We start from the raw sequence: 69,580 nt of genomic DNA, 5'->3' as shown, positions 1-69,580 counted from the left end.
CACACCCAGCGAGCTACAAGTTAGTCCCGGCCAACTAACACCGACACAGTGAGGTAAACGTTCAGTGCACAAACATATAAGTGACTTAAACATCAATGCTAGACTGAGTAGTTTGCAGTTACATACCAACGGGCTGTGTGCTCCTGATGATTGTCTACGGTGAAGTGATTACCAGGTGCTGTAATTTAAGTCTCTAGTGAAGCTGCGCATGCGCACATAACGTAACATATCTGAGCATCTAAGAAACTTAAAGAAATCACTCGTCCCCATTTAATTGAACACATCAGACCCATTTGCTTCTCTTTTATCTATTTATATATATATTTTTTTCTTTTCCTGAGTGAGCTCGAAATCTCAACAGTATGTGTGTTCTGGGATGTCTGTTTCTATGTTGGTCTGTGTGGCTCCCGATCAGGGACAGCTGGTTATCGTTGTTCCTGATTGGGAGTCATATATTAGGAGTGTGTTTGTCATCTGGGTTTGTGGGTTGTTTTCGTTAGCACGGCTATTATTGTAAGTATAGCCTGTTAACCTGTCTTTAGTCGTTCTTGTTTATTGTTTTCCGTGTTTGCTTTATTCACTTTCATTAAAAGATGAGTATTCACATCTCGGCTGCATTTTGGTCAATTCAACACGGCTACATTCGTGACAAAGTTATACATGTCCTCAGAGGGTGGAGGGGGACCTGTATCAGTGATTTTGACAAAATAGAATGATCACCTGCAGAAATGAAGCACCTCATGTGCTCGGCTAACTGGTTATAACTGGCAGTTGTTTTTATTACATACATATCACAAAATGTGTATTTACTTAAAAATTCTAAAAACAAAATGCTGCTGTAATAAAATTATGGTTAAATTATATTTTTTTTATGTTGGAAAAAAGCAGCACATTATTTAAGGGAAAAATGTATATTTTCGTTTTACAGAATATGCTAATTAACTGTAATTTTGCTGAAAAATCCCCACAGCATGATGCTGCCACCACCATGCTTCACCATAGGGATGGTGCCAGATGGTGCCAAACATGACGCTTAGCATTCAGGCCAAAGAGTTCAGTCTTGGTTTCATCAGAAGAGAATCTTGTTTCTCATGGTCTGAGAGTCTTTAGGTGCCAATTCTTAAAATGTTTCATGACTTTGACAATCAACTTGTTCTAATCTAAATAATTGTTTAGTGTTTCAATATAGACTTTGGGTTCATTTTTATACCCCTTTTTCTCCCCAATTGGTAGTTACAGTCTAGTCCCATCGCTACAACTGCCGTACAGACTTGTGAGAGAGCCATGCGTTCTCCAAAATACAACTCTGCCAAGTCGCACTGCTTCTTGACACACTGCCCGCTTAACCCAGAAGCCAGCCACACCAATGTGTCAGAGGAACCACCGTACAACCGGTGACCGAAGTCAGTGTGCATGCACCAGGCCCACCTCAAGGAGTTGCTAGAGCATAATGGGACAAGGACATCCCTGCTGGCCAAACTCTCCCCTAACCCGGACGATGCTGGGCCATTTGTGCACAGCCTCATGGGTCTCCCGGTCGCGACACAGCCCAGGATCAAACCCTGGTCTGTAGTGACGCCTCAATCATTGTGATGCAGTGCCTTAGACCGCTGCACCACTCGGGCGTCCTACTTCAGGGTAATTTTGACCCCAGCCCAAAACACCTAATTCCACCTATAGTAATGAGATAGATGACGATAAAGGTCCTATCCATGTTTCTTTATAGACATAATAACAAATGACCCATACCACCAGAGAGTGACCTGTAACAGTGATTTTGACAAGATACTGTAGACAGATCATCCTCAGAGACATAGCTCCCCATGTACTCGCCTAAGATTGCACTTTTTATACCACATATTTTATTACAGTACTAGTCAAAAGTTTGGACACAAACTCATTCAAGGGTTTTTCTTGATATTTACTATTTTCTAAAATGTAGAATAATAGTGAAGACATTAAAAATATGAAATAACACATATGGAATCATGTAGTAACCAAAAAAAAGTGTTAAACAAATCAAAATATATTTTATATTTGAGATTCTTCAAAGTAGCCATCTTTTGCCTTGATGACAGCGTCACACACTCTTGGCAATCTCTCAACCAGCTTCACCTGGAATGCTTTTCCAAATGTCTTGAAGGAGTTCGCACATCCTAAGCACTTGTTGGCTGCTTTTCGTTTACTCTGCGGTCCAACTCATCCCAAACCATCTCAATTGGGTTGAGCTCAGGTGATTGTGGAGGTTAGGTCATCTGATGCAGCACTCCATCACTCTCCTTCTTGGTCAAATAGCCCTTACACAGCCTGGATGTGTGTTGAGTCATTGCCTTGTTGAAAAACAAATTATAGTTCCACTAAGCACAAACCAGAACCAAACCGGATGGCGTATCGCTGCAGAATCCTATGGTAGCCATGCTGGTTAAGTGTGCCTTGAATTCTAAATAAATCACAGTCAGTGTCACCAGCAAAGCACCCCCACACCATCACACCTCCTACTCCATGCTTCACGGTGGGAACCACACATGCGGAGATCATCCGTTCACATACATTGGACTCACCAGGCCAAAATCAAAGATTTTCACCGGTCTAATGTCCATTGCTCGTGTTTCTTTTGTAGTGGTTTCTTTGCAGCAATTCGACCATGAAGGCCTGATTCACGCAGTCTCCTCTGAACAGTTGATGTTGAGATGTGTCTGTTACTTGAACTCTGTGAAGCATTTATTTCAAATCAAATTCTATTTGTCACATGCACTGAATACAACAGGTGTAGACCTTACAGTGAAATGCTTACTTACAAGCACTTAACCAATAATGCAGTTTTAATAAAATACCCCCCAAAAAAGTAAAGAATACCAATAACAAATAATTAAAGAGCAAAGAGTAAATAACAATAGCGGGGCTATATACAGGGGGCACCGGTACATTTGACATTTGCATTTTACATTTGAGTCATTTAGCAGACGCTCTTATCCAGAGCGACTTACAGTAGTGAATGCATACATTTCATACATGTTTTTTTTTTTCTGTGCTGGCCCCCCGTGGGAATCGAACCCACAACCCTGGTGTTGCAAACACCATGCTCTACTAACTGAGCTACAGGGAAGGCCGGTACAGAGTCAATGTGTCAATGTGCGGGGGCACCGGTGTCGAGGAAATTGAGGTAATTAAGTTCATGTAGGTAGAGTTATTAAAGTGGCTGTGCATAGCCATTTGATTAGATGTTCAGGAGTCTTATGTCTTGGGGGTAGAAGCTGTTTAGAAGCCTCTTTGACCTAGACTTGGTGCTCCGGTACCACTTGCCGTGCAGTAGCAGAGAGAGCAGTCTATGACTAGGGTGGCTGGAGTCTTTGACAATTTTTAGGGCCTTCCTCTGACACCGCCTCCTGAGGGGGTATAGGTGTTTTCGTGCCTTCTTCACGACTGTCTTGGTGTGCTTGGACCATGTTAGTTTGTTGGTGATGTGGACGCCAAGCAACTTGAAGCTCTCAACCTGCTCCACTACAGCCCCGTCGATGAGAATGGGGGCGTGCTCGGTACTCCTTTTCCTGTAGTCCACAATCATCTCTTATGTCTTGATCACTTTGAGGGAGAGGTTGCTGTCCTTGCACCACACGGTCAGGTCTCAGACCTCCTCCCTATAGGCTGTCTCATCATTGTCGGTGATCAGCAAACTTAATGATGGTGTTGGAGTCGTGCCTGATCATGCAGTCATGAGTGAACAGGGAGTACAGGAGGGGACTGAGCACGCACCCCTGAGGGGCCCCAGTGTTGAGGATCAGCGTGGCGAATGTGTTGTTACCTACCCTTACCACCTGGGGAGGCCCGTCAGGAAGTCTAGGATCCAGTTGCAGAGGGAGGTGTTTAGTCCCAGGGTCCTTAGCTTAGTGATGAGCTTTGAGGGCACTATGGTGTTGAACGCTGAGCTGTAGTCAATGAATAGCATTCTCACATAGGTGTTCCTTTTGTCCAGGTGGGAAAGGGCAATGTGGAGTGCAATAGAGATTGCATCATCTGTGGATCTGTTGGTGCGGAATGCAAATTGGAGTGGGTCTAGGGTTCCTGGGATAATGGTGTTGATGTGAGCCATGACCAGCCTTTCAAAGCATTTCATGGCTACAGACGTGAGTGCTATGGGTCGGTAGTCATTTAGGCAGGTTACCTTAGTGTTCTTGGGCACAGGGACTATGGTGGTCTGCTTGAAACGTGTTAGTTTTACAGACTCAGACAGGGAGAGGTTGAAAATATCAGTGAAGACACTTTCCAGTTGGTCAGCGCATGCTCGGAGTACACGTCCTGGTAATCGATCTGGCCCAGCGTCCGTGAATGTTGACCTGTTTAAAGGTCTTACTCACATCGGCTGCGGAGAGCGTGATCACACAGTCATCCGGAGCAGCTGATGCTCTCATGCATGTTTCAGTGTTACTTGTCTCGAAGCGAGCATATACATTTTTTAGCTCGTCTAGTAGACTCGTGTCACCGGGCAGCTCTCGGTTGTGCTTCCCTTTGTAGTCTGTTTTAGTTTGCAAGCCCTGCCACATTCGACGAGCGTCGGAGCCGGTGTAGTACGATTCAATCTTAGTCCTGTATTGATACTTTGCCTGTTTGATGGTTCGTCAGAGGGCATAGAGGGATTTCTTATAAGCTTCAGGGTTAGAGACCTGCTCCTTGAAAGTGGCAGCTCTACCCTTTAGCTCAGTGTGGATGTTGCCTGTAATCCATAGCTTCTAGTTGGGTTATGTATGTACACTCACTGTGGGGACGGCATCATCGATGCACTTATTGATGAAGCCAGTGACTGATGTGGTGTACTCCTCAATGCCATCGGAAGAATCCCGGAACTGGTCACTGGTGCTTCCTGCTTTAGTTTTTGCTTGTAAGCAGGAATCATGAGGATAGCATTATAGTCAGATTTGCCAAATGGAAGGCGAGGGAGAGCTTTGTACGAGTCTCTGTGTGTGGAGTAAAGGTGGTCTATTGTTTTTTTTCCCCCTCTTGTTGCACATTTAACATGCTGGTAGAAATGAGGTAAACCAGATTTAAGTTTCCCTGCATTAAAGTCCCCGGCCACTAGGAGCGCCGCCTCTGGATGAGCGTTTCCCTGTTTGCTTATGGCTGTATACAGCTTATTGAGTGTGGTCTTAGTGCCAGCATTGGTTTATGGTGGTAAATTTGACCTAACGAAGAATACAAAGAATATAGATGAAAACTCTCTTGGTAGATAGTGTGGTCTCGAGCTTATCATGAGATACTCTACCTCAGATGAGCAAAACCTTGAGACTTCCTTAGATATTGTGCACCAGCTGTTGTTTACAAATATAAATAGACCGCTACCTCTTGTCTTACCAGAGGCTGCTGTTCTATACTGCCGATACAGTGTATATTTACAGATGAGTATGCTGTGAAAAATAGCTAGGCTAGGGGTTAGGGAATAAGGTTAGGATTAAGGTTAGGAGTTAGGTCAAAGGGTTAACTAACATGCTGAGTAGTTGCTAAGTAGCAAGTAGTTGCAAAGTAGCTAAAAATTATGAAGTTGCTAATTAGCTAAAATGTTAACACACAACTTTTGGGTTGTTAGACATTCACACTGTTAGACAATCACGTTATATGCTCATCCATCCACCCCGAGCAACCACTCTCCTGGGTTAACCTTCTGTCTTATGTAACCATACCTAAAATAATATATCATACTCATTTGCATGTCTCTGATTTATTTTACTATGTTTTTATTTAACCTTTATTTAACTAGGCAAGTCAGTTAAATAAAGGTTCAATAAAAAAAAGATATCTAGTCTGTGAGACCAGGCTGTTCCAAGACAGTTCCTCCATTCAACAGGTTTATTTCCATGCAATATTTCAAGGGGGAGATGTCTTATCTTACCGTTGTCACTGTTTACTGTATTTCAGGGCTGTCTTCGATGTTCTAGCTTCAGCAATGCAATACGTATGTCTTTTCTTTCTCATTGTTAGGTCATGAGGATTATTGCTGCTCTTCAAAAGTAACATTTTTCACAGTATACTCATCTGTTCTTCATCTCAGTATGAATGTTTTCATGTTTTCTGTGTGTGTTGTCACGATCACTGTCCTCAAACTCCCTGTCATAAATAAGCCAAGGTGCAGCGTGCTGGTAATTCCACATCCTTTATTTAGAAGTGAAACCGAACAAAACAATAAACAGGATAAACAGAAAGAACCGTGACGTTCTGGGGCTGCTCAAAGGCAGCTACACAAAAACAAGATCCCACAACTCAAGGAGGGAAAAAGGGCTGCTTAAGTATGGTTCCCAATCAGAGACAACGATAGACAGCTGCCTCTGATTGGAAACCATACCTGGCCAAAACATAGAAATAAAATACATAGAATGCCCACCCCATATCACACCCTGACCTAACTAAACAGAGAAAAACATCTCTCTCATGTCAGGGCGTGACAGTTGTCAACAACAGGGCTCTATAGTATCTGTTTGTGGGTGTATCTGTTACCCTGATTTTTCTGTTACTTTTTCTCTAAATGGATTTGTGTTTGACTACATCTGTCCAGACCTTGTGCACACCATTAGCTCAATAAATTATTAGGAGATATTCATAATGGAGATTATAGCCAGGACCAGTGGGGATTTTAGCATGTAAATCTTGCTGGGGCAAACAAAAAAATGATTGCCACCAAAGACACTACACTAAACAACACATTAATTGCACTATAACGGTGACAAGCGGTGTCTACAAACTGTTACGGCCTACATAAAGCTGTCCCAACAGCAGAGCTTTCTTTCCAGCACAATGGAGTGAATCCTTAACACCGCTACACCTGGCTGAATTCTTAACACCGCTACACCTGTCTGAATCCTTAACACCGCTACACCTGTCTGAATCCTTAACACCGCTACATCAGCGGAGCCTTGTCTGGCAGCGAAACAATTAATTCAGCTTCGTTTACTGCCTTTTTAAAAACATAGCTGATATGGCTGACTTGCTTAAACAAATGTGGTTTCTACTGACAATTGAGATGTACAAACTATGGCACAAGGGAATGATGAGCGGTTAAGAGGCATTCCGTTATTTCGAATAAGACATTAATGAGTGAGAGACGACAGAGGTAGTCAATATAACTATGTGTTCAGCACTTTTGAAATGTACAGTGACAGAATGCAGAACATGGGCTGCTCTTACAGTATTTTCCCTGTACTCGAAGTCAGAACCATAGGATAAATAAAGGGGGCATATAAGCAATGAAACCTCTTACAATATTAGATGATGACATTTCTGAAAAACAGGTTATATGTGCAGCACCGCCGAGTCAGAACAGTAATGTTAGGCGAAATTAAGAGGTGAAAATAGACCAAATTATTAGGCTAATAACAGCTTACTACACAACATACACTTAGTATTACTTTTTTAGCTACAGTATACATATCTCCCTGGCATATTACATAATTTATGCAGCAGCATATAAGATATTTTGGGACTTACCTTGTGGTGCGCGGCAGTCCTTTGTTGGCAAATGTTGTCTTCAAAGAAAGAGAAAGATTTACAATTCCGAGTTGGATGACCGTTCAAAATGTATTTTCTCAGTCTGAGCGCATTTATTCCCCACTTCCATTTTTACATTTTAGTCATTTAGAAGACGCTCTTATCCAGAGCGACTTTCAGTAGTGAATGCATACATTTCATTTCATAAATATTTTGTTTTAATTTTATAATTGTTTTTTATTTGAATTTTTTTTTGTGTACTGGCCCCCCGTGGGAATCGAACCCAGAACCCTGGCGTTGCACACACCATGCTGGCGTTGCAAACACCATGCACTACCAACTGAGCTACAGGGAAGACCTGTTGGCTAACCTTCCCAGGTTAGCCAATTTCTATTTATTATTTCTCTTCATTTGACAAGGATTAAAAAGGATTTGCCAGTAGATTTTCTACTTGATTTATGACGATGACTGCTAGCTAAGATTTTGAAAGTATGATGTTGACATGATCAGTCCAAACAAAGCCACTGTAGATATATCGTGATTTGACGTCATTTTATCTGTGTCCAATGACCTTGAGCCTTCATGGAAGGGCACTTCTAATCTAAATCTATGGCAGGTCCCAAAGGGCTCATATTCTTGATGTCTACCCTTACTAAAGGCGGGTGACGTAGTGTCCCCATGAGTGACAGAACACTGAGCCAATCACGGTGCAATGCTGAGCCAATCACAGTGTAATGCTACTATTTTCTGCAGGCCTGCCCCACCACCACAGAAAGCACTGAGCTAGGCTGAAACAACTGCATTTTGAAGCTGCCTGTAAGCAGCTTTATTAACTCAATGATATATATATTGTTTTACATTGTTTGCAAACTGATGTGTGACACGTATTAATGCCAAAATAATGCCCCCCGTCCCCCCCCCCCCTCCGGCCAGAACTCATTATGGGTATGATCAGGACAGGACACATCCCCTTAAAAGCTTTTTTGTTGATGGAATTTAAAGTGAGTGGATTTCCTGGATCCCATTGCCTGATTAGAAATAAAAGACAACCCCACCTTGATTATTACTACAGGGGGGGCCATGATGATTACAGATGGAGGAAGAAAAAAGATGAGAACCAAAGGTTTTGAACAAAATTGAGAAAAAACATTTAAATAACTTTGTATAGTTGGCAACATGGATTAACAGCACATTGCAGCTCTCTGGAACTTAACAAAAACAACCTTTGATATGGTCGGACAGGACATGTACACCCACAGGTACTAATTGCCCAGGAAGAGACTCACTGTCTTACATAAAGCCTTTCAATATTCCCCTTGTCTCCTGAGCCTACACCTTGGAACTCATTTCTTGCCATAGTGTGACATCAAAACCTACACGCAAAACGATCTGGAAAAAATGCTCAAGAATAGGGTTTTAATTAAAAACTTTAATTCCAGTAATTTACATCCTTTACTTTAGAGCTTGAAAGATGCTTCAAGGGCTGCATGTGTGATCTCTGTTAATGTCATTTTCTTCTTACATCTTCAAAGCGGCAAATACAACGAATAGGTCCATGTAAAGAATTCTCTAATAACAAAATAGCCAGCATTTAGGTAAAATTAATAAATGAATATTACATATAGTATAAGGGTCAGGCCAGCTAAATAAAATTACTAATAATTCAACATCACCAATAATTCTAGATTTAAAATAGGACAGCAGCTTGTAACCCCTACTTGCAAGGGAAGACATATTCTGTCTCTGCCTGGTCACCTGAATTAAACCAAAAATACAGGTAAGTCTCAGTAAATGAACTAAATGTTACTAAAAATAAGAGGGAAAAATACATCTTGGTGAAGGTTAGATATAAACTTACTCGGCTGGTAGTAGTCGTAGATCTTGACCACCGCTGGCTTTAGATTCTGTACTGGGAGCTCCTGTATGATGTCCAGGGTGTGGTTGAAAGGTGGGAACAGTGATGGTAACTGTTGGGAGAGAAAAAAACCAATTTTGGTTACACATATTTAAACCCTCCAAGCAGAAGTGTATTTTGGTTTTGCTGACTTTGAAGGAGAATAATTCCATTATATTGAGAGTGTTATGTGCACTGTTTCAAACTGATGGATGATTTGGTCTCACCTCGCTCAAGTACATTAACACATGATCATCTTTAGTATCGACACGATCCACTAGAGGTGAACCCGACAGCTGTGAAGACAAGCCATTCTCTGATTATTCATATTGCATCGACAATGTTGTAACTTTAATAGGTTACAGAGTTAATGTTTACATTTAATTAATTGAGCTGTATATAAATATATTTCTCTTTTACAGTTATTTACATACTGTATGTACAAGAGTAATTGTATTAGAATTCATATGATGAGATTGAGCGAACTACAGTATGTACATATTTCTGTTGTATTGACTGCAAGTACCAGAATGCCCTGCGACAGGAAGTAAGAAACAAGAACACGCCAGTTATGTACAAGTGACAAGTGATTATCCTGGCTTTCGCTAGCAACTTTCTTTTATTGTTTTGTAGAATCCAAAGTGGTAAAATGTAACGTGAACCAGTATTATTACTAAAATAAGCTTTCATCTTACAACCGACGTCTAGAGTCATTACTTTGAAGATAGTTATTCCATAGACAAAAAATATATGTTTCAGTAAGGTTCACAGATGAGAGGCAAGAGCTACAAGGATAAAGGTCACAGGTAACACCATAAACGTATGTTATCAACAACAAAAAAACTCACCCTCCCCAAAGACTCTGGGTCTGGGGCAAACCCAGACAGCATTTTCAAATCCACTATAATCATATTGGTGGTCAGCTCCTTTCCATTGTATCTGTGAAAGCAAAGAGATGCCTGTGATTAGAGGTCGACCGATTAATCGGAATGGCCGATTAATTAGGGCCGATTTCAAGTTTTCATAACAATCGGTAATCTTCATTTTTGGACACCGATTATATTGCAATCCACGAGGAGACTGCATGGCAGGCTGACCACCTGTTATGTGAGTGCAGGCAGAAAGGAGCCATGGTAAGTTGCTAGCTAGCATTATCTTATAAAAAACAATCAATCTTAACATAATCACTAGTTAACTACACATGGTTGATGATATTACTAGTTTAACTAGCTTGTCCTGCGTTGCATATAATCAACGCGGTGCCTGAAATTGTGTCACTTCTCTGGCGTTCAGTGTAAGCAGAGTCAGGGTATATGCAGCAGTTTGGGTCGCCTGGCTCATTGCGAACTGTGTGAAGACCATTTCTTCCTAACAAAGACTGTAATTAATTTGCCAGAATTTTACATAATTATGACATAACATTGAAGGTTGTGGAATGTAACAGCAATATTTAGACTTAGGGTTGCCAACCGTTCGACGGAACGGTTCTGTATTTCACTGAAAGAATAAACGTTTTCTTTTCGAAATGATAGTTTCCGAATTTGACCATATTAATGACCTAAGGCTCGTATTTCTGTGTGTTTATTACATTATAATTAAGTCTATGATTTGATATTTGATAGAGCAGTCTGACTGAGTGGTGGTTGGCAGCAGCAGGCTCGGAAGCATTCATTCAAACTGCACTTTCCTCCGTTTTCCAGCAGATTTTTGCAATGCTTGAAGCACAGCGCTGTTTATGACTTCAAGCCTATCAACTCCGGAGAATAGGCTGGCAATACTATAGTGCCTATAAGAATATCCAATAGTCAAAGGTCTATGAAATACAAATGGTATAGAGAGAAATAGTCCTATAATAACTACAACCTAAAACTACTTAACTGGGAATATTGAAGACTCATGTGAAAAGGAACCACTAGCTTTCATATGTTCTCATGTTCTGAGCAAGGAACTTAAACGTTAGCTTTTTTTACATGGCACATACTTTCTTCTCCAACACTGTGATTTTGCATTATTTAAACCACATTGAACATGTTTCATTATTTATTTGAGACTAAATAGATTTTATTTATGTATTGTATTAAGTTAAAATAAAAGTGTTCATTGTTCATTCAGTATTGTTGTAATTGTTATTATTACAAATATATATATATATTCTGAATAATCGGTATCGGCTTTTTTTGGTCCTCCAATAATCGGTATCGGCGTTGAAAAATCATAATCGGTCGACCTCTACCTGGGATATCAAAGTTTGATTTTGATAAACAATAAACAAACTAATTAAACTAGTTTGATTATTTTTGCCATAAAAAGGCCAGGTTGCCAGATTTATTTTTATTACTGTTCCTGATCCAAGCCTAGGTAGAAACCAGTGGAGGCTGCTGAGGGGAGGACGGCTCATAGTAATGGCTGGAATAGAATGGCATCAAACACATGGAAACCATGTGTTTGATGTATTTGATAGCGTTCCAATATTCCACTCCAGCCATTACCATGAGCCTGTCCTCCCCAATTAAGCTGCCACCAACCTCCTGTGGTAGAAACTAGAAGTGAAATAACCAATAGGAAACCAAGTCATTTGGGTCAAGTCCATTCTGTAAGACATGCTCCATAATAACACTTTGGAGTGTCATTAATAAACGTATTGAATGAAGGCTTCCGTAAATGTGTCATTCATTCTTACTGAGACTGGAGTTTCAGCGTGACTCTGGGTCTCAAAGAGTTGCTGTTGCAGTCCACCTCTGTCTTCACCTGGATACTGAGTGTTGTGCTGTCAGTAGGAGTAGGGATGTTGTAGTGGAGCGCTACCTGGGAAAGAAAACATTTAAAAAGTCAGGAGAGGCTTCTTCAATCCACAGTCTGGGCTCTGGCTATCTGTATAATTGTTTACTTCAATTCTTGAATTATATAACCATTATATAACTAATGATTCACGAGGAGTTACTTTTCCCCAGCCCCATCCCTCAGCTCACAGGAGGTTGGTGGCAGCTTAATTGGGGAGGACAGGCTTGTAGTAATGGCTGGAGCGGAATAAGTGGAATGGTAGCAAATACATCAAACATGTGGTTTGCTCTGTTCCATCCATTATTATGAGCCGTCCTCCCCTCAGCAGCCTCCACTGCCTCAGCTGTATACCAAATCAGGTGGCACAGGGTTGCTGTTTTGCGGAAGAAAAACATTCCCAGACTGTAGTTTTAGTGATGGATTAAACCGTATTTTGGCACCAGAGGATTGGGAGGAGAGACGTGTAATCACTGACCTGCACTGAGGCACAAGCACTGCCCTTCACTTCCACCGTGTACTTCCCTTCTGTGTCCTGCAGCGCACTCTCCTGGTAGAGAAGCTTGTTGTTTTTGTTAACTTCAAAGAGGTGCTGTCCCCCGCTGGGAGACTGTACTGTCACTGTGCTGGTGCCCTCTCTACTGAACACCCTGGTGGAGTAGAGAGCCAGGGCCTGGAGGGCCACCACTGTGTCCTAAACACACACACCAACAGATCACAGACAAATCTGTTCAAAATGAATGAAACGATCCCATTTTACAGAAAGGGTAATTTTACATTGGTCAGTTCCTAGAGTGACTTTCTCATTTCATCCATTCTGATTTCTTGGCTCCACTTCAGTGGAAGTTAGCATCACCAGGCTTGACATGACAAGAAGCACAAAAATGCCTGTGATCTGGTAAAAGTCAAGGTAATAACACCTCACTTCTAGTGCACAGCAACGGGTGCCTTTTTGGAACAGAGGCGCTTTGAAGTATACCTGTGTGGAGGAGAAGCCTCCGTATGCGTTCTGCTGCCTCACCAGCCACCTGACGATGCGGGAGGCGTAGCCCAGGTCAGTGGTAGACAGAGGGGAGGCACTGAGGGAAGCCAGCAGAACGTAGGAGCTGACCTCCACTGCCAGGGAGGCTGAGGTCTCTGAGGAGGTCTGAGTCCAGTGCAGGAGACCCCCTGAGGGATGAGGAGCGTGCACACACACACACACACACACACACACACACACACACAGAAAATAGGGACTCGCTTATTCATCACTATACAGGATACAAAGTTCTTCACTGACCTCCACAATGAATTTTATGACAAAAAAATGAATTTTATTACAGACACCTGAGTTCAAATCGTATTTGTGTTCTATAAAATACTTTGGGTGTTTGATTGAGCCTATTTGGAGTGCCAGACGGGTGGAGGGTTTGCACTTTTGGGATTACTCCATTGACTAACTCAATTAAGTCAAGACAGCGCAAACAGATCTTGGACCAGGATACGTCTCACCCTCTTGTAATGCGACCGTGTCCAGGTGCTGTAGAAGTTGGGCCCGGGTCTCCATGTCCCCTGCCAGGGTAAAGGTGTAGGCCAGCAGAGCAGTAGTGTAGGTGTTGGACAAATCACTGGTGGAGTTCTTCAGGCAAGACAAACTGCCGTTCACAACAGGATCCTAGAGCACAAAATAACAGAGCAGCACATTAAGAGACATGTTAGCCTGGTCCCAGATCTGTTTGTACTGGCAAGCCAATGCAAACAGATCTGGGACTAGGCTACAGACATTCATGCTGAAGCACATCTAGTTTTTTAGCTCACAGTAGTAACTAAGCCTACTCAGTTTTAACAGCGCAATACCATTTAGATCTGCTTATGGTAACACATATTCTTATACTTATTGCATAGGCTACTTTGAGAGAGAATCATTATTTGACTGAATTTTAATGATGACAGTTGATGTAAGAGGTACACAACAGACTTCATACAGGAGGCTAAATCACTTTCCTGTAATGGACATGGTTGTCTTGAGAAACAATGGTTATCTGGAGATGCTACTTACCGACACTGATATGTTGAGCTCCAGCATTGAAGCAGTGATGTAGGCCGTCAGTGTGACTTCATCTGTCACCCCTCCCTACAAAACAATATGTCAAAATACTAAAACATGTCCATGAAACTGTATCTAGCCTGTTGAAATCCTCATTCCCAATGGTCTGGTCTGATGAGACATACAACTACATCTTCTTCCATCTTCTATCAGTTTATTATCAATATAAATACCTTCATTCTGTTGTTAAAGAGTTTCCCCAATCCGACGAAACACCCATGTTTGCCTTGTTGATGTTCTAACCAAGTCTTGGATTGCACAATTTGTGCCGGGTCAATATAAATGAAAGACTGTGCTTTGCCAAAGGATCTCAAGACAAAAGCAGTCAGCCTGAGGAAAGAGAACTAGATTTGAATGTCCCGTCATAATACCCACATAAGGTTGTCATAAACATGACTTAGAGCTTGACATTACCTGCAATGACAGCTTATGTTAACCTATGTCGCATCCATGGTCCCCCTGCCAGACACTATGCCATTTGATTGGTCAATGTTTCCTTAATAAAACAGACAAAAGTATGTGTTTACAAATAGGAGAAAACACTATACTCACCAAGTGTTCCCCGAGCCTTGTCCAAATGTGCTGTATGCACCATCAAAATGCTTGTAGTTCAGCTGCCTTTGGTAACCTGTCGGTGTGTTTTTAGAGAGAACAATAAAGTGCCCAAATGTTTTTTATAGTCACTGAGTGTGTGCCCCAAATGGCACCCTATTCCCTATATAGTACACTACTTTGGCCAGGAAAAATCAGTGCACTATGTAGGCAATATGGTGTTCCTACATGTGTTGGGTCAGTCATGCTCAGACACGAGACATATGTGGCAGGGTCTACAGGAAATCACGGACTACAAAAAGAAAACCAGCCACGTCACGGACACTGACATCACGCTTCCAAACAAACTAAACACCTTCTTTGCCCGCTTTGAAGATAATACAGTGCCACCGTCGCGGCCCGCTAACAAGAACTGCATCCCCCCCTCTCCTTCTCCGTGGCCAATGTGAGTAAAACATTTAAACGTGTTAACCCTTGCAGGTCTGCTGGCCCAGACGGCATCCCAAGCCGCATCCTCAGAGCATGCGCAGACCAGCTGGCTGGTGTGTTTACGGACATATTCAATCGCTCCCTATCCCAGTCTGCTGTCCCCACATGCTTCAAGATGGCCACCATTGTTCCTGTACCCAGGAAGGAAAAGATAACTGAACTAAATGACTACCGCCCCATAGCACTCACTGGGTGGTAGTGCTTTGAGAGACTAGTCAAGGATCATATCACCTCCACCTTACCGGCCACCCTAGACCCACTTCAGTTTGCATACCACCCTAACAGGTCCACAGACGATGCAATCGCCATCACACTGCACACTGCCTTATCCCATCTGGACGAGGTATACCTATGTAAGAATGCTGCTCATTGACAACAGCTCAGCATTCAACACCATAGTACCCTCCAAGTTCATCATCAAGCTGGAGGCCCTGGGCCTCAACCCCGCCCTGTGCAACTACCTGCCCTCCATGACATCTATAGCACCCGATGTCACAGGAAGGCAAAAAAGATCAAAGACATAAACCCCCCGGGCCACTGCCTGTTCACCCCACTACCATCCAGAAGGCAAGGTCAGTACAGGTGCATCAAAGCTGGGACCGAGAGACTGAACAGCTTCTATCTCAAGGCCATCAGACTGTTAAACAGCCATCACTAACTCAGAGAGGCTGCTGCCTACATAGAGACCCAATCACTGGCCACATAAATAAATTGATCACTAGTCACTTTAAACAATGCCACTTTAAATAATGACACTTGAATAATGTTTACATATCTTAAATTACTCATCTCATGCATATACTGTATTTATACCATCTATTGCACCTTACCTATGCCGCTCGGGCATTCCTCATCCATATATTTATATGTACATATTCTCATTCATCACTTTTAGATTTGTGTTTGTTGGGGAATTGTTAGATCATTTGTTAGATATTACTGCACTGTCGGAACTAGAAGCACAAGCATTTCAATACACTTGCATTAACATCTGCTAACCATGTGTATGTGACCAATAAAATGTGGTTTTGATTAACATGATAGCAGGGTCGTAGTGGTGAAACATTTTAAAATGTTCTTCAATGGAAATAGATCCAGCTGTTTGGCAGTTTTCTTCCATTTGGTGCCCAATGAATACGGCCCATATTTTGAGGGACTCTTACCACTAATGAGGAACTTGGTGGCCTTGTCTCGGATGGCTGGAGTGAGCTGCTCTGTGTTCCTCAGGTACTCGAGTATGTAGATATTGGGGGCGAGGAGGGCCATATTCTGCTCTCCACACCCATACGGCATCTGCAGCAGTCCATCCAGGTTCTTGAGGGCCCGACCCAGGATGTCCCCTACAGAGAAACATGGGACTCTGTAAGACTGTCCTCTTTAGCAAACAGCAACATTATCGCTGGAGAAGGGTTGCTTTTCCCACCATTACGCCTCTACCAGGTAGCCTAGCGGTTAGAGTGTTGGACCAGTTACCGAAAGGTTGCTACCCATTGGGAACAAATTGGTTGAAATAACATTGTTTCAACTTAATTTGTCAACGTATTGTGACGTGGAATCTACTTGGGAAACTGTTATTATATCATCATCATCATCATGGTAACCAATTTTCAACATATTTTTTATTTATTTTATTTCACCTTTATTTAACCAGGTAGGCAAGTTGAGAACAAGTTCTAATTTACAATTGCGACCTGGCCAAGATAAAGCAAAGCAGTTCGACAACATACAACAACACAGAGTTACACATGGTGTAAAACAAATATACAGTCAATAATACAGTAGAAAAATAAGTCTATGTACAATGTGAGCAAATGAGGTGAGATAAGGGAGGTAAAGGCAAAAAAGGTCCATGGTGGCAAAGTAAATACAATATAGCAAGTAAAACACTGGAATGGTAGATTTGTAGTAGAAGAAAGTGCAAAGTAGAAATAAATAATGGGGTGCAAAGGAGCAAAATAAATAAAATAAATAAATACAGTAGGGGAAGAGGTAATTGTTTGGGCTAAATTATAGATGGGCTATGTACAGGTGCAGTGATCTGTGAGCTGCTCTGACAGCTGGTGCGTAAAGCTAGTGATGGAGATAAGTGTTTCCAGTTTCAGAGATTTTTGTAGTTCGTTCCAGTCATTGGCAGCAGAGAACTGGAAGGAGAGACGGTCAAAGGAGGAATTGGCTTTGGGGGTGACCAGAGAGATATACCTGCTGGAGCGCGTGCTACAGGTGGGTGCTGCTATGGTGACCAGTGAGCGGAGATAAGGGGGGACTTTACCTAGCAGGGTCTTGTAGATGACCTGGAGCCAGTGGGTTTGGTGACGATTATGAAGCGAAGGCCAGCCAGCGAGAGCGTACAGGTCGCAGTGGTGGGTAGTATATGGGGCTTTGGTGACAAAACAGATGGCACTGTGATAGACTGCATCCAGTTTGTTGAGCAGGGTATTGGAGGCTATTTTGTAAATGACATCGCCGAAGTCGAGGATTGGTAGGATGGTCAGTTTTACGAGGGTATGTTTGGCAGCATGAGTGAAGGATGCTTTGTTGCGAAATAGGAAGCCAATTCTAGATTTAACTTTGGATTGGAGATGTTTGATGTGAGTCTGGAAGGAGAGTTTACAGTCTAACCAGACACCTAGGTATTTGTAGTTGTCCACATATTCTAAGTCAGAACCGTCCAGAGTAGTGATGCTGGACAGGCGGGCAGGTGCAGGCAGCGATCGGTTGAAGAGCATGCATTTAGTTTTACTTGTATTTAGGAGCAGTTGGAGGCCACGGAAGAAGAGTTGTATGGCATTGAAGCTCGTCTGGAGGTTAGTTAACACAGTGTCCAAAGAAGGGCCAGAAGTATACAGAATGGTGTCGTCTGCATAGAGGTGGATCAGAGACTCACCAGCAGCAAGAGCGTCATCATTGATGTATACAGAGAAAAGAGTTGGCCCAAGAATTGAACCCTGTGGCACCCCCATAGAGACTGCCAGAGGTTCGGACAACAGGCCCTCTGATTTGACACACTGAACTCTATCAGAGAAGTAGTTGGTGAACCAGGCGATGCAATCATTTGAGAAACCAAGGCTATTGAGTCTGCCGATGAGAATGTGGTGATTGACATAAACAAACCTTGTATAAAATATGTTGAATTTCTACGTTTGAAACAACGTCAGATCTTCCAACGTTATATCCACTATCAGAAATAAAATTCTAGGACTGGCTGCATATCCTAGTGGAGAGTTAATCTATCTACAGCTATCCATTTGGTCTCCCATCCAGGGTTTTATATTTGTCACTGACTACCAATGTGCTATTGTGAGAATGCTTATTGAGAAATCTCTTATTAACTAAATAGATTCACTGCTGATATCGTAGTCATATCAAAGTGTAGGTTTAACAGAGCAAATGAAATGTAGCCATACTCTGAAGTCATTTGTCATCAACAATACTATTTAGGCCCTAAATTCAATTCAGGGTTCAACTAAAAATAGACAATACATATATTATCCTAGGGTTTCAAATGTAATCTTTAAGTTAATAATTAATTATTAATGTTGTATTCACGTCTCCATCTCAACCAATAAGTCAATGTTGTCTACAAATGAATAATTCATATGTTGGATTCATGTCTCCATCGCAACCAAAAATATCAATTAAAGAATAGGACTAAATCAAATTAAACTTTAAATTCACTTTAAATAACGTTTGATTTTATTTAGTCCTATTCTTTAACTTTGAGATGGAGACGTGAATCCAACATATCAATTATTAATTTGTAAGCAAACTGGAATTATAGCCAGACTAAATCAGTGGCACAAAAGATACATCTCTTTCAAATGTTGATATTTGGTTGCGTTGACAATCAAACATTATATATCACTTTTGCAATAAAGTAAATAGCCTATAAACTTGTTGACAAGTGGCCAGCGGCTCAGATGAAACTATCCAAGCATTAGATACATCTCTTTTAAATGTTGATATTTGGGTGCGTTGTCAACCTAACACAACTCAATATTGCTTTTGTAATAAAGTAAATCTTAAAAACGAATGTAACAAAACATACAGTAGTGCTGTAGATTAGGAACCTGTTTCTCCTTAAATTGTATTACAAAGTAGGGGAGAGTGGGGTATGTTGAGCCATTTTTTACATTCAGCGTTACTCCGTCAAGGGAAATATCGTATTCTTTCTAACAAAGATGTACATATATTTCAGGATGTTGTGTATCGCTGGAAATAACCAGAATTCATGTAAACATTACAGTTTCGAAAACGTTGTTTGTCCCCCAAAAAAGTGGTCTCTTGGCACAACTTACCCCGGGTATGGGGTAAATTGACCCGCGTGACAGGGTAAATTAAGTCACCTACAAATTTCGGTACTAAATTAAATATTACCACTACCTTTTTAAAATAATTTCTTTAAACCATGGCCACATTTTGAGGTTACTGTAACGATTAAATGTCTTCCTTTGTAATCATAGAAAGCGTGCATGTTCAACATAGCATGCAAAGGTAGCAGGTCTGTGGGAATCTTCACCATTGTTATAATAATCAGTGCAGAATCTGATCACTTGCACTATATCCTTTTAATGTAATCTCAACTGTAATCCAGGTCATTTGGTTTTGCTATTAGACTAAGCATAGTGATAACACATTAAGTTGTCATAAAAATACCTGACATTGTATTCCCATTTTGTTGAGCACTGTGATAACACATTTAGACGACAACTACTGTAAACCAAAAATCAGACACTGTTTTTTCATTGGAATTTGGTTGTGCTTTTAGATGGTTGAAAGCATAGTGATAACATTGGGAATTGAACAAACTTCTGGATGTCCTTTTTGAGTGGTTGAATAAAGGTTGAAATCAAATTGAATGTCAAATCAAAATCAAATTTTATTAATCACATGCACCGAATACAACAACCTTGCCGTGAAGCCCTTAAAAACTTCTTACGCCTAGGCGTCCCGTCAGCGACAATTTCCGGTGAAATTGGAGGGCGTATACAGGGGTACCGGTACCGAGTCAATGTGGAGGCTATATACAGGGGGTACCGGTACTGAGTCAATGTGGAGGCTATATACAGGGTGTACCGGTACCGAGTCAATGTGGCGGCTATATACAGGGGGTACCGGTACCGAGTCAATGTGGAGGCTATATACAGGGGGTACCGGTACTGAGTCAATGTGGAGGCTATATACAGGGGTACCGGTACCGAGTCAATGTGGAGGCTATATACAGGGGGTACCGGTACCGAGTCAATGTGGAGGCTATATACAAGGGGTACCAGTACAGTCAATGTGGAGGCTTTATACAGGGGGTACCGGTACCGAGTCAATGTGGAGGTTATATACAGGTGGTACTGGTACCGAGTCAATATGGAGGCTATATACAGGGGGTACCGGTACCAGGTCAATGTGAAGGTTATATACAGGGGTTCCGGTACAGTCAATGTGGAGGCTATATACAGGGGGTACCGGTACCGAGTCAATGTGGTGGCTATATACAAGGGGTACCAGTACAGTCAATGTGGAGGCTTTATACAGGGGGTACCGGTACCGAGTCAATGTGGAGGCTATATACAGGGGGTACCGGTACAGTCAATGTGGAGGTTATATACAGGGGGTACCGGTACCAAGTCAATGTGGAGGTTATATACAGGGGTACCGGTACCAGGTCAATGTGAAGGTTATATACAGGGGGTTCCGGTACAGTCAATGTGGAGGCTATATACAGGGGGTACCGGTACCGAGTCAATGTGGTGGCTATATACAAAGGGTACCAGTACAGTCAATGTGGAGGCTTTATACAGGGGGTTCCGGTACCGAGTCAATGTGGAGGCTATATACAGGGGGTACCGGTACCGAGTCAATGTGGAGGCTATATACAGGGGGTACCGGTACCGAGTCAATGTGGAGGCTATATACAAGGGGTGCCGGTACTGAGTCAATGTGGAGGTTATATACAGGGGGTACCGGTACCGAGTCAATAAGGAGGCTATATACAGGGGGTACCGGTACAGAGTCAATATGGAGGCTATATACAGGGGGTACCGGTACAGAGTCAATGTGGAGGTTATATACAGGGGGTACCGGTACAGAGTCAATATGGAGGCTATATACAGGGGGTACCGGTACCAAGTCAATGTGGAGGCTATATACAGGGGGTACCGGTATCGAGTCAATGTGGAGGCTATATACAGAGTGTACAGGTTAGTAATGAGGCTATATTCAGGGGGTACCGGTACAGAGTCAATATGGAGGCTATATACAGGGGGTACCGGTACAGAGTCAATGTGGAGGTTATATACAGGGGGTACCGGTACAGAGTCAATATGGAGGCTATATACAGGGGGTACCGGTACCAAGTCAATGTGGAGGCTATATACAGGGGGTACCGGTATCGAGTCAATGTGGAGGCTATATACAGAGTGTACAGGTTAGTAATGAGGCTATATTCAGGGGGTACCGGTACTGAGTCAATGTGCCAGGGTACAGGTTAGTCGAGGTAATTTGAACATGTATTTTTTTAAATATATCTAGGCAAGTCAGTAAAGAACAAATTCTTATTTACAATGACGGCCTACCCCCCCGGCCAAACCCTACCTTAAACCGGACGACGCTGGCCCAATTGTGCGCCAACCTATGGGATTCCCGATCACAGCCAGTTCTGACACAGAAAGGGAGCGAACCAGGACCTCTAGTGCCGTCTTAGACCGCTGCACAACTCGGGAGGCCAAGTGATGCATTGATAATAAACAGTGAGTAGCAGCAGTGTAAAAACAAGGGGGGGGGGGGTCAATGCAAATAGTCCCGGTGGCCATTTGATTAATTGTTCAGCGGTCTTATGGCCTCAGCCAAATATTACTAAAATGTCCACTTTGAAATGACGTTCTGTGTCCAGTGGGTAGTTCAAATCCCAGAGCGACAAGGTGAAAAATCTGTTGATGTGGCCCTGAGCAAGGCACTTAACCCTAATTGCTCCTAATTAACCCTAATTAGCATTAATAATGTCAGCACCTGGCCATGACCCCACTCTCCAAGGGTGTCTCAGGGAGAGTGAGATATGCAAAAAACACATTTCCAATTCACACATGTGAAATAGGACAAATATAAGCACCCACACACACACACACACACACACACTCTAAACTCACTACGTCTCCAAACAATACTATGGTACATTTTACCCAGGACTGAGAGAGAAATTCGATCAGATCCATCCACCACATTCTTGGGGAGTTGCAGTTCCACCTCCTCTATCAGAGCTTCTCCTGTGGACACAGATGATAAGATGAATGGAGATGATCAGTTCAATCACAGTGAACATTCAACGTTCATGCATTACTGACCAGTTGGACACAGCAACCAGTTGTAGGTGTCGGTCTTCTCTGTTCCCTCCGCCTGAGAGAGGTGAGAGAGAAAGAGAGAATGTTCAGTTAGAGGCAGTTACACTATTTCAGCCACACCCGTAGCTGAAAGGTGTATAAAATCGAGCACACAGCCATGCAATCTCCATAGACAAACATTGGCAATAGAATGGCCTTACTGAACAGCTCAGTGACTTTCAACGTGGCACCGTCATAGGATGCTACCTTTCCAACAAGTCATTTTGTCAGTCCCTGCTAAAGTTGCCCCGGTCAACTATAAGTGCTGTTATTGTGAAGTGGAAACTTCTAGGAGCAACAACGGCTCAGCCACGAGGCGGTAGGCCACACAATCTCACAGAACGCGACCGTTGAGTGCTGAAGCACGTAAAAATCATCTGTCCTCGATTGCAACACTCACTACCGAGCTCTAAACTGCCTCTGGAAGCAACGTCAGCAGTAGAACTGTTTGTTGGGAGCTTCATGAAATGGGTTTTCATGGCGAAGCAGCCGCACACAAGCCTAATGCCAAGCGTCGGCTGGAGTGGTGTAAAGCTTGCCGCCATTGGACTCTGAAGCAGTGGAAACGTGTTCTCTGCAGTGATGAATCAAGCTTTGCCATCTGCCTGTCCGACGGACTAATCTGGGTTTGGGACACCAACATAGAAAAACGCTACCTGCCCGAATGCATAGTGGCAACTGTAAAGTTTGGTGGAAGAGGAATAATGGTCTGAGGCTGTTTTTCATGGTTGGGCAAGGCCCCTTAGTTCCGGTTGTCACGCCCTGACCATAGAGAGCCCTTGGTTCTCTATGGTGTTTAGGTCAGAGCGTGACTAGGGGGGTGTTCTAGTCATAATATTCCTATGTTGGTGTTTTTGTATAGTTCCCAATTAGAGGCAGCTGATTATTGTTGTCTCTAATTGGGGATCATATTTAAGTGGTTCATTGTTCCCACCTGCTTTGTGGGATATTGTTTGGTTTTGTACTTGTTGCACCAGTTAGTCACGTTTTGTTGCTTGTTATTTGTTTTTTTTAAGAAGTTTCACTTTAAATAAATATGTGGACCTCAACACATGCTGCGCCTTGGTCCGTCTCTTACAACAACCATGACAGAATATCCCACCAAAAGAGGACCAAGCAGCGTGTTCACGAGGTAAAGGAGTTTTGGACATGGGAGGAAGTCATGGGAGGATACAAGACCCTTCCTTAGCGGGAGTCGCAAAGGAGCATAGAGGGACAGCAACGACGCCGGGGATCGCGGCCACAGAAACCCCAAGATTTGTTTTGGGGGGGGGGCACATGGAGCTGTCGGCTGAGCAGCGGAGAGTGCCGGAGCCCGAATGGCAGACAGCGGAGGACTTCAATGAGGGATACCGGAGAGAGGTGGAGGCGAGGAGTATGCTGCAGCGCAGGCGTACTGAAGAGCGGGTCATCAGTCCGGTCCTATCTGTGCCAGCTCCTCACACTCGCCCTGAAGAGCCAGAGACCATCAGGTAGGCGATGGAGAAGTTGGGAGAGAGAGAGAGGAGAGAGATGTTGTGCAGGTGTATTCTGCTCAACATTCGACCTGAAGAGCCTGTCAGCAGTCTGGTGAAGTCTGTGCGCCTCCCCAGTCCGGTACGTCCTGTGCCAGCTCCCCGCACCCTCCCTGAAGTGCGTGTCACCAGTCCGGTGCCACCTGTGCCGGCTCCACTCACCAGGCCTCCAGTGCGCCTCCCCAGTCCGGTACATCCTGTGCCAGCTCCCCGGACTTGCCCTGAAGTGCGTGTCACCAGTCCGGTGCCCCCTGTGCCTAATCCACGCACCAGGCCGCCTCCCCAGTCCGGTACGCCCTGTGCCAGCTCCCCGCACTCACCTTGAAGTGCCTGTCACCAGTCCGGTGCCACCTGTGCCGGCTCCACGCACCAGGCCTCCAGTGCGCCTCCCCAGTCCGGTACATCCTGTGCCAGCTCCCCGGACTCGCCCTGAAGTGCGTGTCACCAGTCCGGTGCCACCTGTGCCTGCTCCACGCACCAGGCCGCCTCCCCAGTCCGGTACGCCCTGTGCCAGCTCCCCGCACTCACCTTGAAGTGCCTGTCACCAGTCCGGTGCCACCTGTGCTGGCTCCACGCACCAGGCCTCCAGTGTGCCTCCTCAGTCCGGTACGTCCTGTGCCGGCTCCATGCACCAGGCCTCCAGTGCGCATCCCCAGCCCGGTACGTCCTGTGCCTGCTCCCCGCACTAGGCCTCCAGTGCACCTCTACAGCCCGGAACCTCCAGCGACTGTTTACAGTCCAGAGCTTCCAACGACGGTTCACAGTCCAGAGCTTCCAGTGCCGGTGAGCAGCCCGGAGCTTCCAGTGACGGTCAACGGCCCGGAGCTTCCAGTGACGGTCAACGGCCCGGAGCTTCCAGTGACGGGCAACGGCCCGGAGCTTCCAGTGACGGGCAACGGCCCGGAGCTTCCAGTGACGGGCAACGGCCCGGAGCTTCCAGTGACGGTCAACGGCCCGGAGCTTCCGATGATGGTCAACGGAGACTTCTTCTGCGCCGGTGCCCAGTCCAGGCACGGCGTCCAGTCCCGCTCCATGGCCGGATCCTTCCTCTGCGCCGGTGCCCAGTCCAGGCACGGCGTCCAGTCCCGCTCCATGGCCGGATCCTTCCTCTGCGCCGGTGCCCAGTCCAGGCACGGCGTCCAGTCCCGCTCCATGGCCGGAGCCTTCCTCTGCGCCGGTGCTCAGTGCAGGCACGGCGTTCAGTCCTGCCCCATGGCCGGAGCCTTCCTCTGTGCCGGTGCCCAGTCCAGGCGCGGTGTCCTGTCCCGCTCCATGGCCGGATCCGTGGTCTGGGCGGGTGCTAAGACCCGCACCGGAGCCGCCACCAACGCTAGTCACCCCCCCCAACACTCCCCATTTGGTTTCAGGTTTTGCGGCCGGAGTCTGCACCTTTGGAAGGGGGGGGGTACTGTCACGCCCTGACCGTAGCAAGCCCTTGGTTCTCTATGGTGTTTAGGTCAGAGCGTGACTAGGGGGGGTTCTAGTCATAATATTTCTATGTTGGTGTTTTTGTATGGTTCCCAATTAGAGGCAGCTGATTATCGTTGTCTCTAATTGGGGATCATATTTAAGTGGTTCATTGTTCCCACTTGCTTTGTGGGATATTGTTTGGTTTTGTGCTTATTGCACCAGTTAGTCATGTTTTGCTGCTTGTTATTTGTTTTGTTGAAGAAGTTTCACTTTAAATAAATATGTGGAACTCAACACACGCTGCGCCTTGGTCCGTCTCTTACAACAACCGTGACACCGGTGAAGGGAAATCTTAACGCTACAGCATACAATGTCATTCTAGACCAGGGGTTCTTTAACTTTTTCAGCCTGGGACCCAAATCAGAAATTCTGTGTTTTCCTGGGACCCAAGCTTAGGAAAATGTGCAACTATACTTAAAAATTGGTACATTTCATTGCCCTTATGCCTAAAAAAATGCAATGTAGACAAAAACAAATAACAATGAAATACTCAAATATATTTTAATATCTATTTTTCCTCATTAAAAACACTCTTACATATCTATCTAGGTTGGAACTGTTGTTGTTAAAATACAATAAATCATTTTCATTCTGAACTGGAATAAACTGATTGATCACATGTCTATTCTGGGCTCAGTTTTTAACATTGCAACACTGAGGTCATGCTCAGCATTGACACTGTTTCTGTACTTGAGAACCCTGACTTGCATAGGTATGTGGTGCCAAACTGGATCAGAACATCTACTGCTTTCTCAGTCAGGGAGGAGACCGCTTCCTGCTGCAGATGAGCAACCCAGACCTGTGTGACTGTTTGTCTCAAAAAGCATCTTGCTTCAATCAGTTTATTCCAGTTCAGAATAAAAATGATTACTTGTAACAGCAACAGTTCCAACCTAGACTTGTTGTCAACAATAATTTCTACAGTAAAATGTACAGTAGACCTGATAATTTTTCATCTTCATCTGTACTGTTTCTCAGTAACGTAAACTCACCCCATTCCGTACAAATGTGAGCAACCGCGACATTCAAACGAGGCTGCAAAGAAAACGAATAGGACTGAGTCAGGCAGAAATGGACAGCGTGGAGGTCTCGGCATGAATTCTGTTGGAAAGGGGAGAAATTGTGCTTTACAATGGTATTGACATTACTGTTGATCTGGAAGTATTACGTTTTTTGGGGCGCTAAAACAAGGTCAATTGTACGGACCAAGGCGATGTACAAAAGTGAGTGAGTTTACGTTAGCTAGTTAGCTTGCTTTGGCTAACGTTAACCATTAGCTGTGTACCGTTACACATCCAGGGGATTGTTTGAAAGAGAAAATCACATCTACTACTATGAGAGATAGTACTCCCTTATTTCTGCTTATCATCACCTGTTATAAAGTGACAACAATGCCTTGCTAGTTGACTTACTTTTCCACTTTCGAAGCACTGTTTCCTGAAGCGTTCTGCACTGTTCTGAAAGAACTCCCTGGGTTTACCGTAATGTTTTGCCTGGATGTTTGGTCAGGACGTGTCGTTTGATTAATTAGTTCGTTTTGAGAGACTCATTACTAAGCACTTCCCCACACAAAACACATTGTGGGCGGCCCTCGTTATTTCTCAAAGTTTGTATGAAAGAGACAAAAAGTCATCACTGTATTTGCGTTTCATGACGATTGAGCTCAGTCCGAACTTGTGGCTAGCATGAGTTCATTTCATGACAGCGGTGAGTGATGGCAAGTGGGAATAACAAGTCATCAGTGGCTTGAACGACAGCGATGCAGCATGTGGGTAGCGGAGTGATCTTCAAAAAAACTGTAGAAAAAAGATCCGGTAAACCGTGAAGCACACAGGCATCTCCCTCTACCTCTCCCACTCGTGCAGCTGCCATACTGAGCAGAGACCACTGATAAGCAGAGAGCGCACTGAACCGAGAGCACAGTTGCACTTGGCCAAATCAATTCCAGTAATTAATGAAATAATTATACATTTACGTCGCGACCCACCATTAACAGGTCCGGGTCGCGACCCATACTTTAAGAAACTCTGTTCTAGACGATTCTGTGCTTCCAACTTTGTGGCAACAGTTTGGGGAAGGCCCTTTCCTGTTTCAACATGAAAATGCCCCTGTGCACAAAGCGAGGACCAAATAGAAAAGGTTTGTTGAGATCGGTGTGGAAGAACTTGACTGGCCTGCACAGAGCCCTGACCTCAACCCCATTGAACACCTTTGGGATGAATTGGAACCAGGCCTAATCGCCAAACATCAGTGCCTAACCTCACTAATGCTCTTGTGGCTTAATGGAAGGCTGTTATAGCAGCAAAGGGGGCGACAAACTTCATATTAATGCCCATGAGATGTTCGATGAGCAGGTGTCCCCTTAATCTTGGTCATATATCTCTACAACCTAACAGTACGTTCCATAACAGCAGTAGACTACATACCTTCACCAGCAGGCTCTTTGTAACTGTGTCGATTCGTCCTCTCTCTGGTACGTTCACAATCTCATTGTCACATGCAATGTGGGACTGGACAGCCTCTGCACTAACGGACACATTCAAATCCCCTACACACACATTGACAGAGTGCAGCACAGGTTACACAACATCCAATACGGTGACTGAGAGTAAACAACTCAGGTTAACATCCATTCTGCTGTTTGACCAGTTGAATAAAGACTGGTGACTTACCCAGGACAGAGGGTGCCATTGTCCAACTGAAGGTCTTCCGTCCATTGGCACACAGGCATGATGAATACTGGACATCATTCAGGGGTGTGAGAGTGTAGTCTAAGGAAGGAGCCGGAGTCACAGAAACCTGCCCAAGAGGAAAACTTGTAAGATAACATGGAACACCCAAGACTGATACACTGGGTGTAATAAAAAATAAATAAACACTGACTAGGCAAACTGCAACAAAACAAAACATTTTATACAACTTGAGAAACAACTCAATCATGATGCAGTGTCGTACCATGATGCACTTGGACAGGTAGTTGAACACAGTGGCCTTCAGCTCACAATGCTCTCCACGGATGATGGAGTAGGGCAGGGTGAGCTCTAGGAAGAAAGGCTGGAAGACAGTGATCTCCACAGGAGGAGCCAGGCCGAAGCCGCCAGGGGCCAGGCAGAATGCATCTGTCTCCCAGGTGGTGATGGTGTCTGGAACCTTAAGGGGCACATCTGCTGATCCAGACTCCCTGTAATGCAGAGGTCAGAGTTCAAACAGAATGCAACTAAGTGTCCCATAGAGAACAATGGAGTATGACATTACAAATTCTTTGAACACTATTTTGTTTGTTTTGTTATGTACTTAAGCTTAATCTAAACAGCTCTTAGGACCTCTTCTCTATGAAAAATCGGGCATAGGCGAGAGTGGGGCAAGTTGAGCCAAATGGGGTAATTTTTGCCACCATTTCTTCTAGGAAACCACACACAAAATTATTAATTGACCAAATCTTTAGGAAGAGATCATCATTTCATGGAGACTGTGAAGGAAAAAACCATATGGAAAAAGTGGTAAGCAACTTAGTTCCAAAAAACGGATTTTCACCAAGTCAAATGAATTTATTGTGTTAGAGGTTTCTTGATGCTTGTATCTAAAGATTGTTCTATACATCAGTTGAGGTCTCTATAAGCTTCAACTTAACATCCTAAACCTAGCATGACCTTGCTTCCTTTTAGCTGTGTGGGCTAATGTACTCAAAACATTTGCCTTGAGGTAAGTTTAGCCAAGGGTTGAGGCAAGTTCAGGAAATGTACGTGTTTTCATTCCAGGCGTAAAGCAAGGCAATATCTATGGTAAAAGTATTTTAAAAAGTACCATGTTTTTGTCAGGTGTTAAGCGTGTGTTAAAATATGTTTAATAAATAAGCCATTGTGATTGTGTTGAATTGTGTTTGGGTAATAAATATAGACATGGTTTTAAAAAGGTAGTGGTAATATTTCATTCAGTACAAAAATGTGTAAGCGGCTTAACTTACCATGTCCCGGGCTCAACTTACCCCATAAGTTGTGCCAAGAGACCACTTTTTATGGACAAGCTTTGTTTTCAAAACTGTTATGTTTACATTAATTCTGATTATTTCCAGGGATACACAACATCCTGAAATATACGTACATCCTTGTTAGGAAGAATACTATAATTTCATTGATGAAGTAATACTGAATGTAAAAAATGTCTCAACTTACCCCAATCTCCCCTACTCTGTAATACACCTTAATTATTAAAGAGAAACAGGTTCCTTATCTACACAACTACTGCATGTGTTGATATTAGGCAAGAGCTAAGAGGGCTTTCACCTGAAGTTAGCCTCACTGTGCAGTGCTCTTACCCAACTTCCACAAGATCCCATATCCATGTCTCGGGGAAGAACGTACGGACTGTCTTTATGGGTGGCGGAACTGGAGCGTCAACAAATCCGACACCGGGTTCTCCACGAAGTCCAGCTCCAACATATTTCGCTGCACCCGGGCTAAATCTGGTCATTGTTAAAGGGTAGGGATGGTAGCCTATTAATAAAACAAAACATAGTCATTATTCTGGTGTTAGAATCAGCCTGGTCAAACTAAAAGCCATGCATTTCCCAAGATTCACCGAATACGTCTGGCAATGACGAGAGTAAGAGGTGGGAAGGAGGATATCTCACCATAGGGCCGATGGTACTGCTGCCCCTTGTAGCTGAGGCAGGAAGGTACTCTTATAACCAGGTTAGTTGCTAGCTTCAGTCCCAGTTTCTAGAAATGCCAGAATCAAAAACAAGAGAGCTCAATATTAATTAATACCTCTGAGTTTTAAATTTCTATTCTGCATGTAATTTTTAGCCTCAAACAAGGTATTTTAGCAATTCATAATTTAAGAAGATGTGACAGTATGTTGACTGATTCGTATAAGATCGAAAATTAGGTTTCAAGTAAATAGAAAACAAGGCAGAAGTTACCTGAAAAACTTCATAAGGTTGATTTTTTTCCTCGGATGTTCCATCTGGGTATGGTGCTACATATCTCCTTTGTCTTACATGTAAACAAGCTATTGGGTCTTGAAGCTCGTAGGGAATGTATGTTGTCTTCTTGACTGGTAACAAATCAAATATCTGGAATGGGATAATAGGGAGACGTGAAATGACCTTGTTCACTGGGCACCAAACAGAAGACAACAGACTGAAACGGGGAAGGACCACTTGGATGCTCAATTTCGTTTTCCATTGCTAAACGTTTTTAACCCTCATAGTACAGGCTGGGGTCAATTTGTCCCCTGAGGCATATTTTTGATCTTATCCCAAAGATGGTTTATTCAGTACTTCAGGGTTCAAATGGTTCAAATAATTATTTTAATCTAGGTTTCTCTGGAGATATAATATTAAGGCATACATGTCCTCAGAGGGTGGAGGGGGACCTGTATCAGTGATTTTGACAAAATAGACTGATCACCTGTAGAAATGAAGCACCTCATGTGCTCGGCTATCTTTATAACTGGTTATAACTGGCAGTTGTTTTTATCACATAAATATCACAAAATTAGTATTTACTTCAAAATCCTAAAAATGAAATGATGCTGTATTAAAATTATGGTAAATTGTATTTTTTGTACGTTGGAAAAACCCAGGACATTACTTAAGGAAAAAAAATATATTTTTGTTTTACAGAATATGCTAATTAACTGTAGTTTCGCTGAAAAACATCCCCACAGCATGATGCTGCCACCACCATGCTTCACCGTAGGGATGGTGCCAGACGTGATGCTTTGCATTCAGGCCAAAGATAATCTTGTTTCTCATGGTCTGAGAGTCTTTAGGTGCCTTTTGACAAACTCTAAGAGAGCTGTCATGTGCCTAGACTATTAACTCTTTAAGTACCAATAGGGAGGTGTTTTTCAGTTACTGAGATTCAATAAAAATGTGGATCTCATTGCAGAGAATGAGTGCCGATTACCTTTGATGAAAGTACACCAAATGGCCCACTGCGAACAGACCCACTCCAAGTCTGCTGTAGTCACTTCTTATTCCCCTGAAGCTGGTTGTTGTGGCCAGCACCACAAAAGCTTGTTTATATGGTGGTATGACTGTTGACATTCACTTCAGTGAGCTCTGTTACCTTGTCAGCATCCAGCCTCTTCCCTGGCTCCATGATGTGAACACTCTTGTCCACAGTGCTGAGGCCACAGAGGGAGCCGGGCTGGGCCGAGAGCTGCAGGGTGTTCTCCTCCCCTGGGACTGCATTTGAGGGTGAGAACTCCACCAACACCTGGCACACAGGACATACATAAGTGTACATGAGACACCTTTGCTATTTTTTTTACCCCTTTTTCTCCCCAATTTCGTGGTATCCAATTGGTAGTTACAGAATCGAGTCCGTACGGGGTCTGCAACTCCCGTACAGACTCAGAGAGGCAAAGATCTAGAGCCGTGCATCCCCCGAAACACAATCCAACCAAGCCGTACTGCTTCTTGACACAATGCCCACTTAACCCGGAAGCCAGCCGCACCAATGTGTCGGAGGAAACACTGTACAGTGTTTCAGGAGTCGCTAGTACACGATGGGACAAGGACATCGCTGCCGGCCAAACCCTCCCTTACCCGAACGACGCTGGGCCAATTGTGCACCGCCCCATGGGTCTCCTGGCCGCGGCCGGCTGCGACAGAGCCTGGACTCGAACTCAGAATCTCTAGTGGCACAGCTAACACTGCGATGTAGTGTCTTAGACCACTGCGACACTCGGGAGGCATTATACACCTTTATACAAGGTATGATATCTATGTGCATGGAAATACCTGACACTTTTTCTGGCTTCCATAAAATGATCACAATATGTTTCTGATGTTCAGTCACTGAGTATATGACTAAATCCGCACACATACACACACCTTGTGCCTGAAGCATTTCTCAGTGGGGAAGTTCATGCTGTAGGCGATGACAGTCTCACTGGGTAGCATACTGTACACCAGGACCTGTAGCAACGGCGCCATCTCTGGAACCACGGCCAACTTCAAGGTGACTTCACCCTCAGTTACTGCAACGTAAGCGCATGTCACACTGTCATTGTCATCAAGCACCTCCCAGTACGTCCATAATTACTTAATAAAACTTCCTCACCAGGACTCCCCTGCTGTACAGTAACCTTCATATGTCCATGCTGAAGTATCGCCCCTCTGGATAAGGCCTGGAGGAGGGAAAAACAGTTTTCCCATCAAGTCAGGAATAAGGAGATGATGAGGAATATTGGTGTTGTATAGGGACATCCTTCCTTTAAAGGTGTGAGGCTGGGACTATGTCTGAAATGACCCTGGTTAAAATAGTGCACTGTGGTATAGTGTGCCATTTGGGACGCACCCTGGGTTTGCAGGTTGTCACAACTTGTTTCTGGTTCTACTCACCAGGTAGACGACATCCACGGAGCCCTTTGGGACGGTCTCCCCTACGATAGCGTACTGGATGGTGATTGACACTTCCTCCCCACATGCCAGTGGTTTCTCCATCTTCTGAATAGCCAGAGAGCTGGACGTTTTACTGTGAGGGGAGGTGGGCTGGATCAGTGAGAGTATGTGTTGCCCTCTGATGAAATAGGGGACCCTGTATCTAGTGTTCTCCACTGCTGGTGTGTTGCTTACCTGGAAATCAACAGAGGAAAGAAAAAGTTTAACGAATCCCAAATCGACCATTAGACCCTATGCCATTACACTTGTGGATATCTAAGAGGATTAGTTAATTTAGATTTTTTTGTAATATTTTATTTGACAGGTGTAAGCAATATGCCAACATCTCCACCTTCCCCATGATAGGATAGGTGGAAGTTTCACCATATTGTTTGTTATACAAATGGCATCTTCTCAGATCTCCACAAGAGCATTATTAACCCTAGAGTGTAGGGTCAAGGGGGTGAGTTGGGATCTTCTGAGTCTCAGAGTCTTTCAAAACCTAGAAGGAATCATACTTACTATGAGGTTAATATCCTCTTTGGGCATAGTGGTTGTGTTGAGGGAGAAACTGGCAATACCACGACTGTCTGTGGTTAGGTTCTGGAGACGATGTGAGGACCAGCCTTTCTTCTCCAACAGGTAGACTAACATGTCAGAGATAGGTGTGTTGTTGAAGTGAACAACGTTTATCTGAGGAAAAAAGGAGGAATGTGATGCTACATGTGTCACTGTTACCTACCATTAGTAGTTAAGTAAACAGAAATGTCAAAGAACAAATGGCATCCACAATTCAACAAAGTACAAGGAACAATAACACTGGATTTGGACTTACCTTGCCCTCGATAACTGATCCATGTTCATAGATTTTGGGTGTGTCGACAAATGTTAGTTTTCCAATCACATAGGAGAGTGCTATGTGTTTTTCCTCTGACCGTGTAATACCTGTTAAAGGAAAACAAATGAGAATAGGATGGTGTATTTAACAAGAACACATGCCACCATGATGCACAATGACAGTTCACAATGCAGAAACTGAATTCCAGTGCAGTTTATTCAAAATATTAAAAACATGATTACAAACAGAAGAAATTAATAAAAACAGCATCATTTCACGTGATGATGTAGCACCGAAGGTCAAACACACATGTCTTCATGATCTAATTAAACATGCAATATTAATATTATGTAATTCACACTAAAGACAAAAAAACTGCTTTCATTTGACTTCAGACAAATGTTGACACTTTTTCCATCTCCAAATTCTTGTGATAAATGACTTGCCTGTCCCCTCCTCCTCTACTTTTGCATTAAAACTAAGCCTGTCTATGAGCATTTTCTGTCCGGCATTCTTTGTGAAAATGGACATGTTGAAGACATGAGAAGCACAGCCAGTTTGGTCCATCTGGGAAAAGCATGCAAAACCACACATTAAGAACTGATTTAAATGCATTTAACCACATCACATTTAAATGTAATATGTTGGTAAAAACAATTATACTGATGATAGTTTCTTCAGGAAAGCATACAGACCTCTATTGACTCTTTGTGGCAGGGGGCTGTATAATCAGGAACTCCTTGTTGAGTTTCCACATCAAATCTCATTGATATAAGTACATCGTTCCTTAAAGGTCGGCACAACTCTACCTCTGCTTTTCCAGGTACAGGCTGTCCATACGTGTATCTGATTTAAATTCATAAGAACACACAAACATATATCGAACACATCAAGTATCATATACATTTCCTACATAGAGAGACATACCATAGTATAAGCCTCAAATGAGACATTATAAAGGCTCATACATGTGTGCTTATAACACATTATAATGCTTTAATAAACCTGCAGGCTTTTAAGTCAAGTGTTTTCAACATTGTCAATGGATCTGGACCAGTACTCATAAAGCCTATCAGAATTTTAACTGTTGTATCTAATGAACAATATATCATGTACAGGGGGAACCTGATCCTAGGTCAGCAATCCTACTCTGAGATGCTTTATGAATACGGGCACAGCTGTTCATGTACATGCCACTGTCCCAAACCTTTGAAGTCTCAGGGACTCATAAGAGCAGTTTATAACATTGAGCAGTGGAATCGTAGGTCTTCAACTAGAAAAGTACATTTCTTAAAGAAATCGTGTGTGTTATTGAGCTTGCCTTGAGTATTTATGGTTGTGAAATAAGTTATAATAGTGGTAGTGACTGCAGTAGTAATTGTAGTAGTCAAATTTGTGACTGTGTTAGTAGTAGTAGTAGTAGAAGTAGTAGTAGAAGTGACTGCAGTATTAGTGGTATTAGTAGTGACTGGTAAATAGTAGAATTAAGCTGTATTGAAGCAATCTAAGTCTGAAATCCAAAATGTACTATTCTAGTCTATGGAGCTCTGTGCAAGCTTTGAGCTTTGAGTAAGCACAATAATTAGTCATTAGCTGTCATTACCTAGACCTAGGTTCATATACTTATTTTCTGTGCATGAGTATTTTCAAATATTGTGGCCAAATCAACTACTTATATTTGAAGTATTTGAAAGTATTTTCATATAATTTTTTATAAATAGCCTACTTTTTGAAACTATTTTAAATGACTTGTTTCCAAATACCTTATTTGAAATACCCCTAGGACCAAGCAGCCCTGGGTTCAAATGCATAGGGTATTTAAATATTTGTATTTGAAAATGCACTTGTCTGTGTATTTGAGTATTTTGTAACAACAGTGCATTGCAAAACAGCGATATTGTTGACTCACGTTGCACAAACTTCTACTTTATACTCCTCTTGAACAATGCTGATCTCATCGGTGAGGTTCATTTTGATCTCAAACTTTGGCAAAACTAGAAATAAACGAGCAGCAGTTAACTCATTAAGGTTCCAGAGCCATAACATTAATTAGCATGAAAAGTAAAAGAACAAAGCACAACCTACCATAACGTTCTACCTTGAAGCGATGGTATATTTTGTTATCACCAATCCACACTACGATAGCATAGGATCCTATGGGTGCTTCAGAGTTCAGAGGGTGAGAAAGCTGCAGAATGTTGCCACTAGATGATGTATTGACCCACTGTCCAATCCTATTCTGATGAATATCCTGTTGGTTCATAGAACAAGAGGCACGTTGAGCAGGGCACAACCTTGTTTAATGTTCAGATAGAAGTCCACTCTTAGAAAAGAGGGTTTCAAATGGGTTCTTCGGCTCTCCCCATAGGAGAGAGCCTTTTTGTGTTCAACGTAGAACCTTTTGGGTTTCATTTAGAACCCTCTGTGGAAAGGGTCCTATGTGGAACCCAAAAGGGTTCTACCTGGAACCAAAATGATTCTACCTGGAACCAAAAAGGGTTCCTCAAAAGGTTCTCCTTTGACAGCCAAATAACCATTTTAGGTTCTAGATAGCACCTTTGTAGGTGTAAGTTAAACATGCCTGTCTGACATGTAGAATAAGGAGTCACGTCAGTTCTATTCATGACATTTCTATCTGCAACGTTCTGAAGTTTGCTTACTGAAGGTGGCCCAGATGTGATCACATAAAGCTGATATTGAGGCTTCTGGTAACTGCCATGTGGAAATGAATGATGACCTACCTAGCTGGTGGAGTCATCGTCTTATCATGTTGTAGTATTTAGTGACACTCATCATAAAGTAAATTACTAATAAAGGTCTTACCTCAAGTTCCACAACATTGTACTGCAAAGGGCAAAGACAAGATATTGGTTAATGTTTTATGAATTACTCTCACATTCCCAAAAAGTCAACAGAGGAGCATAGCAGATGTATACAACAGGAGGAACTAGGCAGGCGATTGGCTTTGTCTCTTCAAGTAGACATCACATGTAGCATTTGCGTCTGACTGGGACTCTAACATCAATTAAGTAGATCAACTCAATCTCAAGATAGAAAATCCCATACATTCCAATCTGACCAATATGAAATTGAAAACCCCATGTCCTGTGGTAAATGCTGGAGGACCTTCAAATCAGCCCAGGCAGGTTTATTTAGAGAACCTCTGCAGACATGTACTTTTGTCCTAAGTGCTTCAGTATGTGTCTCAACTGTTTGTGTAGTCTGATAAAACAGACATCACACGCTAAAAATCATAGCTTCAGAGATTTGGATTTTGCCCAATAGATTCCCATTCCCAAAGTATTATTGTTCATGGAGTACTGACAAGACGTGTATGATATGTGGTGGCTAGTTTACAGCATTTACAGTATACTGTACATAATAATCCTTGTCCGAACCAGGATGGCCAATAGGGCAGGAGCCTATCTCCTGTTTCTGTTGCGTGAGGCAGCCTGGAGAGCCGGGGGCGATTTCACGCCAGCTAGGTCCGAAAATATTTTTGGTATCTCAGAATGTTCTGGCCATCCTCACATAGAAACTTAATTGGGAGGAAGGATGTTTAATATGCTTTTTACATTTGTATCGCAAACCATTTTGAAAGTGGCCATTTTAGGCCCTTTTTAGACCTATACATGCTTTTTGTACGGGGTGGTGGAAAAAGTACTCAATTGTCATACTTGAGTAAAAGTAAAAATACCGTAATAGAAAATGACTCAAGTAAAAGTGAAAGTCACCCAGTAAAATACAACGTCTAAAAGTATTTGGTTTTAAATATACTGAAGTATCATAAGTAAATGGAATTGCTAAAATGTACTTAAGTATCAAAAGTAAAAGTACAAGTATAAACCATTTCAAATTCCTTATATTAAGCAAACCAGACGGCACAATTTTATTGGCGGATAGCCAGGGGCACACTCCAACACTCAGACATAATTTACAAACAAAGTCATTGTGTTTAGTGAGTCCGCCAGATCAGAGGCAGTAGGGATGACCAGGGATGTTCTCTTGATAAGTGTGTGAATTGGACCAATTCCCTGTTAAAATGTAACAAGTAATTTTGGGTGACAGGGAAAAGTATGGAGTAAAAAGTACATCATTTTCTTTAGGAAAATAGTGAAGTAAAAGTCAAATTTGGCAAAATATAAAGTACAGATACCCTCCAAAAATTCTTAAGTTGTACTTTAAAGTATTTTTACTTAAAGTTGAAGTCGGAAGTTTACATACACTTAGGTTGGGGTCATTAAAACTCGTTTTTCAACCACTCCACAAATTTCTTGTTAACAAACTATAGTTTTGGCAAGTCGGTTAGGACATCTACTTTGTGCATGACACAAATCATTTTTCCAACAATTATTTACAGACAGATTATTTCACTTATAATTCACTGAGTCACAATTCCAGTGGGTCAGAAGTTTACATACAATAAGTTGACTGTGCCTTTAAACAGCATGGAAAATTCCAGAAAATGATGTCATGGCTTTAGAAGCTTCTGAAAGGCTAATTGATATCGTCTCAGTCAATTGGAGGTGTACCTGTGGATGTATTTCAAGGGCTACCTTAAAACTCAGTGCCTCTTTGCTTGACATCATGGGAAAATCAAAAGAAATCAACCAAGACCTCAGAAAAAATGTTAGACCTCCACAAATCTGGTTCATCCTTGGGAGCAATTTCCAAACGCCTGAAGGTACCACATTCATCTGTACAAACAATAGTATGCAAGTATAAACACCATGGGACCACACTGCCGTCATACCACTCAGGAAGGAGATGAGTTCTGTCTCTAGAGATGAACGTACTTTGGTGCGAAAAGTGCAAATCAATCCCAGAACAACAGCAAAGGACCTTGTGAAGATGCTGGAGGAAACGGGTACAAAAGTATCTATATCCACAGTAAAACAAGTCCTATATCGACATAACCTGAAAGGCCGCTTAGCAAGGAAGAAGCCACTGCTCCAAAACCGCCATAAAAAAACAGACTACGGTTTGCAACTGCACATGGGGACAAAGATCGTACTTTTTGGAGAAATGTCCTCTGGTCTCATGAAACAAATAGAGAACTGGTCATAATGACCATCGTTATGTTTGGAGGAAAAAGGGGAAGGCTTGCAAGCCAAAGAACACGATCCCAACCGCGAAGCACGGTGGTGGCAGCATCATGTTGTGGGGGTGCTTTGCTGCAGGAGGGACTGGTGCACTAAACAAAATAGATGGCATCATGAAGGAGGAAAATGATGTGGATATATTGAAGCAACATCTCAAGACATCAGTCAGGATGTTGAAGCTTCGTCGCAAATGGGTCTTCCAAATGGACAATGACCCCAAGCATACCTCCAAAGTTGTGGCAAAATGGCTTAAGGACAACAAAGTCAAGGTATTGGAGTGACCATCACAAAGCCCTGACCTCAATCCTATAGAACATTTGTGGGCAGAAATGAAAAAGTGTGTGCGAGCAAGGAGGACTACAAACCTGACTCAGTTACACCAGCTCTGTCAGGAGGAATGGGCCAAAATTCACCCAACTTATTGTGGGAAGCTTGTGGAAGGCTACCCGAAACGTTTGACCCAATAAACAATTTAAAGGCAATGCTACCAAATACTAATTGAGTGTATGTAAACTTCTGACCCACTGGGAATGTGATGAAAGAAATCAAAGCTGAAATAAATCATTCTCTCTACTATTACTCTGACATTTCACATTCTTAAAATAAAGTGGTGATCCTAACTGACCTAAGACAGGGGATTTTTACTAGGATTAAATGTCAGGAATTGTGAAAAACTGAGTTTAAATGTATTTCGCTAAGGTGTAAGTAAACTTCAGACTTCAACTGTAAGTACCTTACATCACTGCTTGTACGACTGTATGATCTGTGAACCGCACATGATAAAGACATTATCTTAGTGACATTATACTCCCTATAGTATGCTCTATGGACCATGTCTAGATTCTGAAATACAACTTTTCATGTTAATTTCTTCTTCATTAAAACCTATTGTTTAGAACAGAATACTCTTCAAACACATCTAAATTACAGTGGCTGCTCTGCTACTTTTGAAGATATGACCCATTTTATACATATGAATTGACATTATAGGTCATTATCTAATTACATTCAGTAAATCACCTGCAGAGAGTGTTCACTTCAAATCACTTTTGCCATTCACTATGTTGGTGATGCTCATAAAATGTATCATAACTTCAAAAGTAGCTGTGCACCCACTCTGGAAATTTGATGTATATTACTAGTAGAGTATATTGTTTAAAAAAATGTAAAACCATCATGGAGAGGGAGATTGACTTCAGGAAGCGTCCCTCACTATCTCTCCCCCTTGAAATCAATGCCTCAGCTGTAAGCACGGCTGAGATATTCAAATTCCTGGGGACCATCATCTCCCACAACCTCAAGTGGGAATACAACCTCACAGCGATCACCAATAAGACACACCAGCAGATGTACTTCATATATCAGCTGAAGAAATTCAAACTCTCATGGACAATACTGATTCAGTTCTACACATCCATCATAAAGTCCATACTCAACCTCATTGATCATTGTCTGGTGTGGGAATGCGTCTGCCTGGTCTAAGGGCAAATTGTGTCCAGTCTGCTGAGAGGGTCACTCTTTTCAAATACAGCGAGGTCTGAAATCGTCACTATACCTTGTGAGGATATCGGCACTGAACCTTTTTTTTTTTTTTACGTTTTATGAGTTGAAGAACACATTGGGAGGAATCTTAGACCATTCCTCCATACAGAATCCTTCCAAATCCTTAATATACTTCGTCTACGCGTATGGTCTGCCCTATACAATTAAAACCACATGTTTTCAATGGGTTTCAAGTCCAGAAACTATGATGGCCATTGCAAAATGTTGATTTTGTGGCCAATTATCGATTTCTTGGTGGATTTTGATGTGTGCTTGGGGTTATTGGCTTGTTGGAAGATCCACTTCCACTAGCTAAATTTCAGCCCCTTGGCAGAGGCAAACAGGTTTTTGGCTGAAATATCCTGGTACTGGGTAAAGTTCATTATGCTGTTGACCTTAACAAGGGCCCCAGGATCAGTGGAAGAAAAATAGCCCAATAACATCAAAGATCCACCAGCAAATGTTACACTAGGTATGGGGTTCTTTCTGCTTATGCATTCTCATTTTGATGGCAAACCCACCACTGGTGTATGTGGCCAAAGAGCTCTATTTTCATGTCAGTATATTATAAATGCAATATAGTATTTCAATGATTTATATCATACAGTCATTTTTGTTCATCTTTATCAAGTATTGTATTTGAATTCTGTATTTTATGCAGTCATTTTTGCTAATCTTTATCAAGGGTGTAAATTCATTTCGGGCCCCACTGTACATATTTTCCCCACCTCAGATCGTCCTGTAAAATAGTTTTTTCTTTATACGTCTCTACATACATCATTTTTAATGTTGCTAAGTTTTTATAGTGAAACTTGTAGTTCTTAGCTTACGGTGTACATAGTGTACATGCACTATGATTTGTGTACCGCATGTGGATCTCTTCTACATATGTTGTCTGTATATAGTGTTTATCGTCTGTCTGTATATTTTTATTGTGGCAGCACCATTTCACCAAGTCAAATTCCTTTCCATACAAATGTATTTGGTGAATAAAAGTGTGATTTGTATGATGACTCCTTGCTGTCCCCAGTCCACCTGGCCGTGCTGCTGCTCCAGTTTCAACTGTTCTGCCTGCGGCTATGGAACCCTGACCTGTTCACCGGACGTGCTTGTTGCACCCTCGACAACTACTATGATTATTATTATTTGACCATGCTGGTCATTTATGAACATTTTAACATTTTAACATTTTGACCATGTTCTGTTTTAATATCCACCCTGCACAGCCAGAAGAGGACTGGCCACCCCTCATAGCCTGGTTCCTCTCTAGGTTTCTTCCTAGGTTTTTGGCCTTTCTAGGGAGTTTTTCCTAGGGAGTTTTTCCTAGCCACCGTGCTTCTTTCACATGCTTTGCTTGCTGTTTGGGGTTTTAGGCTGGGTTTCTGTACAGCACTTTGAGAATATCAGCTGATGTACGAAGGGCTATATAAAAATAAATTTGATTTGATTTTGATTTGATTTGATTTAAAGTATACTTTTGAGATATTAATAAATGAATATGAAAATGTGTATTTCAAAATCTAGACATACTCCATATTTCAGAGCACACTAAAAGAAGTATAATGACATCAAGATGTTCCCTGTATCATGTACGGTTCACGGATCATAAGGTCTTTCAGGAGGAATATAGGCCTAAAAAGGGCCTAAAATGGCTACTTTGATCATGATAAAAAAATAGGTAAATGTGATAGAAATGTAAATCAGACGTACTTTCTTCCAATTAAGTTTATATGTGACAAGGACTAGAATTGCCAGAACAATCTGAAAAACTTTAATTATTTTCTGACATCCCTGGTGTAATCATTGGGTTTAACCCTCAATCCATGTCCTGAATGGTGAGTGCCAAGCAGTGAGACATCAGGTCTTATTTCTTGAGTCTTTGGTATGACCCAAACACAAAACCTTCCAACCTCAGGACAGGCACTCTAACCACAAGGCAACTGGGTTGGTTGGACAATGCTATACAGACCTAATTGCTATGTCTATCACAGTAGTGTGATGTTGGGATACATGTGATTCTTCTGTATTTGTCTTTTTTTTTTAAGTAGTTGAGATACTGATCTAAAGGACGAACAAGTACAGGTCATTGTTTTCAATATTCAATGTTGCACATTTTCAACACTCACCAGCTGATTGACAGGGCTAAAATTGGTATCCAAGGTGATAACCCTAAAATTCACTGTAAGAAGGCAATGACAAAACGAAGACAATCACTCAATGAGAATTTCAGAAGACAAACTATTTATAGGTACTCGATAACATTTTCAACCGTTGGTACTAAGGCCCCAATTCAATCAATTGCAGATAAAGAAAAACTGCACTGCGAGTTCACTGAAAATATTTACACTATCAATATCAAGTGATAATGTCCAGGAGAGGAACATCTTATAACATATGGTAGGACAGTTCAAACTCCGTTCCAGCGTCCATATTCTGAGTGAACACGCAGTGGATTTGTTCTTTATCTGCACCTGATGGTACTGTTTCAAGTGTCTCTGGGATGACAGAGCAAACCATCATAGAAACATGCTCCCACCTAATTGTCCTGTTTCTTAGCAAGGAGACTAATTGTGTAGGTTACTGGCTCTGTAAAATTACCTGTTTGTCCTGGGTTGTAGATTGGTTTATCCGTTTGGACGAATGTCATCGGGCTGTACGGTTTGATCATGACCTTTCTCTCCTCTGTCGACAGAAACGTTTCACCTCGAACCTCCACCTTAAAGTTTTGCACTTCGTCACTCTCCACATGAGGGGCCTGTCAGGGAGACAGAGGGCAACACACTGATTAACTAATGTACCAATAACATATAACACTATACTGTGGTCCTGTGTGGCTCAGTTGGTAAGATCATGCTGCTAGCAATGTCAAGGTTGGGGGTTCAATTCCTGTGGGGATCACATAGGCTATTGTGAGTTGCTTTGGATTAAGGTCTCTGCTAAGTGGCATACAGTGCATTTGGAAAGTATTCAGACCTGTTAACTTTTCCCACATTTTGTTACATTACAGCCTTATTCTAAAATTGATTAAATCGTTTTTTTCCTCATCAATCTACACACAGTACCCCATAACGACAAAGCAAAAACAGATTTTTAGAAATTCATGCAAATGTATTAAACATAAAAAACAGAAATACTTTGTTGAAGCACTTTTGACAGCGATTACAGCCTTGAGTCTTCTTGGGTATGACGTTACAAGATTGGCACACCTGTATTTGGGGAGTTTATCCCAATCTTCTATGCAGATCCTCTCAAGCTCTGTCAGGTTGGATTGGGAGCATCCAGGTCATTGTTAGGGTCATTGTCCGGTTGGAAGGTGATCCTTCGCCACAGGCTGATTGGTGGAGTGCAGCAGAGATGGTTGTCCTTCTGGAAGCTTCTCCCACCTCCACAGAGGAACTCTGGAGCTCTGTCAGAGTGTCAATTGGGTTCTTGGTCACCTCCCTGACTAAGGCCCTTCTCCCTCAATTGCTCAGCTCTAGGAAGAGTCTTGGGGGTTCCAAACTTCCATTTAAGAATGATGGAGGCCTCTGTATTCTTGGGGACCATCAATGCTGCAGAAATGTTTTGGTACCCTTCCCCAGATCTGTGCCTCAACACAATCGTGTCTCGGAGCTGTCTCTGAGACAATTCCTTCAACCTCATGGCTTGGTTTTAGCTCTGACATGCACTGTCAACTGTGGGACCTTATATAGACCAGTGTGTGCCTTTCCAAATCATGTCCAATCAATTGAATTTACCACAGGTGGACTCCAATCAAGTTGTAAAAACATCTCAAGGATGATCAATGGAAACAGGTTGCACCTGAGCTCAATTTCGAGTCTGATAGCAAAGGGTCTGAATACTTATGTAAATTATGTATTTCTAAAAACCTGTTTTCATTTTATCATTATGGGGTATTGTGCGTAGATTGATAATTTTTTTAATTTAATCCTCTTGAGAATAAGGCTGTAACATAACAAAATGTGTAAAAAGTTAAGGGGTCTGAATACTTTCAGAATGCACTATATATATTGTACAGTATTTAAAAGCATGCTTGTATCTGACCAAAACCAGGTAAAAATGTCAAGGCCAACACCTTGATATTTACAATAAACTATTATTCCATTGCACTAAAATGAAGAGATGCATCACAAAGCTGAGAAGTACAGTACACTCTGAATGGAATGGTTCTGGATGCCAACCACTGCTGGGCTGACCTGAAACTGGAAGCAGCGGTGAAACTCTTGGTCAGAACTCTCTTGGAGAAGAATTTTGCTCTGCTCATCAACAATCAGAGATATGGTCATGACCAGGGTCTCGTTGGGCTGCAGAAGGCTGGCACAAAGCTTGGCTTCTGAGCCTGCCTGGATCACTGCAGGAATGGCTACCATGTAAACCCTATAGAGGACATACACACACACACACACCAAAAAACACACAGGAATATCAGTACAAAATGAGAGGGTACCTACAGTTGAAGTCAAAAGTTTACATACACTTAGGTTGGAGTCATTAAAACTCGCTTTTAAACCACTCCACAAAGTCTATTAAGAAACGATGGTTTTCGCAAGTCGGTTAGGACACCTACTTTGTGCATGACTCAAGTAATTTTTCCAACAATTGTTTACAGACAGATTATTTCACTTATAATTCACTGTATCACAAATCCAGTGGGTCAGAAGTTTACATACACTAAGTTGACTGTGCCTTTAAACAGCGTGGGAAATTCCAGAAAATGATGTCATGGCTTTAGAAGCTTCTGAAAGGCTAATTGATATCATCTCAGTCAATTGGAGGTCTACCTTCCCAACCATGAAACACGGGGGTGGCAGCATCATGTTGTGGGGGTGCTTTTCTGCAGGAGGGACTGGTGCACTTCACAAAATAGATGGCATCATGAGGCAGGAAAATTATGTGGATATATTGAAGCAAGACATCTCAAGACATCATTCAGGAAGTTAAAGCTTCGTCGCAAATGGGTCTTCCAAATGGACAATGACCCCAAGCACACTTCCAAAGTTGTGGAAAAATGGCTTAAAGACAAAGTCAAGGTATTGGAGTGGCCATCACAAAGCCCTGACCTCAATCCTATAGAAGATTTGTGGGCAGATCTGAAAAGCATGTGCGAGCAAGGAGGCCTAAAAACCTGACTCGGTTACACCAGCTCTGTCAGGAGGAATGGGCCAAAATTCACCCAACTTATTGTGGGAAGCTTGTGGAAGGCTACCCGAAACATTTGCCCCAAGTTAAACAATTTAAAGGCAATGCTGCCAAATACTAATTGAGTGTATGTAAACTTCTGACCCACTGGGAATGTGATGAAAGAAATTAAAGCTGAAATGAATCATTCTCTCTACTATTACTCTGACATTTCACATTCTTAAAATAAAGTGGTGATCCTAACTGACCTAAGACAGGGGATTTTTACTAGGATTAAATGTCAGGAATTGTGAAAAACTGAGTTTAAATGTATTTGGCTAAGGTGCATGTAAACTTCCGACTTCAACTGTAGGTGAAATCTTCAGAAAAAAATATCTGCATAAAGGGTAGATGAAAAAGAGCTCTTGATCTGCTCTCTGAAAGAGAACATTTTACACCGGGGAAGACGCCATGTCTAATTATTCAATTCTAACTCTGATGACTGTGCAGGTTTACTTACGGTCTAGGAGTTTCTTGACAGACACAAAGCCAGTGAAAGCAGGCAAATAGTATCCATCTCCAAACCTGAGGCCCAGCAGAAACCATGATTAAGGAGAAAAAAACACCAAGTCAGACTTTGTCTCAGTATTCCTACTGGCAAGACCTCCCTTCTGTCCTGTGCAGATGAACTGGTGTAGCCAGGTTAAATGATTGAGGTAAAAGCCTTGTGAATGATTGACCAATGTGTGTCAATAGCAGTGCTTTGCAATGTTGTGATTGGCAGATTCTCTGACTTCGGGACTACACCATTAATATACATGTACATACAATACAGTGTATGACATTGACATGCACTATAGCCTGATTACATTTCAATCAATGTTCTGTAATGCCTGGTTTGTACTGTAACTTCGGCCAACATGTATATTGTGTTACAACACCCCACTTAAACCCACTTGTTTCAAGTGAGTATGGATTTTAGGGCTACACCTCAACTTTATAGTCTCTTATAGTTTTGTCCCACTTTATAAGTGGCCTTGAATCTATGCGCATTCTGAAAATTGACAGAAAGACAACAAGCGAATTAGTAGTTTATGCTTCCTGTCATTTGACCTACACATGAAAATTCCTGCAAATGGACCTAGCCTCTGGGGTGAAATTTCCCTAAGGTAGCCTATGGACAGATCCAGAGGTAATTAAAGCCATACTTCGAGGCCCTTTACCTACTTCCCCAGAGTCAGATTAATTTGTGCATACCATTTGTGTCTCTGAGTGCAGTATGTCTCTGAGTGCAGTTTAAAGGGAGTTTCTAACTAGCGTTAACATAATGACTGGAAGTCATTGTGCTAATGCTAGTTACCATTGGCCCGTGAAACTACCTCTAACTTCCTTCAAACTGGACACAGAGACATACAAATGGACAATGCTGATTCAAAGAGGGTGTGACACATACTGTATAAAAACTCCTCCGCAAAGGACTCTAGTAGGATACATAGACTATTCTCATCGAAAGGTGGCTATCGAGGAGGGGAGTACACTCTTTCGTTCGCCTACTAACGAATTGACACTACCCACTTGACCACTTATTGGTTTCCGCGTCATGCAGGCAAGAGGACAGAGGAGTCGAGAAGAGGAAGGTATTTTGCCCAAATGAGAACCATGCATTTTTTATTTAGAAGTTAACCTGTGGTTGCTGACCTGTAACCAAGTGGGAAGGTGGTTTTTACCAACTCGTAATTACTAGTGGGAAGCTCGTCATTCATCCCTGAACTCCTACTTATGTCACGATCACTGTCTTCAAACTCCCTGTGATAAATGAGCCAAGGCACAGCGTGCATGTAATTCCACATCTTTAATGGAAGTGAAACCTTTCACCCAAAAAAAAAAACAGGTAAACAGAACTCAACCGTGCCGCAACTGTGGCGCGCACACAAACACTCACAGAAAATAATAATTACCCACAAACATAGGCGGGAAAATGGCTGCCTAAGTATGAACCCCAATCAGAGACAACGATAAACAGCTGCCTCTGATTGGGAACCATACTAGGCCAACAAAGAAATAGAAACCTAGATATGCCCACACAAGTCACACCCAACCTAACCAAATAGAGAATAGAAAAAGGCTCTCTAAGGTCAGGGCGTGACAACTTATCCCACATGCTGACCTCTGACATCACCTACTAAGGAAATTATCTCGATAACAGCATTTTGACAGTTGAATGTAACAAAACATCATTTATAAAAAATCAATTTACTAAAGCGGCAATTAGTAGATTTACCCCTGTTTTGGTAAAAAGTTGAGGGAATGGGTTGGAGAAATGTAACCACTCAAATACATAGACAAAGCTATGGATGCAAGGACTGACCATCCATGATATCAACACTACAGTTTTAACCATGTTTATATGCTATATAGTGTTTGTTTACATTTACTTTGTTTACAAACTTGAGTGAAACAAGCTTATATTTTGGGTTCTGATGGGATACGACAGTTGAACTAAGCTCATTTATAAGCTATATTCTTCAAGAATAAATGGGTACATTTATTTAATTCAGAAGTCCAAAAATGGATGAAGCAACTGCCCCTTTAATATGTTTTTTAAACACTATATATAATTTACAGTGGCGTGCGGTGAGGTGGGTGGCTGGGTAAGCCCTGGCTATTATCAAAAGCCAGATTTACTCACAAATAAACTTTGATGAAGCCCAAGATCACCATACAACAGATGCCGTAGCTCCAACAACCAGATTGACAAAAAAAATTCACCAAATGTAAATACCAAGCGATAGCCTTCCATGGTGGGATATTTACAACCAAATGACACACTGCTCAACTCAGCTCAGCTATAGACCGATGTAGCATCCAGAGTAACAACTGATAGGTGGCACTAAAAGACCAATATATTTACACATTTCATCGGAATAATTTGCGACGCATATAGCCTTTCACAATGGATTTACAATTCTTCCAATGCGCAGACACACACACATAATAATAATATTATTATGAGAAATATTGTAGCTTGATAAATATAATGTAAATATAATGTATTTAAATCGATGTTGTCAATTCTCATGATTCAACAGTAACCTAACCAGCAAACTGCAAAGGAAAATGCATTTAGGCCTACCTTTACTTGTAAATTAAGTCCATTCGTCTAGTGAACCTCTTGCTGACAGGCAAATATACAGGACATTGCTATTCATTGATAGACAGATTGATATACACTGACATAGTGACCATAATGGATGGACAAAGCACCATTCCAGAGTTGCTTTGGCTGTATGCTTGGGGTCATTGTCCTGTTGGAATGTAAATCTTCGTCCCAGTCTAAAGGTCGTTTGCATTCTGATTCAGGTTCTCATCAAAGATTTGGCTGTCTTACTTTGCTACCTGACGGTTTTTTACTTTTTCATTACCGTATATTTTTACTTTTTCCCTCACTCAACTTTTTTCATTCAACTTTTTCACCCCGGAGGTTTTATCTGGACATGGTTCGTCAGGACTTCAAACAGCCGAAGCTAAGTAACATTAACATGATGCCTTCTAATTGCAGTCGTTGTACTTATAATATACAGGAGAACGATCGCCTTACGGCAAGGATAGCTGTGCTACAAGCCCAGCTTCAGACGCAATCGTTAGGCAAGGGTCATTTCAGGGTAGGAAAGGATGAAACAGCGTCTGTGCCACCAGTAAGTACAGATAGTAACGTTAGTATAAACCCCCCCGCACGGTCCCCGCAGCCGGACAACTTTCTCATGGCTTCTGGAGGGAAACGCTGTAGGAATGCTCAACCGGTGTCGCTTATTCAGCCGACAGAAACTTTCAACCGGTTCTCCCCATTAAGCGAGTCGGTGGCCGAGACTTCTCTGGTCTCTACTCCTCCCGTTGTGGGGTCTGAGACGCCGACGGCTCCCACCATTAGCTCTGACAAATTGAAAACCCTAGTCATTGGCGACTCCATTACCCGCAGTATTAGACTTAAAACTAATCATCCAGCGATCATACACTGTTTACCAGGGGGCAGGGCTACCGACGTTAAGGCTAATCTAAAGACGGTGCTGGCTAAAGCTAAAACTGGCGAGTATAGATATATTGTTATCCACGTCGGCACCAACGATGTTAGGATGAAACAGTCAAAGGTCACCAAGCGCAACATAGCTTCAGCGTGTAAATCAGCTAGAAAGATGTGTCGGCATCGATTAATTGTCTCTGGCCCCCTCCCAGTTAGGGGGAGTGATGAGCTCTACAGCAGAGTATCACAACTCAATCGCTGGTTGAAAACTGTTTTCTGCCCCTCCCAAAAGATAGAATTTGTAGATAATTGGCCCTCTTTCTGGGACTCACCCACAAACAGGACCAAGCCTGGCCTGTTGAGGAGTGACGGACTCCATCCTAGCTGGAGGGGTGCTCTCATCTTATCTACGAACATAGACAGGGCTCTAACTCCTCTAGCTCCACAATGAAATAGGGTGCAGGCCAGGCTGCAGGCTGTTAGCCAGCCTGCCAGCTTAGTGGAGTCTGCCACTAGCACAGTCAGCGTAGTCAGCTCAGCTTTCCCCATTGAGACCGTGTCTGTGCCTCGATCTAGGTTGGACAAAATTAAAAATGGCGGTGTTCGCTTTAGCAATCTCACTAGTATAAAGACCTCCTCCATTCCTGCCATTATTGAAAGAGATTGTGATACCTCACATCTCAAAATTGGGTTACTTAATGTTAGATCCCTCACTTCCAAGGCAGTTATAGTCAATGAACTAATCACTGATAATAATCTTGATGTGATTGGCCTGACTGAAACATGGCTTAAGCCTGATGAATTTACTGTGTTAAATGAGGCCTCACCCCCTGGTTACACTAGTGACCATACCCCCCGTGCATCCGGCAAAGGCGGAGGTGTTGCTAACATTTACGATAGCAAATTTCAATTTACAAAAAAAAAACAATGACGTTTTCATCTTTTGAGCTTCTAGTCATGAAATCTATGCCGCCTACTCACTCACTTTTTATAGCTACTGTTTACAGGCCTCCTGGGCCATATGCAGTGTTCCTCACTGAGTTCCCTGAATTCTTATCGGATCTTGTAGTCATAGCAGATAATATTCTAATTTTTGGTGACTTTAACATTCACATGGAAAAGTCCACAGACCCACTCCAAAAGGCTTTCGGAGCCATCATCGACTCAGTGGGTTTTGTCCAACATGTCTCTGGACCTACTCACTGCCACAGTCATACTCTGGACCTAGTTTTGTCCCATGGAATAAATGTTGTGGATCTTAATGTTTTTCCTCATAATCCTGGACTATCGGACCACCATTTTATTACGTTTGCAATTGCAACAAATAATCTGCTCAGACCCCAACCAAGGAGCATTAAAAGTCGTGCTATAAATTCTCAGACAACGCAAAGATTCCTTGATGCCCTTCCAGACTGCCTCTGCCTACCCAAGGACGTCAGAGGACAAAAATCAGTTAACCACCTAACCGAGGAACTCAATTTAACCTTGCGCAATACCCTAGATGCAGTTGCACCCCTAAAAACTAAAAACATCTGTCATAAGAAACTAGCTCCCTGGTATACAGAAAATACACGAGCTCTGAAGCAAGCTTCCAGAAAATTGGAACGGAAATGGCGCCACACCAAACTGGAAGTCTTCCGACTAGCTTGGAAAGACAGTACCGTGCAGTATCACTGCTGTTCGATCATCCTATTTTTCCAACTTAATTGAGGAAAATAAGAACAATCCGAAATTACTTTTTGATACTGTCGCAAAGCTAACTAAAAAGCAGCCTTCGCAAATGGAGGATGGCTTTCACTTCAGCAGTAATACATTTATGAACTTCTTTGAGGAAAAGATCATGATCATTAGAAAGCAAATTACAGACTCCTCTTTAAATCTGGGTATTCCTCCAAAGCTCCATTGTCCTGAGTCTACACAACTCTGCCAGGACCTAGGATCAAGGGAGATACTAAAGTGTTTTAGTACTATATCTCTTGACACAATGATGAAAATAATCATGGCCTCCAAACCCTCAAGCTGCATACTGGACCCTATTCCAACTAAACTACTGAAAGAGCTGCTTCCTGTGCTTGGCCCTCCTATGTTGAACATAATAAACGTCTCTCTATCCACCGGATGTGTACCAAGCTCACTAAAAGTGGCAGTAATAAAGCCTCTCTTGAAAAAGCCGAATCTTGATCCAGAAATTATAAAAAACTATCGGCCTATATCAAATCTTCCATTCCTCTCAAAACATTTTGAAAAAACTGTTGCACAGCAACTCACTGCCTTCCTGAAGACAAACAATGTATACGAAACACTTCAGTCTGGTTTTAGACCCCATCATAGCACTGAGACTGCACTTGTGAAGGTGGTAAATGACCTTTTAATGACGTCAGACCGAGGCTCTGCATCTGTCCTCGTGCTCCTAGATCTTAGTGCCGCTTTTGATACCATCGATCACCACATTCTTTTGGAGAGATTGGAAACCCAAATTGGTCTACATGGACAAGTTCTGGCCTGGTTTAGATCTTATCTGTCGGAAAGATATCAGTTTGTCTCTGTGAATGGTTTGTCCTCTGACAAATCAATTGTACATTTCGGTGTTCCTCAAGGTTCCGTTTTAGGACCACTATTGTTTTCACTATATATTTTACCTCTTGGGGATGTCATTCGAAAACATAATGTTAAATTTCACTGCTATGCAGACGACACACAGCTGTACATTTCAATGAAACATGGTGAAGCCCCAAAATTGCCCTCGCTAGAAGCCTGTGTTTCAGACATAAAGAAGTGGATGGCTGCAAACTTTCTACTTTTAAACTCGGACAAAACAGAGATGCTTGTTCTAGGTCCCAAGAAACAAAGAGATCTTCTGTTGAATCTGACAATTAATCTGGATGGTTGTACAGTCGTCTCAAATAAAACTGTGAAGGACCTCGGCGTTACTCTGGACCCTGATCTCTCTTTTGAAGAACATATCAAGACTGTTTCAAGGACAGCTTTTTTCCATCTACGTAACTTTGCAAAAATCAGAAACTTTCTGTCCAAAAATGACGCAGAAAAATTAATCCATGCTTTTGTTACTTCTAGGCTGGACTACTGCAATGCTCTACTTTCCGGCTACCCGGATAAAGCACTAAATAAACTTCAGTTAGTGCTAAATACGGCTGCTAGAATCCTGACTAGAACCAAAAAATGTGATCATATTACTCCAGTGCTAGCCTCCCTACACTGGCTTCCTGTTAAGGCAAGGGCTGATTTCAAGGTTTTACTGCTAACCTACAAAGCATTACATGGGCTTGCTCCTACCTATCTTTCCGATTTGGTCCTGCCGTACATACCTACACGTACGCTACGGTCACAAGACGCAGGCCTCCTAATTGTCCCTAGAATTTCTAAGCAAACGGCTGGAGGTAGGGCTTTCTCCTATAGAGCTCCATTTTTATGGAATGGTCTGCCTACCAATGTGAGAGACGCAGACTCAGTCTCAACCTTTAAGTCTTTACTGAAGACTTATCTCTTCAGTAGGTCCTATGATTAAGTATAGTCTGGCCCAGGAGTGTGAAGGTGAACGGAAAGGCTGGAGCAACGAACCGCCCTTGCTGTCTCTGCCTTGCCGGTTCCCCTCTTTCCACTGGGATTCTCTGCCTCTAACCCTTTTACAGGGGCTGAGTCACTGGCTTACTGGTGTTCTTCCATGCTGTCCATGGGAGGGGTGCGTCACTTGAGTGGGTTGAGTCACTGACGTGGTCTTCCTGTCTGGGTTGGCGCCCCCCCTTGGGTTGTGCCATGGCGGAGATCGTTGTGGGCTATACTCGGCCTTGTCTTAGGACGGTAAGTTGGTGGTTGGAGACATCCCTCTAGTGGTGTGGGGGCTGTGCTTTGGCAAAGTGGGTGGGGTTATATCCTGCCTGTTTGGCCCTGTCCGGGGGTATCATCGGATGGGGCCACAGTGTCTTCTGATCCCTCCTGTCTCAGCCTCCAGTATTTATGCTGCAGTAGTTTATGTGCCGGGGGGCTAGGGTCAGTCTGTTACATCTGGAGTATTTCTCTTGTCTTATCTGGTGTCCTGTGTGAATTTAAATATGCTCTCTTTAATTCTCTCTTTCTCTCTTTCTGTCTTTCTCTCGGAGGACCTGAGCCCTAGGACCATGCCTCAGGACTACCTGGTATGATGACTCCTTGCTGTCCCCAGTCCACCTGGCCGTGCTGCTGCTCCAGTTTCAACTGTTCTGCCTGCGGCTATGGAACCCTGACCTGTTCACCGGACGTGCTTGTTGCACTCTCGACAACTACTATGATTATTATTATTTGACCATGCTGGTCATTTATGAACATTTTAACATCTTGACCATGTTCTGTTATAATATCCACCCTGCACAGCCAGAAGAGGACTGGCCACCCCTCATAGCCTGGTTCCTCTCTAGGTTTCTTCCTAGGTTTTTGGCCTTTCTAGGGAGTTTTTCCTGGGGAGTTTTTCCTAGCCACCGTGCTTCTTTCACATGCATTGCTTGCTGTTTGGGGTTTTAGGCTGGGTTTCTGTACAGCACTTTGAGATATCAGCTGATGTACGAAGGGCTATATAAAAATAAATTTGATTTGATATAAATGTATATTTAGGCTAATGATGCAAGGAATAATTGTACAGTCCACCATACAAACACCATGCCTATCACGTCCTGACCATAGAAGGCTTTTATTTTTCTATGGTAGAGTAGGTCAGGGCGTGACAGAGGGTTTTGTCTAGATTATTTATGTCAATGTTGGTTCTAGTTTCTTTTTTCTATGTTGGGGGTTTTGTCTAGTTTTTGTATTTCTATGTGGGGTTCTAGTTGTTGTATTTCTATGTTGTTTTTTGGGATGATCTCCAATTAGAGGCAGCTGGTCATCGTTGTCTCTAATTGGGGGATCATATTTAAGTGGTTGTTTTTCCCACCTGGGTTTGTGGGAGATTATTTTGAGTAAGTGTATGTTGCACCTCTTTGTCACGGTTTGGTTATTAAGTTTATTTGTATGTCTTGCATAGTTTCACAGTTTAAATAAAATGTGGAACGATACACATGCTGCACCTTGGTCCCATTCTTCAGACAGCCGTGACAATGCTATTTGAGGTAAACAGAGAACGAAAGGCTCCGTACCTTTGAGATATCTTCTGTGCAGATCTTTCAGTTTTTGTCGAATCCATGAATATAGCAGCCACGCTGCCATCAGTGATAGAATGGATCCTTGCTCTATCAGTCAAACCCTTCAAATGACGCGTTACATTATTCCAATTTGGAAAATTGTTTTGAGGTGCAATCGTGTCCATTTGTCAGGTTGCTTTTGCTAGCTGGATAGCTTTGTTCAGTTCGAGGAATGTGTGTGCCAAATTATGTAGACATGCTCAAATGTGCACAAATTACCCCAGGCAACATTTTTAGACAACACGCATGTAGGAAACAAACATAACATTGTTATGCCTAACATTTCTACACTCAGGTGTTTTATAGGCTGTAGCAAATGCAATCCAGGTTATGAAATGTTTTAGCAACAAGAGGATGTGTTGAGCATTAGCCAATGTAAACATAGTGTATAGGCTATTTAGTTTCTGTTTTGCATATAATTCCGAAATGGTCTGAAGTCGGTGTTTGTCAATGTCTTGTAGGCTCCTAGGCTACAAATTTTGGATGCAGCTTTATTCACCTTCTATACATGTACAGTTGAAGTCAAAAGATTACATGCACTTACATTGGAGTAAGTAAAACTCGTTTTTCAACCACTCCACAAATTTCTTAACAAACGATAGTTTTGGAAAGTCGGTTAGGACATCTACTTTGTGCATGACACAAGTAATTTTTCCAACAATTGTTTACAGACAGATTATTTCACTTATAATTCACTGTATCACAATTCCAGTGGGTCAGAAGTTTACATACACTAAGTTGACTGTGCCTTCAAACAGCTTGGCAAATTCCAGAAAATTATGTCATGGCTTTAAAAGCTTCTGATAGGCTAATTGACATCATTTGAGTCAATTGGAGGTGTACCTGTGGATGCATTTCAAGGCCTACCTTCAAACTCAATGCCTCTTTGCTTGAAAATCAAAGGAAATCAGCCAAGACCTCAGAAAAAAATTGTAGACCTCCACAGTCTGGTTCATCCTTGGGAGCAATTTTCAAACACCTGAAGGTACCACGTTCATCTGTACAATCAATAGCACGCAAGTATAAACACCATGGGACCACGTCACCGTCATACTGCTCAGGAAGGAGACGCTTTCTGTCTCCTAGAGATGAACGTACTTTGGTGCGGAAAGTGCAAATCAATCCCAGAACAACAGCAAAGGACCTTGTGAAGATGCTGGAAGTGTATAGGTACAAAGTATCTATATCCACAGTAAAACGAGTCCTATATTGACATAACCTGAAAAGCCGCTCATCAAGGAAGAAGCCACTGCTCCAAAACCGCCAGAAAAAAGCCAGACTACGGTTGGCAACTGCACATGGGGACAAAGATTGTACTTTTTGGAGAAATGTCCTCTGGTCTCATGAAACAAAAATAGAACCATTTGGCAATAATGACCATCCTTACGTTTGGAGGGAAAAGGCGGAGGCTTGCAAGCCGAAGAACACCATCCCAACCGTGAAGCACGAGTGTGGCAGCATCATGTTGTGGGGGTGCTTTGCTGCAGGAGGGACTGGTGCACTAAACAAAATAGATGGCATCATGAGGCAGGAAAATTATGTGGATATATTGAAGCAAGACATCTCAAGACATCATTCAGGAAGTTAAAGCTTCGTCGCAAATGGGTCTTCCAAATGGACAATGACCCCAAGCACACTTCCAAAGTTGTGGAAAAATGGTTTAAAGACAAAGTCAAGGTATTGGAGTGGCCATCACAAAGCCCTGACCTCAATCCTATAGAAGATTTGTGGGCAGATCTGAAAAGCATGTGCGAGCAAGGAGGCCTAAAAACCTGACTCGGTTACACCAGCTCTGTCAGGAGGAATGGGCCAAAATTCACTCAACTTATTGTGGGAAGCTTGTGGAAGGATACCTGAAACGTTTGACCCAAGTTAATCATTTTAAAGGCAATGCTACCAAATACTAATTGAGTGTATGTAAACTTCTGACCCATTGGGAATGTGATGAAAGAAATAAAAGTTGAAATGAATCATTCTCTCTACTATTATTCTGACATTTCAAATTCTTAAAATAAAGTGGTGATCCTAACTGACCTAAGACGGGATTTTTACTAGGATTAAATGTCAGAAATTGTGAAAAACTGAATTTAAATGTATTTGGCTGAGGTGTACGTAAACTTCCGACTTCAACTGTAATTCTTAAAATAAAGTGGTGATCCTAACTGACCTAAGACGGGATTTTTACTAGGATTAAATGTCAGAAATTGTGAAAAACTGAATTTAAATGTATTTGGCTGAGGTGTACGTAAACTTCCGACTTCAACTGTACCATCATTTTGCACCTGATTCTACCTGACTCTAACTACTGCTAGGTACCCCAATATGTGATGCTTCCGTAGTCTGAGTTACTGCTTGGTTAATGGAAAACGCCTCCATCAATCTTTCATTTGTAAAATATTTTTGACCTAACCTGGTCTTGGTGATACTTTCTTCATTCTAGATTCAGAAAAAGTGTTTCTTATAAATGTTCATGTCCAGTTGCAGGTGGTTCTACAAAAAAAACAGAGAAAATGAATTGAGAACAAAGAAAGTATTGCCAAAATCAGGTTAGTTCAAAAAAATCAATAACTCAACTCCTAGAATGGAAGCATCGCATTTCTGGGTTAGTAGCAGTAGATGGCCTGAGTCCTGCTCCCAACCTATCCTAATCAAAAGTTGTATCGCCGAAAAAGATGCTATAGCATATAAGATTATGACTTTCGTTAATTCTCTGTCATATTTTCTTCAGGCAACATGAAAAACGTAGTGGCCCCCCTCCACCCCACCTTTCTGTACATTGACATGTTTATTCCAAATTCATGCCATGGTGTGCACATAAATTGTTAAAATAGCCTACAATGTGAACATTGTCTACTTGTGCCTTGCAGCTGTTTCTGTTACGTATGAGTAACTGGCTTTAAGGGAGTCAGGCGCAGGAGAGCAGAAGTTGGGTAGCGAAAGGAGCCATTTATTTTGGCGAAGAAACACGCAGCACTAAGAACACTACACACAATATGGGTTGACATAACCCAGCGCAAACCAGTCTAGCGTGTACATACACGAAACAACAAACAATTCCACACAAAGACATGGGGGGGAACAGAGGGTTAAATACACAACACTTAATGAGGGAAATGAGAACCCGGTGTGTAGGAAAACAAGACAAAACAAATGGAAAATGAAAAGTGGATCGACGATGGCTAGAAGACCGGTGACGCCGAACGCCGCCCAAACAAGAAGAGGAACCGACTTCGGTGGAAGTCGTGACAGTTTCACATTTCTGCACACTCCACGTTATTGAATATCATAGGTTGAATGCTTGTTGTGAGAGTAGTAGAGCCATTGAAACCTTGTTAGCCAACAATCTGAAATCTATTTGACTTGGTCATACTCTGGTAAATATATCCATATACAAATTATAACTTCTTCCATACACAGTACTAAAAACACTAAAGTGCTGCAGTTGAGCAGTTATGTCATGCAATTATGAAATGAAATGCACGATAGCGGCTATAGACCTACACTAGATTGGGTTCTTTGAAACTCTGATACAGTTGGATTACAGTTTTTAACAAATGCAACCAGCTACTTTTAAATGATACATTGTCAGCTGGATATTGTAACCATTGAAGTAGGTCCATTATAAGTGGCTACGAAGTCACCCACGCAGTCCCAGTGTTCGAGGGCCACTGCCTCCCCCATGCTGTTCATCAGCTGGGCCTGGAAGGGCAGCATGTCAAAACCCGCCTGGCTCGGCTGCTGAAGGAGTCCGGAGCTCAGTTTTCCTGCACCACACAGGAACATGACACAGTGACCAACATCAAGGAGCAGATGTGTTATGTATCCACTGATCCCTCCTCAGAGACAGCCACAACCATTATCGACAGTGCCGAGGTGGACTATAACCTCCTGGACGGACAGATGCTGCTGCTCCTGGACAGAGCTTGGAGGAGGCCTTGGCTCTGGCCCTGCCAGGGTCCCATGTGGTGCCAGTCCCTGTGGTGGATACTGCCTGGCTGGGGGGCTCCCTCAGGTGGCAGGTAGCCTAGTGGTTAGAGCGTTGGTCCAGTTACCTAAAGGTTGCTGGATTGAGTCCCCAAGCTAGCAAGGTAAAAATCTATCATTCTGCCCCTGAGCAAGGCAGTTAACCCACTGTTCCTCGGGTGCTGATTCAGATGAGCTGTATGCAGTGCCTTTCAAAAGTATTCACCACCCTTGGCATTTTTCCTATTTTGTTGCATTACAACCTGTAATTTAAATGTTTTTTTTAAATGTGGATTTCATATAATGGACATACACAAAATACTTCAAATTGGTGAAGTGAAATAAAAAAAATTACTTGTTTAAAAAATGTTTTTTAAATAATAACAGAAAAGTGGTGTGTTCATATGTATTCCGCGGAAATTGTAGGAGAAGGGTTAAAGTGGAAATCTGTGATTGATGCATCTATTTTGGAAATTTTAAATTAATGATAGCCTATCATTAATTCTTGAAGAAGACAATTTATAAATGCCTCATCAGAAACCAAAATATAAGCTTGTTTTTACTCCATTGTTAGTGAACAATGTAATTGTAAACAAACAAACATGATTAAAACTATAAGTTCTTTATATTATGGATGGTCAATGCTTGTATCCATAGCTCTATCAGTTCATTTGAGTGTGGTTAAATTTCTCCAGCTCCTTCCCAGTTGCAGGGTGACCGCTTTCTTAGTGTTTGAACAGCAGATTGCCCCTTTAACGGGTCCAGAATTTGAGGTGCTCATTTATTTTGTATCTTTTTTTATTTAACCTTTATTTAACTAGTCAAGTCAGTTAAGAAAAAAATATTATTTACAGTGACGGCCTACCCCGGCCAAACCCGGATGACACTGGGCCAATTGTGGACTGCCCTATGGGACTCCCAATCATGGCTGGATGTGTGCTGCCTGGATTCAAACCAGGTACAGCAGTGATGCCTCTTGATTTGAGATGCAGTGTCTTAGACCACTGCGCCACTCAGGAGCCCAACCAAACGGTAGAAATAACCAAATTGTGGAAATATGAGCACCTCAATTTCCAAATAACTACTTAACAGTGTAGGCTAATATTAACGTTGACAAAAAGTAGAAAGGTAGCCTATAGTGGATGCTTTCAAAGGAGTGAAATTCAGGAGCAAACAGTTCCAGATTATTTCTGTGTACCTCGACTCAAATGGAAAGGTCAGATTAGGAAAAATAAGTTAAGGTTAGGAAAAGGGTTAGAGTTAGAAGCGATCAACAGCAAAGATCAGAGGTGAAACCCCTATCTATTTTTATGGACGTTGTCATAACTATTCTCCAAATATCTTTCTCCACTCACTCGAGAACTAAATGAGGAAAAAAGTTGAGATCGGATCATTGTTGTGGTCAATTACAAACTAGGCTCTGTCTATTCTGTATTAGCCTTAGAGAACTGTCTCTTCAAATCAAATCAAATGTATTTATATAGCCCTTCGTACATCAGCTGATATCTCAAAGTGCTGTACAGAAACTCAGCCTAAAACCCCAAACAGCAAGCAATGCATGTGAAAGAAGCACGGTGGCTAGGAAAAACTCCCTAGGAAAAACTCCCTAGAAAGGCCAAAAACCTAGGAAGAAACCTAGAGAGGAACCAGGCTATGAGGGGTGGCCAGTCCTCTTCTGGCTGTGCAGGGTGGATATTATAACAGAACATGGTCAAGATGTTAAAATGTTCATAAATGACCAGCATGGTCAAATAATAATAATCATAGTAGTTGTCGAGGGTGCAACAAGCACGTCCGGTGAACAGGTCAGTGTTCCATAGCCACAGGCAGAACAGTTGAAACTGGAGCAGCAGCACGGCCAGGTGGACTGGGGACAGCAAGGAGTCATCATACCAGGTAGTCCTGAGGCATGGTCCTAGGGCTCAGGTCCTCCGAAACAGTATGTTTCTCTACTGATACAGACCGTCTTTGTCTGTTCTAGTCATAAGACTGGGTGAAACCACAATATGTGACACATCCTGTTACTCAGTATCTACAGGATCTCAATTGTGTGGAATCATGCTGAGGAGAACAGAGAATAGCATGATTAGCATTATCATGATCTTATCATTCAGACTATACCCGGTGTCAGCAGATAGTTACGGAACTAGTGATTATCGTTTCTTTGTGTACCCACCCATTGTTTCTACACATCTGCTAACTGTGCAATAGATAAGGAGGTTGTAGTTTTCTATAAAAGCTGAGAGCCAACTCTGTTCATTGGGCTCTTAACTCTGCACCATTGAGTGATTGTTAACTGCTCCATTTTTGCTAATTTTAAAATAAAAGTGTTGTTTGAAGAATCTAAAGTCTCTCATCCTTTTGGTTAGAATTTCCCCGACATCATGAATACAACACGCCCGGTGGGAAAATATTTTCTGAAAGTAATGTAAAGGTAATGCACGTATTACTTGAAAAAGCAGCTGTAATAATATTACCTAATTTGGAAAAAGTAACTTGTTACTTTACATTGTTACAAACCAAATGGGTCCCGCTTTAAATGACGTTCAGCTTATGAATGCTCCCTTTAGTATATTATGAAATACAATTTGTACAATAAGCTATGAATTTGCAATACGTATGATACAGTATGTTACAAATTCCAATTTGTTGTGGCTATCGGTACTGTAGCTAGGTGGCTAACACTAACGCTATCTAGGTGGCTAATGTTAGCTAGGCTAGAGGTTAAGGTTAAGGTTAGGATTTAGGTTAAAGGGTAAGGAGAAGTGTTGGCTAACATGTTAAGTAGTTGCAAAGTATCTCAAAAGTAGTAAGTGGTTGCAAAGTTGCTAAAATGCTAAAGTTGTCTGTGATGAGACTTGAACACGCAGCTTTTAGGTTGCTAGACATTCAAGTTATACTCCCACCCATCCACCTCGACCAACCACTCTCCGTTAGTTTTTGCCTTAAGTAACCTTCTGTCTTATGTAACCATGCCAAACATAACACATCATACTCATTTGCATGTCCCAGATTTAGTTTTGGTATGTTACCAAATGAGACCAGGCTGTTCCAAGATCGTTCCTCCGTTCAACAGGTTTATTTTTTCAATGCAATATTTCAAGTGGGAAATTTCAGGGCTGTCTTCGATGTTCACGTGGTTCTAGCTAGAGCAATGCAATACGTATGTGTTTTTTTTCTTCTCATTGTTAGGTCATGAGGAGTTTTGCTGCTCTTTAAAAGTAGTGTTTTTTTACAGCATACTCACATGTTCATAATTCTCTGTATATGTTTTGATATATTTGTTATTATATTTAGTGAACTGTGTTGTCAACAACAGGGCTCTATTGTATCTGTTTTGTGAGTGTATCTGTTTGTGTTCTCAATTGTTCTGTTACTCTTTCTTTAAATGGATTTGTGTTTTTGACTACATCTTCCCATACCTTGTCCACACCATTAGCTCAATAAATTATTAGGAGAAATTCAAAATGGAGATTATAGCTAGGACTCATTATGGGTTTGATCAGGACAGGACATCCCCTTGTTGATGGAATTTAGAGTGAGTGGATTTCCTGGATCCCATTCCCTGATGAGAAATAAAAGAGAACCACGCCTTTATATTAATACAGAGGGCCATGATGATTACAGATGGAGGAAGAGAAAAGATGAGAACTTCAGGGGGCCATGATGATTGCAGATGGAGGAATGTGTATGTCTGTATCTGTCTCTCTGTGATCTGGCCTTAATGGCCATGTACTCTTATAATCTCCACCCAGCACAGCTAGAAGAGGGCTGGCCACCCCTCAGAGCCTGGTTCCTCTCTAGGTTTCTTCCTAGGTTCCTGCCTTTCTAGGGAGTTTTTCCTATCCACGGTGCTTTTACATCTGCATTAATTGCTGTTTGGGGTTTTAGACTGGGTGTCTATATAAGGACTTTGTGACATCTGCTGATGTAAAAAGGGCTTTATAAATACATTTGATTGATTGTTTCTGTAGCGTGAGGCAGCCTGGACTGAATGCGGAGCGATTCCACTTCATTTCGAGGAAGGATGTTTGATATGCTTTTCTTTTTTTTCTTTTTTTTTACCCCCCAATTTTGTGTTATCCAATTGGTAGTAGTTACAGTCTTGTCTCATCGCTGCAACTCCCGTACGGACTCAGGAGAGGCGAAGGTCGAGAGCCATGCGTCCTCCGAAACACAACCCAACCAAGCCGCACTGCTTCTTGACACAATGCACAATGCACAATGCACTTTTGAAGATATGACCCATTTTATATATAGAAATATATATTACAGGACATTAACTAATCACATTCAGCAAATCACCAGAAGAGGGAGTTCCCTTTGTATCCATTTTCCCATTCACTGTGTTGGTGATGCTCATAAAATGTATCATAACTTCAAAAGTAGCAAAGCACCCACTCGGGAAATTTGATGTACAGTACTTTTAGAGTATAAGTACTGCTACTTTTGATATTTTATATTGTTTAAAATTGTTTAAAACCATTGTGGAGATGGTGATTAACTTCAGGAAGTGTCCCTCACCATCTCTCTGTCTTGAAATCAATGGCTCAGGTGTAAGCGCGGCTGAGATATTCAAATCCTGGGGACCATCATCTCCCACAACCTCAAGTGAGAGGACAACAGCACAGCGATCACCAATAAGACACACCAGTGGATGTACTTCTTATGTCAGCTGAATAAATTCAAACTCTCACAGGATATACTAGTTTGGTTGTACACAACCGTCATCTATTACATCCTTATCTCCTTGATCACTAGTCTGGTTAGGGAATGTGTCTGCCTGGTCAAAGGGCAAACTGCAACAGATTGTCTGCTCTGCTGAGAGGGTCATCAGCTACCACCTGCCCTCCATCGAGGTCCTGCACAAATCCAGGACAAGGAAGCGTGCATGAAAGATCTTTACCGACCTCTTCCACCACTTCCACCCCCTCTTCCAAAGACTCCCCAAACGGTTCTGGTCAATCACTACCAAAACCTGAACAGCTTCTTCCCCCATGTGTGGCCCTCACCAACCGGCCACCTGGTCGACGATGATCGTCTCATTCATGGACTATGCACTCTGCACTACCCATCCACGGACTATACACACTTCTCTTTGCATTTTCTGCACATCCTCATATGCACTCTTTTTTTTTGATCAGACAAATATATTTTATGTATTAAAAAGATGGGGGGGGGGGGAATGTAACAAACGTAAGGATCACAATTACTGACACCCCTGTTTTCAATATCTTTCAATACTTCACTTTGTGAGGATAATGGCACTGAGCCATTTCCTAAAATGGGAGGAATCTTAGAATCCTTCCAGATCCTTGATATCCTTCGTCTGCGCGTATGGTCTGCCCTCTTCAAACCACAGGTTTTCAATGGGTTTCAAGTCCGGAGACTGAGATGGCCATGCAAAATGTTAATTTTGGGGCCAATTAACCATTTCTTTGTGGATTTTGATGTATGCTTGGGATTATTGTCTTGCTGGAAGATCCACTTGCGGCCAAATTTCAACCTCCTGGCCGAGGCAACAATTTCATGATGCCGTTGACCTTAACAAGGTCACCAGGAACATTGAAGCAAAATAGCCCCATCACATCAAAGATCCACCACCATATTTTACAGTAAGTATAGAGTTAATTTCTGCTCATGCATTCTCATTTTGACACCAAACCCACCACTTTTGTGCGTGGCCACAGAGCTCTATTTTCATGTCAGTATAGTATAGTATAAATACAATATAGTATTTTAATTCTTTTATACAGTCATTTTTGGCCCACCTTTATCAAGTATAGTATTGACATTATTTATTTTATACAGCCATTTTTTCTCATCTTTATCAAGAGTGTCAATAATTTCAGGGCCCACTTTATATATTTCCCCTATCGGACATCATCCTGTACATTTTTTATTTATTTATACATCATTATACATACTGTACCAGTCAAATGTTTGGACACATCTACTCATTTAAGGGTTTTTATTTATTTTTACTATTTTCTACTTTGTAGAATAATAGTGAAGACATCAACACTACGAAATAACACATATGGAATCATGTAGTAACCAAAATGTGTTAAACAAATCAGAATATATTTCATATTTTAGATTCTTCAACGTAGCCACCCTTTGCCTTGATGACAGCTTTGCACACTCTTGGCATTCTCTCAACCAGCTTCACGAGGTAGTCACCTGGAATGCATTTCAATTAACAGGTGTGCCTTGTAAAAGTTAATTTGTGGAATTTCTTTCCTTCTTAATTAATTTGAGCCAATCAGTTGTGTTGTGACAAGGTACGATTGGTATACAGAAGATAGCCCTATTTGGTAAAAGGCCAACCATATTATAGCAAGAAAAGCTCAAATAAGCAAAGAGAAACAACAGTCCATCATTACTTTAATCTAGCCACCATGTCAGATTTCAAAAAGGCTTTACGGCCAAAGCAAACCATACGATTACCTGAGGACAGCACCCCATCAAACAAACACATGACAATCATATTTCAACCCGCCAGGCGCGACACAAAACTCAGAAATAACGATATAATTCATGCCTTACCTTTGAAGAACTTCTTCTGTTGGCACTCCAATATGTCCCATAAACAGCACAAATGGTCCTTTTGTTCGATTAATTCCGTCGTTATATCTCCAAAACGTCAATTTATTTGGCGAGTTTGATTCAGAAAAACATCGGTTCCAACTCGCCCAGCATGACTACAAAATATCTAATAACTTACCTGTAAACACTGTCCAAACATTTCAAACAACTTTCCTAATCCAACTTTAGGTATTTTAAAATGTAAATAATTGATCAAATTTAAGACGGGATAAACTGTGTTCAATACCGGAAAAAAACAACGTCAAGCGTGTGACCTGGAGCACGCATCAAAACAGTAGAGTTCACTCGGCTGGACCCTCGTTCTGAAAAGCCGTACTTCTTAATTTCTCTAAAGAAAAACATCAACCAATTTCTAAAGACTGTTGACATCTTGTGGAAGCTATAGGAACTGAAAGCATATTTTTATTAAAACGGGCTTACCATGGAAATCAGTTCTGTTATACTCACAGACATTATTCAAACAGTTTTAGAAACTTCAGAGTGTTTTCTATCCAATATATGCATATCCTAGCTTCTGGGCCTGAGTAGCAGGCAGTTTACTTTGGGCACACTTTTCATCCGGATGTGACGTGTGGCTCAGTTGGTAGAGCATGGTGTTTGCAACGCCAGCATGGTGTGTGCAACGCCAGGGTTGTGGGTTTGATTCCCACGGGGGGCCAGTACAAAAAAAAAATGCATGAGATGAAATGTATGCATTCACTACTGTAAGTCGCTTTGGATAAGAGTGTCTGCTAAATGACTAAAATGTCAAATGTAAAACATCTCCCCTATCCCAGAGGGGTTTAAGACATGGTCAGTCTATCTGGAAAATGTCAAGAACTTTGAAAGTTTCTTCAAGTGCAGTCACGAAAACCATCAAGCACTCATGAGGACTGCCACAGGAAAGGAAGACCCAGAGTTACCTCTGCTGCAGAGGATAAGTTCATTAGAGTTACCAGCCTCAGAAATTGCAGCACAAATAAATGCTTCACATAGTTCAAGTAACAGACACATATCAACTGTTCAGAGGAGACTATGTGAATCAGGCCTTCATGGTCAAATTGCTGCAAAGAAACTACTACTAAAGAACACCAATAAGAAGAAGAGACTTGCTTGGGCCAAGAAACACAAGCAATGGACATTAGACCGGTGGAAATCTGTCCTGTGGTCTGATGAGTCAAAAATGTGAGATTTTTGGTTCCAACCACCGTGTCTTTGTGAGATGCAGAGTAGGTGAACGGATGATCTCAGCATGTGTGGTTCCCACCGTGAAGCATGGAGGAGTAGGTGTAATGGTGTGGGGGTGCTTTGCTGGTGAACTGTCTGTGATTTATTTAGAATTCAAGGCACACTTAACCAGCATGGCTACCACAGCATTCTGCAGCGATATGCCATCCCATCTGGTTGGTGCTTAGTGGAACTATCATTTGTTTTTCAACAGGACAATGACCCAACACCTCCAGGCTGTGTAAGGGCTTTTCAACCAAGAAGGAGAGGGATTGGGTGCTCCAGGTGAAGATGGTTGAGATAATGCCTAGAGTATGCAAAGATGTCATCAATTAAAGGGTGGCTACTTTGATGAATCTAAAATCTAAAATATATTTAGATTTATTTAAAAAATAAATTGGTTACTACATGATTCCTAATGTGCAACCAGAGGAAAAATAACTCTGGACCACCTATACTCCACACACAGATAAGCATACAAAGTTCTCCCTTGCCCTCCTTTTGACAAATCTGACAATAATTCTATCCTCCTGATTCCTGCTTACAAGCAAAAATTCAAGCAGGAAGCACCAGTGACTAGATTAATAAAAAGTGGTCAGATGAAGCAGATGCTAAGGACTGTTTGCTAGCACAGACTGGAATATGTTCCGGGATTCCTCCGATGGCATTGAGGAGTACACCACATCAGTCATTGGCTTCATCAATAAGTGCATCGATAATGTCGTCCCCACAGTGACCGTACGTACATACCCCAACCAGAAGCCATGGATTACAGGCAGCATCTGCACTGAGCTAAAGGGTAGAGCTGCTGCTTTCAAGGAGCGGGACTCTAACCCGGAAGCTTATAAGAAATCCCGCTAAGCCCTCCGATGAACCATCAAACAGGCAAAGTGTGAATACAGGACTAAGATCAAATCGTACTACACCGGCACTGAAGCCGAGAGCTGCCCAGTGGCACGAGCTAAATAACTTCTATGCTCGCTTCGAGGCAAGTAACACTGAAACATGCATGAGAGCACCAGCTGTTCCGGAAGACTGTGTGATCACGCTCTCCGCAGCCGATATGAGTAAGACCTTTAAACAGATCAACATTCACAAGGCCGCAGGGCCAGATGGATTACCAGGACGAGCATGCGCTGACCAACTGGCAAGTGTCTTCATTGACATTTTCAACCTCCCCCTGTCCGAGTCTTTAATATCAACATGTTTTATATATTTATTTTTTTACCCCTTTTTCTCCCCAATTTCATGGTATCCAATTGGTAGTAGTTACAGTCTTGTCTCATCGCTGCAACTCCCGTACGGACTCGGGAGAGGCGAAGGTCGAGAGGCATGCGTCCTCCGAAACACAACCCAACCAAGCCGCACTGCTTCTTGACACAATGCACATCCAACCTGGAAGCCAGCCGCACCAATGTGTCGGAGGAAACAGCATACATACACCTGGTGACCCGGTCAGAGTGCACTGCGCCCGGCCCGCCACAGGAGTCGCTAGTGCGCGATGAGACAAGGATATCCCTGCCGACCAAACCCTCCCTAACCCGGACAACGCTGGGCCAATTGAGCGCCGCCCCATGGGCCTCCCGGTCGCGAACCCAGTAACAACACATCCAACACGCTGATCCTCAACACAGGGGCCCTTCATGGGTGCTTGCTCAGTCCCCTCCTGTTCTCCCTGTTCACTCATGACTGCACGGCCAGGCGCGACTCCAACACCATCATTAAATTTGCCAATGACACAAAAGCTGACAACGACAGCCTATAGGGAGGAGGTCAGAGACCTGGCTGTGTGGTGCCAGGACAACAACCTCTCCCTCAACGTGATCAAGACAAAGGAGATTATTGTGGACTACAGGAAAAAGAGGACTGAGCACGCCCCCATTCTCATCGACAGGTCTGCAGTGGAGCAGGTTGAGTGCTTCAAGTTCCTTGGTGTCCACATCACCAACAAACTAACATGGTCCAAGCACACCAAGACAGTCGTGAAGAGGGCATTACAAAACCTATTACCCCTCAGGAGACTGAAAAGATTTGGCATGGGTCCTCAGATCCTCAAAAGGTTCTGTAGCTGCACCATCGAGAGCATCCTGACTGGTTGCATCACTGCCTGGTATGGCAACTGCTCGGCCTCTGACCGCAAGGCACTACAGAGGGTAGTGCGAACGGCCCAGTACATCACTGGGGCCAAGCTTCCTGCCATCCTGGAACTCTATAGCAGGCGGTGTCAGAGGAAGGCCCTAAAAATTGTCAAAGACTTCAACCACCCTAGTCATAGACTGTTCTCTCTGCTCCCGCACGACAAGTGGTACCGGAGCACTAAGTCAAGGTCCAAGAGGCTTCTAAACAGCTTCTACGCCCAAGCCATAAGACTCCTGAACATCTAATCAAATGGCTACCCAGACTATTTGCATTGCCCCCTATCTCCCCCTCTTTACACCACTGCTACTCTCTGTTGTCATCTATGCATAGTCACTTTAATAACTCTACCTACATGTACATACTACCTCAAATAACCTGTGCCCCTGCACATTGACTCTGTATCGGTACCCCCCTGTATTTAGTCTCGCTATTGTTATTTTCCTGCTGCTCTTTAATTACTTGTTACTTTTATCTCTTATTCTTATCCGAATTCTTTTGAAAATGCATTGTTGGTTAGGGGCTCGTAAGTAAGCATTTCACTGTAAGGTCTACACCTGTTGTATACTGCGCATGTGACTAATAAGATTTGATTTGAATCTCCAGAAAAGTGAGTGTTTCCCAATCAATCCAGCAGCTCTACAGCTCCAGCAGACGGACTTGCCCTTCCAGTTGAACATAACTCGTTCATTACATGCCCTTTTTTCTGCAAGCTTTGCTCCCCTTCTTGCGCAAATGAAAACTGATTTCCAGTCTCACTTATAGGAAGGATTAATGCTGTAAAAATGAACAGTTTACCCAAATGTCTTCATCTATTTCCATCTATCCCATTGTTTTTACCAAAGTGGGTTTTTTAAGTCAATC

At 42.4% G+C, this 69,580-nt stretch overlaps 1 protein-coding gene across 1 annotated transcript; it reads right to left on the bottom strand.

Annotated features, from left to right (window-relative positions):
• Positions 1-8,879: 8,879 nt before the first annotated feature.
• LOC106612537 (alpha-2-macroglobulin) lies at positions 8,880-46,307 on the bottom strand. The gene is made up of 35 exons (XM_045724498.2): positions 46,137-46,307; positions 44,695-44,875; positions 43,097-43,253; positions 42,625-42,677; positions 36,678-36,698; positions 35,940-36,105; positions 35,764-35,848; positions 34,550-34,700; positions 34,301-34,421; positions 33,852-33,961; positions 33,539-33,709; positions 32,978-33,211; positions 32,697-32,763; positions 32,468-32,613; positions 31,698-31,847; positions 30,545-30,697; positions 30,254-30,341; positions 29,939-30,116; positions 28,579-28,804; positions 28,296-28,422; positions 28,050-28,171; positions 22,604-22,655; positions 22,442-22,525; positions 16,436-16,612; positions 14,784-14,859; positions 14,405-14,561; positions 14,184-14,258; positions 13,637-13,799; positions 13,122-13,312; positions 12,621-12,836; positions 12,045-12,169; positions 10,213-10,303; positions 9,592-9,660; positions 9,329-9,437; positions 8,880-9,225 (listed from the first exon to the last, which is right to left on the bottom strand). Exons 1-35 carry the CDS (start codon positions 46,220-46,222, stop codon positions 9,185-9,187), a joined length of 4,419 nt encoding a protein of 1,472 aa, XP_045580454.1. The 5' UTR covers positions 46,223-46,307; the 3' UTR covers positions 8,880-9,184.
• Positions 46,308-69,580: the final 23,273 nt, after the last annotated feature.

This window comes from Salmo salar, chromosome 09, assembly GCF_965601325.2.
Source record: "Salmo salar chromosome 09, fSalSal1, whole genome shotgun sequence".
Classification (NCBI taxonomy): domain Eukaryota; kingdom Metazoa; phylum Chordata; class Actinopteri; order Salmoniformes; family Salmonidae; genus Salmo; species Salmo salar.
This window is presented reverse-complemented; position numbering and strand designations above follow the sequence as displayed.

Bases quoted from the DNA above. Each gene is read 5' to 3' on its own strand.
- LOC106612537 (XM_045724498.2), bottom strand. From the start codon at position 46,222: ATGGTTTCTGCTGGGCCTCAGGTTTGGAGATGGATACTATTTGCCTGC. The intron at 30,342-30,544 runs GTAACTTCTGCC...TGGCATTTCTAG, and splicing joins AACCTTATGAAGTTTTTCAG to AAACTGGGACTGAAGCTAGC. The intron at 9,438-9,591 runs GTGAGACCAAAT...CTCTCCCAACAG, and splicing joins TGTTAATGTACTTGAGCGAG to TTACCATCACTGTTCCCACC.